Source organism: Cherax quadricarinatus, chromosome 56 (genome assembly GCF_038502225.1).
Source record: "Cherax quadricarinatus isolate ZL_2023a chromosome 56, ASM3850222v1, whole genome shotgun sequence".
NCBI lineage: Eukaryota > Metazoa > Arthropoda > Malacostraca > Decapoda > Parastacidae > Cherax > Cherax quadricarinatus.
The window spans coordinates 13,701,453-13,773,541 of record NC_091347.1 but is presented as its reverse complement, the minus strand read 5'-3'; positions in this window follow the sequence as shown (position 1 = coordinate 13,773,541).

Below are 72,089 nucleotides of genomic sequence, written 5' to 3'. Positions count from 1 at the left end.
GAAAAGTTGGTTGGATGGATAGAAAGATGGCGGTGTATTTGTAATATGCTGGCAATGTGTTCGTGGTTTATAGAAGCAGACTGAAATTCTAGCTTGCAAATCAACGATCGCTCAACAAAACAAGAAGAATGGAAATAAAACCTTTCAACATCTCCGCTCATCTCTCAAGCGATCATATGTGAAAAGGCTAGGAAGTTGCGTGACGGTTTAATTAAAAAAAATACCAGCAACCATGAGGCCTGGTCACAGACCGGGCCGCGGGGGCGTTGACCCCCGGAACTCTCTCCAGGTAAACTCCAGGTAAACTAGTGGTGATGTGAGTGAATTTAAGGCCAGCAAAGGTTGGTTTGAGAGATTTAAGAAGCGTAGTGGCATTCGTAGTGTGATAAGGCATTGTGAGGCTGCCAGTTTGGACGACAAAGTGGCTGAAAAATATGTGCAGGAATTCAAGGAGTACAAACAGTGAAGAATTAAAACCTGAACAAGTGTATATAGGCGAGTACAAATAGGAAGCGCGTCTGTCTGGCGCTCACTAGACGGAGGATCGAGCCTCCAACACGTCTTGCGCTGAATGACTCGCTTGGGTTTAGCGCTTAACATGGATTAATTTATTTAATCCGCTAAAAAGAGATTGAACAGTATGAAATAAATATATTTCAATTTGTTAAGAAAGCATCAGCAAAAATATAGTGCAAATTTCAACAGGTAATATTGAAAAATTAGTTTCGTTGCAAATTAAATTTAAATGAATACATCTCCAAACATACATTATACATATATGTCGTGACGAATAGGTTAAACTTGTGATTTTGGTTTAAATAGCAACGCTCGTCTTGCCGAATAAGGCAAGCGAAAAATTGGGTGAGCAATAATTTCGCAAAAATCATTCTGAACCTAACGAAAAAAATTATTTCATAGTGTTTCTTTATTAAATTACTATAAACTTTTCTAAAATATGTTTAGTTGGATTAGGCTAAATTAAATTGGGCTTGTTATAATAAGGTTAGGTAACTTTTCTAAGAAACTTTTGGCACAAAATTATTAATTTTGATAACAAAAAGATTAGGTGATGAAAGATTGAATATCAGATTGGAGGGAGAGAGTATGGAGGAGGTGAACGTATTCAGATATTTGGGAGTGGACGTGTCAGCGGATGGGTCTATGAAAGATGAGGTGAATCATAGAATTGATGAGGGAAAAAGAGTGAGTGGTGCACTTAGGAGTCTGTGGAGACAAAGAACTTTGTCCTTGGAGGCAAAGAGGGGAATGTATGAGAGTATAGTTTTACCAACGCTCTTATATGGGTGTGAAGCGTGGGTGATGAATGTTGCAGCGAGGAGAAGGCTGGAGGCAGTGGAGATGTCATGTCTGAGGGCAATGTGTGGTGTGAATATAATGCAGAGAATTCGTAGTTTGGAAGTTAGGAGGAGGTGCGGGATTACCAAAACTGTTGTCCAGAGGGCTGAGGAAGGGTTGTTGAGGTGGTTCGGACATGTAGAGAGAATGGAGCGAAACAGAATGACTTCAAGAGTGTATCAGTCTGTAGTGGAAGGAAGGCGGGGTAGGGGTCGGCCTAGGAAGGGTTGGAGGGAGGGGGTAAAGGAGGTTTTGTGTGCGAGGGGCTTGGACTTCCAGCAGGCATGCGTGAGCGTGTTTGATAGGAGTGAATGGAGACAAATGGTTTTTAATACTTGACGTGCTGTTGGAGTGTGAGCAAAGTAACATTTATGAAGGGATTCAGGGAAACCGGCAGGCCGGACTTGAGTCCTGGAGATGGGAAGTACAGTGCCTGCACTCTGAAGGAGGGGTGTTAATGTTGCAGTTTAAAAACTGTAGTGTAAAGCACCCTTCTGGCAAGACAGTGATGGAGTGAATGATGGTGAAAGTTTTTCTTTTTCGGGCCACCCTGCCTTGGTGGGAATCGGCCGGTGTGATAATAAAAAAATAATAATTAACATAAATGAAAAAAATATATGTTTAAACGTATAAGAGAAAATTTTAGAATGCGTTCTTGCTAATTGACCAGTTTTACGTATTCGGCACGACATATATATACACACACACACGTTATATATATATATATATATATATATATATATATATATATATATATATATATATATATATATATATATATATATATATATATATATATATATATATATGCAAAACAACCACTCTGAAAGAATAGAGAAATTCCAAGCGCTTTCGTGACTACTCACATTATCAAGGAACTATGAAAATGAAGCATCCAAGGAAGCTATATAAGGAAGTTTGGTATGGCAATGGGAAATCCTCTTTCACCTGTTCTTAGTAACCTATACATGGAATTTTTTGAAACAAGGTTGCTTAACACAATCCTCCCTAATAGAGCTAAATGGTTCAGATATGTTGATGATATTTTGTGTCTTATGCCCAAAAATGTAGATATACACCATTTTCTTGGAAAATTAAATAGCTTAGCCCATTCTATAAACTTTACTGTTGAGTTTGAAGAAAATAACTCATTGCCTTTTCTAGATGTTTTAATTATTAAGGGTAATAATGAATTCAAATTTAAAATTTACAGAAAACCTACAAATAACTGTTCCTATGTCCACTATTATTCCTCGCATCAAGATAGAGTCAAACTGTCTGTTTTCTCATCAATGTTTTTGAGAGCTTTACGAATTTGTAGTCCTGAGTTCATAGATGAGGAAATATCCAAAATTTATGAAATAGGTAATGATTTAAAATACCCAAGAAATGTAATTGATAAATCTTTTAAAGTTGCTAGGAACACTTTTTATAATCCAAAAAAGGGCAACCAGCCTTATTCAACTAAAAATATGTTGGTTCTCCCTTACCATGAAAACTTGGTTGATATGCCTTCTCTTCTTAAGACTTTTAATATTAAAGTTGTATTCAAAAATCTTGATACAGTAAAAAAACTTTTGATTAAGAATTCCCCCCAAAATGCTGATGGATGTGTCTATAAGATTCCTTGTAAAATTTGCGATAAAGTTTATTACGGTCAAACTGGTAAAAATCTCGAACTAAGATTAAAACAACATAAATATAGCATTAGAACTGGACAAGATTCCAATGCTCTATTTATTCATGTAAGAGATTTTAACCATCCAATTGATTTTCAAAAAGTTGAGAAAGTAGTATCAAGCAAGTCCATGGTCGACAGGAATATAATTGAATCTTGTTTCATAAAAAGCAGTTTTGACAATAATATGAATATTTCCTTTGGTTTATATAAATTAGATCCATTTATAATTAATAGAATTTGGGTAGAATTTAATAATACACTGGACAAATAAATAGTTTGGGGGTGAGTTTTGCAAAGGACCTATCCAAGTTGGCTCGCCGCGCGTCACGTGTTTAACCGTTGTGGGATCTGATAGTGAGGTGCTGGCCGACCCCTTATATAGCTTCCTTGGATGCTTCATTTTCATAGTTCCTTGATAATGTGAGTAGTCAAGAAAGCGCTTGGAATTTCTCTATTCTTTCAGAGTGGTTGTTTTGCATATTTTGAAATCACCTGTTTACTGTGATCTTATTGCATATATATATATATATATATATATATATATATATATATATATATATATATATATATATATATATATATATATATATATATATATATATGTCGTGCCGAATAGGCAGAACTTGCGATCTTGGTTTAAATAGCAACGCTGATCTTGCCATATAGGACAAGCGAAAATTTGTGTATGCAATAATTTCGCCAAAATCATTCTGAACCTAACGAAAAAAATATATTTCACTGTGTTTGTTTAGTATTAAATTATTGTAAACAAATCTAAAATATATTTAGTTGGGTTTGGCTAAAATAAATAATTCTTGTTATAATAAGGCTAGGCAAGTTTTCTAAGATTCTTTTGGTGCAAAATTAAATTTTTTTACATTAACATTAATGAAAAAAAATATATCTTTAAACGTATAAGAGAAAATTTCAGAAAGGACTTAATTTTAAATGAGTTCTTGCTAATTGACCAGTTTTACATATTCGGCACATTATATATATATATATGTCGTGCCGAATAGGCAGAACTTGCGATCTTGGCTTAAATAGCAACGCTCATCTTGCCATATAGGACAAGCGAAAATTTGTGTACGCAATAATTTCAAGAAAATCATTCTGAACCTAACGAAAAAAAATATATTTCAATGCGTTTCTTTAGTATTAAATTATTGTAAACATATCTAAAATATATTTAGTTAGATTAGGCTAAAATAAATTGCGCTTGTTATAATAAAGTTAGGTAAGTTTTCTGTGATTCTTTTGGTGCAAAATTATAATTTTTACATTAACATTAATGAAAAAAATATATCTTTAAACGTATAAGAGAAAATTTTAGAAAGGACTTAATTTTACATGAATTTTCGTTAACTGACCAGTTTTAGGCACGACATATATATATATATATATATATATATATATATATATATATATATATATATATATATACATACATCTAGGTTTTTCTCCTTTTTCTAAATAGCTCTTGTTCTTTTTTATTTCTTCTATTGTCCATGGGGAAGTGGAAAAGAATCTTTCCTCCGTAAGCCATGCGTGTCGTATGAGGCGACTAAAATGCCGGGAGCAATGGGCTAGTAACCCCTTCTCCTGTATACAATTACTAAAAAAGAGAAGAAGAAAAACTTTATAAAACTGGGTTGCTTAAATGTGCGTGGATGTAGTGCGGATGACAAGAAACAGATGATTGCTGATGTTATGAATGAAAAGAAGTTGGATGTCCTGGCCCTAAGCGAAACAAAGCTGAAGGGGGTAGGAGAGTTTCAGTGGGGGGAAATAAATGGGATTAAATCTGGAGTATCTGAGAGAGTTAGAGCAAAGGAAGGGGTAGCAGTAATGTTAAATGATCAGTTATGGAAGGAGAAAAGAGAATATGAATGTGTAAATTCAAGAATTATGTGGATTAAAGTCAAGGTTGGATGCGAGAAGTGGGTCATAATAAGCGTGTATGCACCTGGAGAAGAGAGGAATGCAGAGGAGAGAGAGAGATTTTGGGAGATGTTAAGTGAATGTATAGGAGCCTTTGAACCAAGTGAGAGAGTAATTGTGGTAGGGGACTTGAATGCTAAAGTAGGAGAAACTTTTAGAGAGGGTGTGGTAGGTAAGTTTGGGGTGCCAGGTGTAAATGATAATGGGAGCCCTTTGATTGAACTTTGTATAGAAAGGGGTTTAGTTATAGGTAATACATATTTTAAGAAAAAGAGGATAAATAAGTATACACGATATGATGTAGGGCGAAATGACAGTAGTTTGTTGGATTATGTATTGGTAGATAAAAGACTGTTGAGTAGACTTCAGGATGTACATGTTTATAGAGGGGCCACAGATATATCAGATCACTTTCTAGTTGTAGCTACACTGAGAGTAAAAGGTAGATGGGATACAAGGAGAATAGAAGCATCAGGGAAGAGAGAGGTGAAGGTTTATAAACTAAAAGAGGAGGCAGTTAGGGTAAGATATAAACAGCTATTGGAGGATAGATGGGCTAATGAGAGCATAGGCAATGGGGTCGAAGAGGTATGGGGTAGGTTTAAAAATGTAGTGTTAGAGTGTTCAGCAGAAGTTTGTGGTTACAGGAAAGTGGGTGCAGGAGGGAAGAGGAGCGATTGGTGGAATGATGATGTAAAGAGAGTAGTAAGGGAGAAAAAGTTAGCATATGAGAAGTTTTTACAAAGTAGAAGTGATGCAAGGAGGGAAGAGTATATGGAGAAAAAGAGAGAAGTTAAGAGAGTGGTGAAGCAATGTAAAAAGAGAGCAAATGAGAGAGTGGGTGAGATGTTATCAACAAATTTTGTTGAAAATAAGAAAAAGTTTTGGAGTGAGATTAACAAGTTAAGAAAGCCTAGAGAACAAATGGATTTGTCAGTTAAAAATAGGAGAGGAGAGTTATTAAATGGAGAGTTAGAGGTATTGGGAAGATGGAAGGAATATTTTGAGGAATTGTTAAATGTTGATGAAGATAGGGAAGCTGTGATTTCGTGTATAGGGCAAGGAGGAATAACATCTTGTAGGAGTGAGGAAGAGCCAGTTGTGAGTGTGGGGGAAGTTCGTGAGGCAGTAGGCAAAATGAAAGGGGGTAAGGCAGCCGGGATTGATGGGATAAAGATAGAAATGTTAAAAGCAGGTGGGGATATAGTTTTGGAGTGGTTGGTGCAATTATTTAATAAATGTATGGAAGAGGGTAAGGTACCTAGGGATTGGCAGAGAGCATGCATAGTTCCTTTGTATAAAGGCAAAGGGGATAAAAGAGAGTGCAAAAATTATAGGGGGATAAGTCTGTTGAGTGTACCTGGTAAAGTGTATGGTAGAGTTATAATTGAAAGAATTAAGAGTAAGACGGAGAATAGGATAGCAGATGAACAAGGAGGCTTTAGGAAAGGTAGGGGGTGTGTGGACCAGGTGTTTACAGTGAAACATATAAGTGAACAGTATTTAGATAAGGCTAAAGAGGTCTTTGTGGCATTTATGGATTTGGAAAAGGCATATGACAGGGTGGATAGGGGGGCAATGTGGCAGATGTTGCAAGTGTATGGTGTAGGAGGTAGGTTACTGAAAGCAGTGAAGAGTTTTTACGAGGATAGTGAGGCTCAAGTTAGAGTATGTAGGAAAGAAGGAAATTTTTTCCCAGTAAAGGTAGGCCTTAGACAAGGATGTGTGATGTCACCGTGGTTGTTTAATATATTTATAGATGGGGTTGTAAGAGAAGTAAATGCGAGGGTCTTGGCAAGAGGCGTGGAGTTAAAAGACAAAGAATCACACACAAAGTGGGAGTTGTCACAGCTGCTCTTTGCTGATGACACTGTGCTCTTGGGAGATTCTGAAGAGAAGTTGCAGAGATTGGTGGATGAATTTGGTAGGGTGTGCAAAAGAAGAAAATTAAAGGTGAATACAGGAAAGAGTAAGGTTATGAGGATAACAAAAAGATTAGGTGATGAAAGATTGAATATCAGATTGGAGGGAGAGAGTATGGAGGAGGTGAATGTATTCAGATATTTGGGAGTGGACGTGTCAGCGGATGGGTCTATGAAAGATGAGGTGAATCATAGAATTGATGAGGGAAAAAGAGTGAGTGGTGCACTTAGGAGTCTGTGGAGACAAAGAACTTTGTCCTTGGAGGCAAAGAGGGGAATGTATGAGAGTATAGTTTTACCAACGCTCTTATATGGGTGTGAAGCGTGGGTGATGAATGTTGCAGCGAGGAGAAGGCTGGAGGCAGTGGAGATGTCATGTCTGAGGGCAATGTGTGGTGTGAATATAATGCAGAGAATTCGTAGTTTGGAAGTTAGGAGGAGGTGCGGGATTACCAAAACTGTTGTCCAGAGGGCTGAGGAAGGGTTGTTGAGGTGGTTCGGACATGTAGAGAGAATGGAGCGAAACAGAATGACTTCAAGAGTGTATCAGTCTGTAGTGGAAGGAAGGCGGGGTAGGGGTCGGCCTAGGAAGGGTTGGAGGGAGGGGGTAAAGGAGGTTTTGTGTGCGAGGGGCTTGGACTTCCAGCAGGCATGCGTGAGCGTGTTTGATAGGAGTGAATGGAGACAAATGGTTTTTAATACTTGACGTGCTGTTGGAGTGTGAGCAAAGTAACATTTATGAAGGGATTCAGGGAAACCGGCAGGCCGGACTTGAGTCCTGGAGATGGGAAGTACAGTGCCTGCACTCTGAAGGAGGGGTGTTAATGTTGCAGTTTAAAAACTGTAGTGTAAAGCACCCTTCTGGCAAGACAGTGATGGAGTGAATGATGGTGAAAGTTTTTCTTTTTCGGGCCACCCTGCCTTGGTGGGAATCGGCCGGTGTGATAATAAAAAAAAATAAAATATATATATATATATATATATATATATATATATATATATATATATATATATATATATATATATATATATATATATATGTCGTGCCGAATAGGCAGAACTTGCGATCTTGGCTTAAATAGCAACGCTCATCTTGCCATATAGGACAAGCGAAAATTTGTGTATGCAATAATTTCGCCAAAATCATTCTGAACCTAGCGAAAAAAATATATTTGAATGTGTTTGTTTAGTACTAAATTATTGTAAACGTATTTAAAATATATTTAGTTGGGTTAGGCTAAAATATATTGCTCTTGTTATAATAAGGTTAGGTAAGTTTTCTAAGATTCTTTCGGTGCAAAATTAAAATTTTTTACATTAATATTAATGAAAAATATATATCTTTAAACGTATAAGAGATAATTTCAGAAAGGACTTAATTTTAAATGAGTTCTTGCTAATTGACCAGTTTTACATATTCGGTACGACATATATATATATATATATATATATATATATATATATATATATATATATATATATATATATATATATATATATATATATATATATATATATAATGTCAACTCGTGATTTAATGCAATAGTTCGAATCGCCACAATTATTCTCTCCTCAGGTTGATTTGTACTGGCTTTGCTTATTAGCCGTATTCGCAAAGTTTGAGTCATAGCTTCTAACCCTTTGGAAAGAAAGATTAGCTACTCCCGCGTAGCTCCTATCCAACATCTTCCCTCTCCTCTTCCATACCTCCTACCCAGAGCCTCTCTGCAAAGCCTCGCTTCACCTAACTTGCGCATGTAAACACTCTTGCAGTAGGCAATGTCACAGGATGGGGGGCGAGCATCCCCAGCTAATGTCGTCAGAGCGATGCTGGAGGGTGTGGTACGTTGGGTATGTAATAAGGAATGAAGTCTCAACCACAGAATTCACTTTATCTGATAACACCACCACAGTTCTGCCTGATGCCCAGGTTCTAGGATTCTTCTTATAGAGAACCACAACTATCAGTTCCTTCCAGCACGAAGAGAAAGCGATTATCAGTCCCTTCCAGCACGAAGAGAAAGCGATTATCAGTCCCTTCCAGCACGAAGAGAAAGCGATTATCAGTCCCTTCCAGCACGAAGAGAAAGCGATTATCAGTCCCTTCCAGCACGAAGAGAAAGCGATTATCAGTCCCTTCCAGCACGAAGAGAAAGCGATTATCAGTCCCTTCCAGCACGAAGAGAAAGCGATTATCAGTCCCTTCCAGCACGAAGAGAAAGCGATTATCAGTCCCTTCCAGCACGAAGAGAAAGCGATTATCAGTCCCTTCCAGCACGAAGAGAAAGCGATTATCAGTCCCTTCCAGCACGAAGAGAAAGCGATTATCAGTCCCTTCCAGCACGAAGAGAAAGCGATTATCAGTCCCTTCCAGCACGAAGAGAAAGCGATTATCAGTCCCTTCCAGCACGAAGAGAAAGCGATTATCAGTCCCTTCCAGCACGAAGAGAAAGCGATTATCAGTCCCTTCCAGCACGAAGAGAAAGCGATTATCAGTCCCTTCCAGCACGAAGAGAAAGTACCCTTCAGGTTTCACCTTCACGGATAATACTGAAGTAGCAATCGGTCTACAGACACTGACAGATTAATGCACACAATATATCACAGAAAAGCATGCACCAGGCTATCCATGTCTCAACATCAAGGCGGTCACAGCAACAACTAAATAGGCTTGCCAGTCGTTGCGGCAATGTATGCACGGCGCTATGTTATGGTTGTATTGCACGCTGTAACATGGCATATACCCCCACGTGATGGCCAGTGACGACCCGCTTACTGTGAAGTGGCTGCTGGGTAGCTGTGGGGTCTGGTGTTATAGCTCTGATGAATAGGTGACTCGGGGCAGCTAAATGAGAAAGGCAACTGAACGTGAAACATGAAAATTAACAGAGGAGAGGGTGAAAATTGAATAGGATGATTACCATATTCACAGAGAAGCGGTAGTCCCGCAGGGGTCATGCAGTATGTGAGGAACTAAAGATGATTCTCTCTCTCTCTCTCTCTCTCTCTCTCTCTCTCTTCCCTCCCACTCTCCCTTCGACGCCGCCTTTGCTCCTCACCATTTTCCACATCAAAGGCTACAAAGATCCATCAAAAGCTTCAGGACAAACAGGTGGGACGCCAAATACCTTGAACACGCTGCTGCTGCTGCTCTCTCTAACCAAATGTCAACCTGTCCACGATATTTTCTCAGTTAACTGCGTCCTCAGAATTCCAAAGAGGAGCGAAGCATCCATAAAACATCTGTCGCCGTGCCATAAAAAGAACAAACCAACACTGAACTGTTTACCTTCCATGTTTAACCTGGGGGTGACAAGCACGCAGGGGCCTCTACTGTCGCAGCCTCTGTGTGTACTCTGAGGGCGAGGGTAGTCTGTCCACGGTCAGACCCCTTGTTAGGCTTTGTTGCCAATTGTTTGGCTTTGTTTTGATTCGTCGGGGTAGGTTAGTACTTCACAGGGGCTACAAAGGTCTTGTTTCAGTTTGTGTTGGCTGCTGATGGCTTAAGTGGTATTGTGGTCTTTATAGGGCTCATGTTTTTTTAGGCCTTGCAAGTACTTCTGAGGTTTTGCTACTGGTGAAAAAGACACTGGTGCTGTGATGAACTTTGAGACGATTCACCTGTGAGTTTGCTCCTTCAGCCAATACTTAGTAATGCATTGAAGTCGTTTGAACCATTTGTCTCCAGGGTTGGTCACTGTTTATTAAATGTTCGTCTTCAAGGGTGATGGACTGATTACATCGTCATCACAACTCTATTGCTCCTGCCTAGTTTCTGCACTCGACTGAAGAAGCCTACCGAGTAGGCGAAACGCTTCTGAATAAAGATGCCTAACTGTTGTCTGGGTGTCTTACCAAGATTAGCTAGGTCTATCTTGGAAGCATCTAGTGCTGTCTAAGTCTCCCATCCTCTCTCTCCCATTGTCGTCAACCATCAGGCCTCCGTGCTTCTGGGATCAGGTGTCCAAAATAAACAAACCTCGGAACGGGGGGGGGGGGGTTCATCCATGGCGAATGAGTTGAAACGGCCTTGAAATTTTACGACTCACAGTGGGTTTAAACAATACCCATTTCTTAGTTTGCTTGCATTTGTGTTATTACGACTTCGTTAGTTACTCCAAGTATAGACCTTCCCTTAAGCTACACTAGAAAATAGAGCCTCCATCAAGTCCCCGTATATGATAAAACTCTTTATGGTGACTATGGGAGTGTACTTCTTTTCTTGGTGACTATGGGGGAGTACTTCTCTTCTTGGTGACTGGGGGTGCTCATGTTTTCTCGGTGACTTGGGGAAATGGAGGTGTTGGGGAGAGGAGGGAGGGGTGGCAAGACAACATTAAAGCAAGAGACAGAGTACAATTGCTGCTGCTGAAATTCTCGCCCCATCAGTGGTATGAATAAGCAATCGGTTGCGCACCGCACTGTACAGCGTGTGTGTGTGTGTGTGTGTGTGTGTGTGTGTGTGTGTGTGTGTGTGTGTGTGTGTGTGTGTGTGTGTGTGTGTGTGTGTGTGTGTGTGTGTGTGCGTGTGTGTACTCGCCTACAAGTACTCCTAGTATATGGTTGCAGTGGTCAAGTTTAGCTCCTGGTTCCGCCGCTCCACTTTCCGCTACTCTGTTCTCTCATTTCCTCTCTCCACGAGCCTTTTCATACCTATTCTTAAAGCTATGCATGAGTGCTGCCTAACACTATGCTGTTTAAGTCGTCCCACTTCCCAACCACTCTGAGGCTGAAGAGATATTTCCTGACATTCCTCTGACCCATCACTTTTTGAACTTGCAGCTGCGTCCATGTGTTTCTGCATCCGACCTATTGAGCAAGTGAGCCGGACGGGTCATGCCTCGAAGTCTGGAGAGTTGTTTAGCTGAGGTTCCTGCTAGTCTGTGTGGCGTGCTACTAACACCCCAAGAGATTGATCTAAGAGGCTCGTCTCGTTTATGGATAGCCCATTCATGCGTGCTTGTCTTGGGTTGTTAGGGAGTAAGTAGGAAAGTTTTCTTCCTTGTCCAGCGTCTCTTAAGATTTGACGTGTTTTGGAGGGTAACAGTTTGGTCAGTTTAACCGTCTGGTAAGTAGAGAGAGAGAGAGAGAGAGAGAGAGAGAGAGAGAGAGAGAGAGAGAGAGAGAGAGAGAGAGAGAGAGAGAGAGAGAGAGAGAGAGAGAGAGAGAGAGAGAGAGAGAGAGAGAGGCTGGTGGGAGAATCTTACTTTCTCATCTTTTTTCTCTCTTTCTGTAGGTCCTCTCTCATCGTTCTTTTTTTCCCCCCTCTTTTTATCACTCTACATCCCTATTTCACCACCCTTGTTCATTTCACCTCTCCTTTCATGTAATAATCTCTATCATCTCCTTTATCTTTCCTTGCATTTTCATCTTCCTTATCCTTATCTCTCACTTTCCTTATTCTCCTTGCCTTTCCCTTCATTTTATATCTCTCATCTACTTTATCTTCCCTCTTGTTACTATCTCTGTCATCTTCATGGTGTCAAATAAGGTATATAAAACTGACTAGTGTACAAAAGAGACTTCTGCAACGTAAGGGTAAATTTATTATGGAAATATCTCGCCCACCAGCGGCTTTATCAATCTCATGAAGGCAGGAAAACAGGGAAATGTATAGTAGAGTGAAGGTCAGTGGTAGTGTAGGCGGGGTACACTAAATGATTAATGACGCCACCTGCCAGCTGTGTCCTGACGGCCTGAAATCGATTTAGCCCAAACTCGGGAGATATTGAAGCTTTCCGTATTTTACAAGACTGTATTACCAAGACAAATGGCAGAAAATTCTATGCATTACCGCTTATATAAATCCTTTTCTTGATAAGTTTTGATATCATTCCACTCCTCCAAGTGGTCGTGGTTATGCCCATGAATAACACAGACAGTATCATCAACGCCAGTTTGACAGGAGCACTGATGCTCATTGGCTAGGGTGTGCAATTCAGTAGTTCTCTTCCCAACATAGTTTCACGTTTCATATAGATATGTAGGTTTCTCGCTGGTTAAGTCTCTATTGGCAGTGTTGGTAATAGTGACTACTCAAAGAATGCACTTAAAGAAGTCAGTAAAAATATTATATTTACCTTACTGGTAAGGAGACACTAAATGCAAACAACCCTTTGTTGATAGATCATTTCGGCCACAGAGAAGGGAAGGGAAGATAATGAACCCAATGGCACCTGAGGTATGCTCAAGGTACATTTCCCTAAGAGTAAAGGAGAGATGTAAACTAGGAAGAGAAAGACAATCCCTGTACAGGCGGAAGCAAAGAATCACAGAGCTGCTTCAAGGGACCATTGTCTGGAATACTTAAGGAGAGATTGGCTAGTGAAATAGAAAATATCGAAGTTAAACCTTAGAAATGATACAGGAGTCAGAAAGCCCAGAAAAAAAATTAAAGCAAATAAAATTGAAAGAAACCCAAAATATTTAATTATGCTAAATCTAGGGCAAAAACAACATCCAATAATGGGCCCTTGCTTAAAAGATATGGGACTTACATAGACATCAACAAAGAAATGAGTGAGATACTAAAGTCCCAAAACGACTCAGTGTTTAGTGAGCCGCTACTCAGACTAAGGATCGACAATGTAAATGAATTTTTTTTATGACCGAGTCTTAAAATTTGGTTTTCCAGAATTTCTGATATAACACTAACCACAACAGGACTTTGAAAAAAACAATTAATGACATGCCCATGAATTCTGCCCCAGGCTCAGACTCGTGAAACTCCATGTTCATCAAAAATTACAAGAAACCCCTCTCACGTGCCTTAAATATTCTATGTCGATGGAGACTAGACACTGGGGTCATCCCAGTCACTATAAACAACGGATATAGCCCCACTCCACAAAGCCGACAGTAAAGGAATTGAATAGAATTACAGACCCATAACATTAACGTCCCACATCATAAAACTCAAAGTCTTCTAAGAAGCAAGATCGCCGATCACTTGGATATCAAACATCTACTGGGAACTGATGAAGTAGCTTGAGCTGTACTCCTAGAAACGCAGAAGAGAAAGATACCTCAAAATTTACACCTGGAAAATCCTAGAGGGACTAATTCCAAATCTGCACACAGAAATCACTCCCTAAAAGCATAGGACTCGGAAGGCGGTGCAACATTTCCTCAGTGAAAAGCAGGGGTGCCATGAGTACACGAAGAGTGTCGTGGGCCCAGGACTGTTCATCTGCCTCCCAGCATGCATAAAAGGGATTACCAATAGACCTCGAACTATTTTCGAGAGGGAGCTGGAGAGATTCTTAAAGTCAGTACCTGATCAGCCTGGCTGTGGTTCGTACATTGGATTGCGTACGGCCGGCAGTAACAGTCTGGTTGATGAGGCCTTGATGACCCACAGTACACCACATCTACAGTCACTGTTGAAATAAGGAGAGTGCAGTTTAGAGGAGATGCGGTAAATGTAATAACTTTCTTGAGAAATTCAGGGCTAGACAATCTTAAGTTGTGTAAGTGTATATTTCATACACACATTTTCCTTATTCTCATTTTACCTCTCTCCTGGCTGGCTCTGGCTGGCTGGCGCTGGCTGGCTGGCTGGCGCTGGCTGGCTGGCTGGCGCTGCCTGGTTGGCTCTGGCTGGCGCTGGCTGGCTCTGGCTGGCTCTAGCTGGCTGGCTGACTGTCTTTGGGTGGCTCTGGCTGGCTCTGACTTTGACTGGCTCTGGCTGGCTCTGACTTTGGCTGGCTGTCTCTGGCTCGCTGTCTGTGTCTCTGGCTGTCTTTCTTTGTCTATATATCTGTCTCTCTCTCTCTCTCCTCCCTAATGTCCTTTTTTTGTTTTGCACCTATTTGAATCCCTCTTGCATCCCTTTATTCTACAACTTTTCCAACCTTTCCCCTTCTCTCCCGTCTCCCGTATTTTCTCTCTGCTTCTCTCATTTCCTGAGTTCTTCCCCGGCTGCTGCTGTGTTGTCCACCTTCACCATCAAGCGAGACCTTTACCACACTTTTTTACAATCGTTATCTCATGCATAATATTCCTGCAGGCTGCGTGAGAAACCCACTGACCCAGCTGGACCGCCTGGCCTAGCTGGACCGCCTGGCCCAGCTGGCCCGCTTGGCCCAGCTGCCCTACCTAATTCAACTATCTCGAATACCTGACATATCAAGCTTGACCCGATTGGCCTGCCTCATATAACTAGCCTGGCGTCCCTGGCCTGACTTTCTCTACTACGACTCTCCCTCACAAGCTCACCCGTCACAATCCACAATTATCTATGATCATCTTTCATTATATACGATTATCTATATTTATGTTTCCGTTAAAAACGACAATTTGCAACTACACAAAATGTAAACACATAACATGATTTACACAAGATATTCACATTCCACGAGTGTATAATACAGATGAATATTCATCAAGCGAGTTGATAAGTATTTTGGGGTGAGTCTATATTACATAATAATAATAATAATAATTATTATTATTATTAAACACACCGGCTGTCTCCCACCGAGGCAGGGTGACCTGAAAGAGAAAAAAAAGCCTTTCTTTTTTTACATTTAGTAATTTATACAGGAGAAGGGAGTTACTTGCACCTTGCTCCCGGCATTTTAGTCGCCTCTTACGACACGCATGGCTTACGGAGGAAGGATTCTTCTCCACTTTCCCATGGAAATTTTTATTATTAGCAATTATTAATTTTTGAAGTGCTAATTCCTAGTGGTCAATCAGCGCAAGAAATGATGCAGGTTCGATCCTCTTTCCTCTAAGCGAATACGAAGAGCAAGAAGGCGAAGTGTAAAGCAATCTGAGTGACTTTTTACAGTATAAAGCAGTCAGAGACTTCCTGCAGTAAAGTTTGTAAGAAGGAAGGATGCTGTGATCTAAGCAGTACTCTGACCTGTGACATCTCTCAGCACTCTTGGCAATATATCGTAATTACAGTCGCACATTAGAACACCAATCAATACTAATCAAAAAAAAAAAAAAAAAAAAAAAAAAAACAACCAGCGCGACTGCAACTCAACTACTAACACATTAAGTTTAAATAACCAGCATTAATTAAAAAAATAATGTTAAAAGAATCTTTAAGCATTTCCCCGAGGTCCCTACAAGCTCTCCGGTAATGAGATGTACCTCAGCCTAATAAGAAAAAAAGGCTAAAATTACAAACAGGTAAAGTGTGTTCAGTCAGTTACACGCTGCAAAATAATTCATGTTAAGAGTTAAACCCACGTGGGTTATTCAGCGCAAGAAGTGGTGGAGGCTTGATCCTTCGTCTGCTGAGCGCTAATTGCATGTTACAAGACACAAAAAAATGGAAGGGGAGGAGTATCTGTAAGAAGGTGACAAGAGGTGATGTCTAAAGATAATAGTCTCAAGGTGATGATTCCTGCTGGAGGGACAGATACCCCACGTCTTGCTGAACACTAGTTGCAGATAAATGGTTCAGAGAACCGATAGGTTCTCTGACTGATGCAGCCACACAGCGGCTGCATCAGTCCTATACAAAGAAAAATGGTGAAGATCAGGAGGAGTCTAATTTATGTGTCTAATTTATCAACTAACTCGTTCATCAATTGGGCGCACAAACCCTGCTATTTTACATGGACTTACCTACGTATGTGGCCCATAAACCCACTATAAGACAGTCTGCTGTAGAGCAGCCTTTGCTTCACCATCTGCCCGTTGTTTTTCTGGGACCCTGATATGATCTGGTCATATCAGGGTCCTTTCCAAACGAGAGACAGCAGTCAAGAAAGGAATAATACGGAAAACGCTTAATAGGAGAAAGTTGGCTTCAGTAAAAACAAAAAAATTTCCACATGAATTCTCGGCCGCGAATATCTAACAAGCAAAACCGTAGTGTCCCATTAACATCCTTCTCCCCTTCCTCTTTCTCCCTTTTCCCCCCCTTTTTTCCCCGCCATTGTCTCTGCGATAAATGAAAAATGGGTTCTGAAAACGGCCACCAGTGGGGTACATTGGCCAAGTTCTATTGGAATCTTGGTTTCATGAATATTATTGCCAAAGTTTCAAGTCGATGTACAATTTTGAGATCAAGAACACAAAACAAACGGAAAATAACATATGAAACTCCTAACGGGATGCATAATGAAAAAACAAGATACAAAGTGTATAATCTCTTAGTACCTATAAAAACTATGCTAAGAATAATTGACCACAATATTCTTAAACTAATGTTGAGAACTCAATTTGCCTCGTAAACTCGAGGCAGACATCTACACTTCCCAAGCTGGATAACTAACGAAGCGATTCACACAGCGCTACTACACACATCACAGGCAAGACACACAAGTGCGACAGATTGCAGGCTCTCCTTGGAGCACAATAGTCACCCCTCAATGATGAAAGCTCTCGAGAAAACCAAGACTCACTCCAGGTGTGCTGGAGTGGGAGGTGGATGGGTGAAGCTGCCGGGGAGTGAAGCAGAGATTAATTTACTAAATAAGAGAGAGATGAATAAAATAGGAAGACGGAATGGGTCAAATATTCTGACGAGCTTGCCAGGGATGTACTTAGCAGGGAAATTGAGTGGAGGTGCTCACGTAAGCCTTCACAAGATTAAAAGTTTAATTTACTATGATAAGAGTGGTGATGGTGGGGAAGAGGGGAGGGGAGGGGTAGGTCTTGGTGGTGGTGGTGGTGGTGGTGGTGGTGGTGGTAGTGGTGTCGGTGGTAGTGGTGGTGAGTGATGGTGGTGGTAGTGGTAAGGTGATAGTGGTGGTGAGTGGTGAGTGGTGGCAATGAGGGCGGTGATAATGGTGATGAGTAGCGATAGTGGTGGCGAGTAGTGTTAATGGTGCTGAGTGGTGGTAGTATTGTCGGTGATAGTGGTGGCGAGTAGTGTTAATGGTGGTGAGTGGTGGCAGTTGTCAACAGTCATATCATCACGTAGAGCAAGTGACAACTTCCTCACCACTTCACACTTACACTCCCACTCATACATTTCCTTCAGGCAGAAAGTGTTCTTGGGGTTACTTTCCCCCTCTTTGAATTGAACCTGATTGCCTAAGATTTCCCAGTCACTGTCATTCATTGGCATGAATTGATCAAATCCCTGGCTGACGACAGTCTTAAATCAAATGCAATATACCACATATTGTGTCCTAGTTATACACACGTTGAATGATCCCTATGAGATTATATATATATATATATATATATATATATATATATATATATATATATATATATATATATATATATATATATATATATAAAACTACTACTACTGATAATAATTAAATCATACATTAAATAATTTTCAGATTTTCTTCACAGTTATTTTCAATTATCCAAGAAAGTAAATTTTTTACAAAGTAATTTGCTCATATTTTGTTCTTACCAATTCAGTTAGAATTGAAAAGAACTCAGTAGTAAATAACTTCAATGAATGATAAATTAGACACATGTGCAACATCTGGGTAGTTTTATGTATAAAAAAGTTGCACAAGTATTGAATTCATCAGCTCTTCGGTATTGTGTACCAGTGATATCAACCTTGAATGTTGGGAGTGGTAATGGTGGTTATGTATGCTCTGATCAAGACATTTAGTAAGGGAACCTTTTGCCACTAGTTGCTTTCAATAGCCATAATGCAGAGTAGCTAGGACAAGTGAGAGTGCTAGAAGTCAGGTGAGCATAAGTCAAAACTGGAGTAATGTATTAGAGGGGAGGGTGATGCAGTCTGTCTAGGAAAGGCCAGTAGGCCTCCAGGTGTGACTTGGTTGTCATCTGCTGGCGGTCTCACTGTTTGGCCAGAGTTCTGGATGTGCTATAGCTGCTCGACTCCCGTGGTATGATGATGGTAATTCATATCATTGATTCAGAGTTTTTCTACTCCCGGAGACCGACCATGGGTCAGGCTTGTCTGGTGCTTGCCTGGTCAACCAGGAAAGCAACCCTCATATATCCGCCACAGGCTGGTTGATCTTGTGTCGTGTAAATCGTGTTCGTGAATTATCAAGTTGGGCTTCATTTAATTTTGGTCGTCCAAGCTGCAGGTGTACTGATATTCGTTAAGAAAGTTTATTCAGGTTAATACAAATACAGTCACATAGATTATCATACATAGCAGCAAATGTGTAGAGAACCTAGAATAACCCAAGTCAGTCAGAGTGACTTATTTCCATTAGTATGAATGCTAGTGCACTCTGTCTGTTTTGCATATATATTTTATTGTCGTACACACCGGCCTCGGAAGTAAAATTGTCGATGTTTATATATAGTCTTATTTTTCAACAAGTCTTTGATGGACGTCGAGGCACCGGTGTCCCCTTTCAATTGACTGTCCGTCATTAGCGATGATACACTAGAAACCACGTTACTAACTGGTAAAATAATATAATTGACGGGCTGGTCTGTTGCGTTATCTCTGTTGTTCGTGCTGAAGATGAGCGAGGATCTTTTCCTCCGATCACCGATGCATTGTATTAGGAAGTGAAGCTGTAAGGGAGCCTGTTTAAGGTAATCCTTGAAGCTCTTAGAAAAAAAAAATCGTTTTTCGATGCTTCTCTTGGTCATGATTAGATATATCGTTTTTCTATTTAATACAGAGATAATTATAATATTTTCGTCAGGAATGATATCCTGACACGAGGCTATCAGATAATCGATTTCTGGCTCCCAAAGAAGTATCGTTGATGTCCATGTAAGGGTACCGTAAATAACAGCAAGTCAGAATCCCTGTCATTCCATGCCTATGGTAGGAGAAGTTCTGCCGCCCTCCCGCGGCAGGTCTTCTTGTGCTCAAATTGTGTAACGGTTAGCTACAGGTAGTGATGCGTAGCTGGTGTCTTCGTGCTGGTGTTCTAATAATATAAAAAGCTCTTTTCAGGGTCAACCCCGGCTTTGGACTGACTCCCGAGCGCCTAGGAGACGCTCGCTCTGGCACCATCTCCAGCCACAGAATTGGCCGTCATCTGTGTGAGGGTGACCTAGGAAAGTAAGCAGGACGTTTACAAAAGTCAAGAGAAGCTCCTTATTTATATTACCTTTGTGTTCCATTTGTGCGATTCAGTAACATTTCCATTAAATTACGCAGTTCTGAGAAAGATCAGTGTTCTTAACCTACTTTGCAGAATCCTTAAACTGGAGATAAACTTTGCATTTATCGTCTGCATAATTGCAATCGCATTTATTTATTCTGGAACCTGAAGAAAGGAAATGAGCAGCATAACCTAAATGATCCTTATTTACGACATACTGGGATGCAATAAAGTCTTAATAGCCATTACACATTGACCTCTGGTCACCGCATGTTGCCTTATCTGCTAATACACAAAGTAAACCATTCTCTTAACCTTATTGAGAACTCGGAAGAATTATTACTCAGGCTTAAGATTCTTGCTAAAAAAAAAAACTGAACTGGTAGGGTTTGAACCCATGGCGGGGGAATCTTAAAACTATTACTCAAGCTTAAGAGTCTTTCATATCTACTGATCTTCCAAACGTGCGGTTGGACTAATATTCTCATAGATGCCGTGGCTCTTCATTCCCAGGATTAGAACCTCATGTGTGTGTACATGGAACTGCTCATACTACATTTCCCACACTCAGTTCAATGATCCCTGGTGATTTTACCAATTAATTTGCCAGCTTATTTCATGCTGGCAATAACTTTAGGTCGCTGTATATTTCTTAGTCTTTATAATTTATATAAATTATAAGCAGGGTTAGCAACTCTCGACTCTGTGGCATGCCACTTTTTATTTTGATGGTATTTTGATTTCTCACCAATTAATTAAATTCCCCTCTGCCGTGAGGTTAGTCATAGCCATAATCGGAATAGAACTGTTCTAATCGGAATAGAACTGTTCTAATCGGAATAGAACCGTTCTAATCGGAATAGAACCGTTCTAATCGGAATAGAACCGTTCTAATCGGAATAGAACCGTTCTAATCGGAATAGAACCGTTCTAATCGGAATAGAACCGTTCTAATCGGAATAGAACCGTTCTAATGCCCCTGATTTTTACTGGGTTTTAGTGTGGGAACCTATTTTACTGAAGTCCCAATACGTCACTACTGTTCACTCTCCTTTTTCATACCATGGTTTTTTGAAACGTTAGGGTAAGAGTCATTATTATTATTTACAAGCCAGGAGCTGTTTCCTGCCTCGAATCACGTGAAAGCCTTTTTATTATGAAATACACAAATAGGGAGCAGGATGAAGTTGGAGTTAGCTGCGGGCCAGCGATGTCATTTAGTCAATTGACTTCATTTCACTGATGATGTTATACTGTACGAACATGTTCCAGATTCGAATTATTCTAAGAGTGAATTATCTCAGATGAAGTGATTTTCTTGAAAAGGTTACAGTACAGAGTGTAGCTGCTGTTGGCTGCCCGTCTTGTGGGATAGTAGTAGTCCTCTCACTCTCCGCGAAGTGAAGCAAAGTTTGCAACCTTGACAATATTGGCCTTGTACATAACAGTAGGAACACTCACATCTGTCCGGTGTTGAAGGAGCTACTGGAATGACAGATCTATCCATACCGGGTCCGGGCGAGAGATAAATCATCTTGCTCGGTTCTCTCTCTCTCTCTCTCTCTCTCTCTCTCTCTCTCTCTCTCTCTCTCTCTCTCTCTCTCTCTCTCTCTCTCTCTCTCCATTCTTCCCACTGAGAAAACACAAAGGCAAGCCTTAACGCACAACTTACTTTTTCCAGCGTTCTTTTTATTTAAAGTTTTGCACTTCTACTCAAGAGATGGAAAGGGGGAGGGTTTGCGAGGGTCGTAGACGAGCACAATGGAAGGACGATGAAGCAAGGTGTTGGTCTTTCTTAGCAAAATATTGCCAGAAGGGCTTCTAATTAACTAAGCAATATGAGAGAGAGAGAGAGAGAGAGAGAGAGAGAGAGAGAGAGAGAGAGAGAGAGAGAGAGAGAGAGAGAGAGAGACGGTATGCCAAGAGTAGCAAGCATGAGATGATTTAAGGAAGAACTAACCTTGTTATATCGAGAGAAATTCATGCCACAATATTCGTAAAAATGGATTGTGATTTTTTTTCCCGTTTTTATACATATTTATTCTTATGGGGAAAATAGCGTATCTTCCCTCTTACTTCTATTTTTTATTTCTCGTCTGTTCCGATTTAACCCGTCTTCTCCCCTCCCCTTCCCTTTCCCCCTCCCCTCCCCTCCCCTTCCTCTTCCCTTTCCCCCTCTCCCTCCCCTTCCCTTTCCCCCTCTCCCTCCCCTTCCCTTTCCCCCTCTCCCTCTCTTGCACTCTCTCCAAATTTCATCACGTTTGTCTGTTTTTTTTTTTTATTTTCTAATCCTCAGATTTCTCAGTTTTATGTCTTTTGTTGTTGTTACTTTCTTACTTCTCAATAATTTCACTCTTTCTTTGCTTATTTCTCCTGCTTCTTCTCTTTGCCCATTTCTTTCCTCTGTTTCTCTCGTTGATATTCTTCCTTCTCGTGTTACTTTGGTTTATAGTTTACAATCATTTGTTCCTCTTTGTTTTTCCGCCATCGACAGTTCTACACATTCACCTTCTTGTCCACCATATTCTTTCTCCTATTTTCCCCTCTTCCTCCTCCTATTCCCTATTCCTTACCCTTCCCCGTCCTGCGAATTTATGCATTATCGGGTTCGACGTCACAAGTCTCACAGGCCGAAATAAATTAAATGAAAATCAATATCTAGTAACTGATTTCTGTTGAGTTAGGTCAAGTTGCCGCCGCCGCCGCCGCCGCCGCCGCCGCCGCCGCCGCCGCCGCCGCCGCCGCCGCCGCCGCCGCCGCCGCCGCCGCCGCCCCTTTTCCCGACCCGAGTCCTCAGAACTGGAACGGATATCAACCAGAGAGACCCATTTCAGAATACCTACATTCTTTTCTCCCTCCTATTCTCTCTTCCCTTCCCCCTCCTCTTTGTATATGCCTCTGACTCTCGTGAAAAGTGTTTCACTTAGAACCTATTTCATCTCTCGACCTGATATCACTGACTTTTATTTATTTTTTACGTGTCTGCTCGTAGGTTTACGATCAAAGGGCATGTTGTGTCCCTCTCCCACTGCGACTGAATCTGTGCGTCACAAGTACTTTTAGAGGCTCACTTCCAAGGCTGGTTCAGCTTCCGAGCTCTGTGATCTCTGCTGCTTGGTGGCGTCAACACTGAAGTAACACGCTGCTGAATGGACTTTTATTGGGACGACGTTCAGCTGTGTGTGTGTGTGTGTGTGTGTGTGTGTGTGTGTGTGTGTGCGCGCGCGCGCGCTCTAAAGCTTAGGTAAGTCATGAGCATTGTGATAATGCTTTATATAATAGCACAACATGGACCTGACGATCATTATACATGGACTTGACGATCATTATACATGGACTTGACGATCATTATACATGGACCTGACGATCATTATACATGGACTTGACGATTATACATGAACCTGACGATCATTATACATGGACTTGACGATCATTATACATGAACCTGACGATCATTATACATGAACCTGACGATCATTATACATGGACCTGACGATTATACATGGACTTGACGATTATACATGAACCTGACGATCATTATACATGGACCTGACGATCATTATACATGAACCTGACGATCATTATACATGAACCTGACGATCATTATACATGAACCTGACGATCATTATACATGGACCTGACGATCATTATACATGGACCTGACGATCATTATACATGGACCTGACGATCATTATACATGAACCTGACGATCATTATACATGAACCTGACGATCATTATACATGGACCTGACGATCATTATACATGAACCTGACAATCATTATACATGAACCTGACAATCATTATACATGAACCTGACGATTATACATGAACCTGACGATCATTATACATGAACCTGACGATTATACATGAACCTGACGATCATTATACATGAACCTGACGATCATTTTACATGAACCTGACGATCATTATACATGGACCTGACGATCATTATACATGAACCTGACGATTATACATGGACCTGACGATCATTATATATGAACCTGACGATCATTATACATGAACCTGACGATCATTGTACATGAACCTGACGATCATTATACATGAACCTGACGATCATTATACATGAACCTGACGATCATTATACATGGACCTGACGATCATTATACATGAACCTGACGATCATTATACATGAACCTGACGATCATTATACATGGACTTGACGATCATTATACATGGACTTGACGATCATTATACATGGACCTGACGATCATTATACATGGAAATGACGATCATTATACATGAACTTGACGATCATTATACATGGACCTGACGATTATACATGGACCTGACGATCATTATACATGAACCTGACGATCATTATACATGAACCTGATGATCATTATACATGGTCCTGACGGTCATAATACATGGACCTGACGATTATACATGGACCTGACGATCATTATACATGAACCTGACGATCATTATACATGAACCTGACGATCATTATACATGGACTTGAAGATCATTATACATGGACTTGACGATCATTATACATGGACTTGACGATCATTATACATGGACCTGACGATCATTATAAATGGACCTGACGATCATTATACATGGACTTGACGATCATTATACATGAACCTGACGATCATTATACATGGACCTGACGATCATTATACATGAACCTGACGATCATTATACATGGACTTGACGATCATTATACATGAACCTGACGATCATTATACATGAACCTGACGATCATTTTGCATGTACCTGATCATTATACATGAACCTGACGATCATTATACATGAACCTGACGATCATTATACATGAACCTGACGATCATTATACATGAACCTGACGATCATTATACATGAACCTGACGATCATTATACATGGACCCGACGATCATTATACATGAACCTGACGATCATTATACATGAACCTGACGATCATTATACATGTACCTGACAATCATTATACATGAACCTGACGATCATTATACATGAACCTGACGATCATTATACATGAACCTGACGATCATTATACATGTACCTGACGATCATTATACATGAACCTGACGATCATTATACATGAACCTGACGATCATTATACATGAACCTGACGATCATTTTACATGTACCTGATCATTATACATGAACCTGACGATCATTATACATGAACCTGACGATCATTATATATAAACATGATGATCATTATACATTATACAATGGAAGCTCGTGTTTCCCAAGCTCCTGGGTTCCTCTTCTTCAGGTTTAAATATTTCATTATCTCTTCAAACACATCCGCTCAAGGAAGGTTCCTTGATGTTGGTGAGGGGCTCTTGAATTAGGGAATTGGATCAGTGCTCCAGTTCCCCGAATTAAGGCTGAATGCCTTCCACATCCCCCTTCCCCTCGGCGCTGTATAATCCTCCGGGTTTAGCGCTTCCCCCCTTGATTATAATAATAATAATCTTCAAACACATGCCACTAACTTCCTCCCACAGTCGACACAGTCTAACACATCTTTACGTCCTCGCTAACACTTGTACCTTCTTCTCTTAAAGATTTTTACTTCTTAGGAAAGACTTCCTCGTCTTGTGAGAGATGACTCATCTTTAAGACTTATTTCTACCTGTTAGTAAAGAAAGTTATTATACTTTATTTTGTGTAAGTTAATGATAGTGTCTGGGAAAAGTGTTGTTTCTTAGCAAATAATGATGAATCTCGTCAAAGCTTGCTACTTCTCGTCAAAGCTTGCTACTTCTCGTCTAAGTTTGCTACTTCTCGTCAAAGCTTTCTACTTCTCGTCTAAGCTTGCTACTTCTCGTCTAAGTTTGCTACTTCTCGTCAAAGCTTGCTACTTCTCGTCTAAGCTTGCTACTTCTCGTCAAAGCTTTCTACTTCTCGTCAAAGCTTGCTACTTCTCGTCTAAGCTTGCTACTTCTCGTCAAAGCTTGCTACTTCTCGTCAAAGCTTGCTACTTCTCGTCTAAGTTTGCTACTTCTCGTCAAAGCTTGCTACTTCTCGTCTAAGTTTGCTACTTCTCGTCTAAGCTTGCTACTTCTCGTCTAAGCTTGCTACTTCTCGTCTAAGCTTGCTACTTCTCGTCTAAGCTTGCTGCTTCTCGTCTAAGCTTGCTACTTCTCGCCTAAGCTTCCTACTTCTCGTCTAAGCTTCCTACTTCTCGTCTAAGCTTCCTACTTCTCGTCTAAGCTTGCTAATCCTGATCCAAGCTTGTTACTTCTCATCCAAGCTTGCTACTCCTCGTCCAAGCTTGTTACTACTCATCCAAGCTTGTTACTACTCATCCAAGCTTGTTACTTCTCATCCAAGCCTGCTACTCCTCATCCAAGCTTGAGAAGCAACAAGCTTTGATGAGAAGTAACATCAAAGTTTGCTGCTCCTCGTCCAAACATGTGGAGACAAAAAGATGAAAAATATCTAAAAAAAAAAAAAAAAAAAAAAAAAAAGCAACACCATTCCTTCATTCGTATAAAAATACATCTGCATTCATTCCCTCTGAAAATTATCTGTATTAACCCCATGGTACCAGCAGCCCTTGGTACCAGCAGCCCTTGGTAACAGCAGCCCTTGGTACCAGCAGCCCTTGGTACCAGCAGCCCTTGGTACCAGCAGCCCTTGGTACCAGCAGCCCTTGGTACCAGCAGCCCTTGGTACAATCAGCCCTTGGTACAAGCAGCCCTTGGTACAAGCAACCCTTGGTACAATCAGCCCTTGGTACAAGCAGCCCTTGGTACAAGCAGCCCTTGGTACAAGCAGCCCTTGGTACAAGCAGCCCTTGGTACAAGCAACCCTTGGTACAAGCAACCCTTGGTACAAGCAACCCTTGGTACAAGCAACCGTTGGTACAAGCAGCCCTTGGCACAAGCAACCGTTGGTACAAGCAACCGTTGGTACAAGCAGCCCTTGGTACAAGCAGCCCTTGGTACAAGCAACCCTTGGTACAAGCAGCCCTTGGCACAAGCAGCCCTTGGTACAAGCAGCCCTTGGTACAAGCAGCCCTTGGTACAAGCAGCCCTTGGTACAAGCAAACCTTGGTACCAGCAGCTCTTGGCACAAGCAGCCCTTGGCACAAGCAGCCCTTGGCACACTACGTTAGGTGTAATGTTTACAGAAACTGCCCCAACTAACCATCATCCTCACTAAACATTACAAACAAAAACTACGAATAGCATCTTCAATGAAACCTTTCGTCTTTTTTCTCCAACATATCAAGAAACAAATATGTCTGATAAGTTTACATTACACGAAACTAGCGGCCACCTCGGGGAACATTAACTCTGCAACGAACTTCCGAACGTCCCATCAGTTACTGTTCCCAAGTTATGAACTTATTAGACATAACCACCACAGTTAAGAGAAACAACCCAAAACATTACGTACACACACACGCGCGCGCGCACCAAAAAAAAAAAATATCTTTAGAAGCCAGTGACTCCCAGACAATATTACTTCCCAAGGGTGCCATTTACAACCCTGCGATATCAAGCAACTGAAAAAAATGACTCCACAATTCAGTGTAACTTGCCAAGATATTAGGCAAAGATACAGCTTTCTTCTTTGTCTTTCCAAGACTTTTGACTCCTAAACTTGTGTAATCTGAATCCAAGACGCTATAACAGGGTATTAAAACTCAGTTTTTTTTACTTTGGCTCTTTCAGAGCCTTGATTTGTGGCTACTGAGCGTTTTGAATGCTTTAGGATTTTTTTTTTTTATCTGCGATGGTAATGGAGGGCAGATTAGATTTGGCTCGATGTTGTAACAATGTTTGAAAATATTCTGGGGGGTATATAGGCATATCAATGTGTGTGTGTGTGTGTGTGTGTGTGTGTGTGTGTGTGTGTGTGTGTGTGTGTGTGTGAGTGTGTGTGTGAGTGTACTCACTTAATTGTGGTTGCAGGGGTCGATACACAGCTCCTGGCCCCGCCTCTTCACTGATCGCTACTAGGTCCTCTCTCTCTCTCTCTCTCTCTCTCTCTGCTTCCAGAGCTTTGTCATACCTCGTCTTAAAACAATGTATGGTTCCTGCCTCCACTACATCACTTTTTAGGCTATTCGGCTTCCTGACGACTCTATAACTAAAGAAATACTTCCTAACATCCTTATGACTCGTCTGAGTCTTCAGCTTCCAGTTGTGACCCCTTGTTTCTGTGTTCCCTCTCTGGAACAACCTGTCTCTGTCTACCTTAGCTATTCTACGCAGAATCTTGTATGTCGTTATCATGTCTCCCCTGACCCGCCTGTCCTCCAATGTCGTCAGTCCTATGTCCCTCAATCTTTTTTCATAGGATATACCCTTGAGCTCCGGAACTAGCCTTGTTGCAAACCTTTGCAATTTCTCTAATTTCTTGACGTGTTTGCCCACGTGTGGGTTCCAAACTGGAGATGCATACTCCAGTATGGGCCTGATGTGCACAGTGTACAGTGTCTTAAACGATTCCTTACTAAGGTATCGGAACGCTATTCTCAGGTTTGCCAGGCGCCCGTATGCTGCAGCAGTTATCTGGTTGATGTGTGCCTCCGGAGACATGCTCGGTGTTATGGTCATTCCAAGATCTTTCTCCTTGAGCGAGGTTTGCAGTCCTTGGCCACCTAGTCTATACTCTGTCTGCGGTCTTCTTTGCCCTTCTCCGATCTTCATGACTTTGCACTTGGCAGGGTTGAATTCAAGACGCCAGTTGCTGGACCACGTGTCCAGCCTGTCCAGGTATGTGTGTGTGTGTGTGTGTGTGTGTGTGTGTGTGTGTGTGTGTGTGTGTGTGTGTGTGTGTGTGTGACAGAGGTTGAGACAGACAAAGAGATGGGGGAGGGAGAGTGTCAACAGCTTCTACACATCAAGAAGAGCAGCGAACAGCAATTACTCTCTGGTTGCATCCATCTCAAGAACATCACTTCACCTGAGATCGTTCCTAGAATGATCTCAGATGACCAGAGTCTGGAACATGTTCGCTCGGCACAATGACAAAATAAATTCGGCTGTCTAAATGAAATCGGTGGCCCACCGATGGCTTTAAATTTATCCTATTCCCAATTCGTATGCTTTATAACAATAAAAAGGCTTTCAAATGGGATAAGGTAGGTAACAGCTCTCAGCCTGTAAACAAAGATTACAACTTATAACCTAACCATTGTGTTAAAAAAGGAGAGAACCTTTGATATTCCCAATATATTGCCTATTTGCAGTTTTAGGAGCTCTGAGTTCGTGGTTTCTCGTCTTTAGGTGTTTAATCTGTTATAATTTTGAAGGTTCAAAGTGGTAGTACAAAATACTTCCTTAAACCAAAATCTAGAACAACTTTTGCTAAAACACGGTTTAATTTTTTTCACCTACATGCAAAGCAAAAAAAATCAGTTCAATTCCACCACGGAGCTACTGAAAAAGATAGTTATCACGTTATTGAAGGTTTTTTAGCATGATAAATCCACATGCAAAAAAAGAAAAAAATGTTTCTACTAATTGGCCAACATTGGTAAAAATACTCTGATGTGTATATTTTATCAGGATCCTGTGATTCAATAGCAAAACGGTTAGAGTATTCAATATTTTTTTTTTGGTTAACGAAAATATTAATTGAGTTTCTCATTTGAATGTGAATTATCATACATTTCTGTATATTGCCTCTCAGCTTTGTAAATTTAATTTTTTCTCGACGTACTTTTTTTTACCTCGTCTTTCCCTTCAAACTTTCTCTTTAATCAAGTTATTACATTATAATCATTTTATTTATAAATCGATTACTAATCAATAACCTATGAAAAGGCAAAAACCCTTAAATTAATAATTAAAGTCATAAACTCCAGCATATACATAGAATATATGCCAGGCCAAAAACAGCATTCAGCACACTTAACAAGGAATCCTTGATGATACTAGACACCTCGTGCTGAATAAGTAAAAGTTGCCATTTTGGCTTAAATAGCAACGCACTTCTTGCCGAACAGGGCAAGCGAAAATTTGTGTATGCAATAATATCGCAAAAATCATTCTGAATCTTACGAAAAAAAATATATTTCACTGTGTTTGTTTATTAAATTATTGTAAACTTGTATAAAAAATATTTAGTTGGATTAGGCTAAATTAAATTGCGGTAATAATAAGGTTAGGTAAGTTTTCTAAGGTTCTTTTGGTACAAAATTAGTAATTTTTACATTAACATAAATGAAAAAATTGTTTTTAAACATATAAGATAAAATTCTTTGTTAGTATTATAATCAAGGGGAAGCGCTAAACCCGTAGAATTATACAGCACCTGTAGCGGGATGTGGAACGTATTCAGGCTTAATTCAGGGAACTGGAGCACAATTCCCTAGACCAAAAGCCCCTCACCAGCGTCTAGGAGCTATCCGTGAGGGTAGAAAATTTTAGAAAGGAATAAATTTTTAGTGATGTCTTGCTAATTGACCAATTTTACCTATTCGGCACGCCATATATATATATATATATATATAATGTGTGTGTATATATATATATATATATATATATATATATATATATATATATATATATATATATATATATATATATATATATAATGTGTGTGTATATATATATATATATATATATATATATATATATATATATATATATATATACATCTCTTGTCACTGGAGATATTCAGCAGACATATGGTTACAACATGAAACGTACTCGACGTCAATGACTGGGTGACACACACAAGTTGTTTGAAATGTGAGGCACAGAGGAGAAAAAAATATATATATATATAAATGGAAATTTATTTTTTAGCTTAATTTATTTTTTTAGCTTACTGACTCCAGGTCAGTATTTACCTGTTAGTATTACAAATTCTGCGGAGTTACGGACTTACGGCATTAATTGTTTCACAAATGATAGATGGGAGCCCCAAGAGATGTAGCTTGCACACTGAAAACCCGACTGGGAGAAAGTGCATCCTCTTAACAAGCGCACGAGCGTACACGTACACACGTATACTCTCTCTCTCTCTCTCTCTCTCTCTCTCTCACACACACACACACACACACACACACACAAAGCATTAAACTACAGACCAGTGTCACTGACATGTATAATATGCAAAGTCATGGAGAAGGTAATCAGGAGAAGAGTTGTGGAGCACCTAGAAAGGAATGAGCTTAACGACAACCAGCACGGTTTCAGGGAATGGAAATTCTGTGTCACAGACCTGCTGGAGTTCTATGACAGGGTGACAACAGTAATACAAGAGAGAGAGGGGTGGATAGATTGCGTTTTCTTGGGCTGTAAGAAGGCTTTTGACACAGTTCCGCACTAGAGATTAGTGCATAAACTGGAGGACCAGGCAGGTATAACAGGGAAGACACTGCAGTGGATCAGGGAATGCCTGTCGGGAAGACATCAGCGAGTCATGGTACGTGACAAGGTGTCAGAGAGGACGCCTGTGGCGAGTGGGCTTCCACAGGGGTCAGTTCTAGGACCGGTACTCTTTTTGGTATATTTGAACGATGTGACGATAGTAGTAGACTCAGAAGTGTCTCTGTTTGCAGATGATGTGCAGTTGATGAGAAGAATTCAGTCGGACGAGGACCAGGCAGAACTACAAAGAGATCTGGACAGGCTGCAGGCCTGGTCCAGAAACTGGCTCCTAGAATTCAACCCCACCAAGTGCAAAGTCATGAAGATTAGGGAAGGGCAAAGAAGATCGCAGACTGAGTACGGTCTAGGTGGCCAGAGACTACAAACCTCGCTCAAGGAAAAGGATCTTGTAGTAACACCGGGCACATCTCCTTAGGCGCACATCAACCAAATAACTGCTGCAGCATATGGGCGCCTAGCAAACCTAAGAACAGCATTCCGACATCTCAATAAGGAATCGTTCAGGACCCTGTACACCGTGTATGTCAGGTCTATATTGGAGTATGCAGTACCACTTTGGAATCCACACCTAGCCGAGCATGTTAGGAAATTAGAGAAAGTGCAAAGATTGGCAACAAGCCTAGTCCCGGAGCTAAGGGGCATGTCCTACGTGGAGAGGTTAAGGGAAATCGACCTGACGACACTGGAGGACAGGAGAGGTAGGATATGATAACTACATATAAAATACTGAGGCGCATTGACAAGGTGGACTCAAATGAATCACAGGAAATATTTTATCAGTCACAGTTGTCAGGAAGTGGAATAGCCAGGGAAGTGATGTAGTGGAGGCAGGATCCATACGTAACTTTAAGAAGAGGTATGACATAGCTCATGGAGCAGGGTGACCTGGTAGCGACCAGTGAAGAGGCGGGGCCAGGAGCTGTGACTCGACCTCTGGCAACCACAACTAGGTGAGTACGTACACACACACACACACACACACACACACACACACACACACACCAAAACTATGTGACTACAGACATGTGCCTTTGACATCTAACTATCTAAAGCGCGTATGTACGTTCGTTAACACACACAAACACACACACACACACACACACACACACACACAAACACACACACACACACACACACACACACACACACACACACACACACACACAGTGAGGGATGATAGGAGTGTGTTTCAATGAATAGGAGAGTACCTCAGACCAAGAGGGATAGATTACGTTAGTGATCGCAGACACGGAACTGATGGAGTCGGATACAAGCATTGCTGGGAAATTGTAGGATTTGCAACATTTGTATGAAAGGACCAGCAAATTGTTGTGGGAAATTAGGATGGAACCTGGGAGAGGAGGAACGAGACGAGGTATCACCTAGCGAAAAGATAGTTCCAAAAAATTAAAACGACACGAGGAAGAATATAACATCGATCAGAGGTTCACACAAATTAATTAATTTTAAGAATAAGTTACCTATATAAGCGAGTTTCAATTATTAGGTAGGAGTGTGTGTGTGTATATATATATATATATATATATATATATATATATATATATATATATATATATATATATATATATATATATATATATATTAAAAATTTCCATTCTCAAGTAGCATGTTCTGCATATGTATGTATATTTACCTTGTTCATGTGGGTTTGGGTCTTTAAGAGAAGGGACGGACCATGGAGCAAAAGCTTCAGTTCTTAGTTTATTATACCTATGTAAATGTACCCAGATATACGCATGTTAACTCTCAACACGAATACGCTGCGCCACGTTATCACTGCATCACCACTATAATGAACACACCGTCACCATTATGCCACGACTACACCACTCACGCCACTACTAAACCACCACTAATCTATCACAACACCACCGGTGGTGTTTGTGTATCTAGAGGCTGATCTTCTTTAGCTATGGCTGTATTTACTTAGTTAATACGTGTTGAAAATTATGTTTCGTGTCATCAGGTTCATACTGATTCCTCAGGATTTACTGCAACAGCGAATTTACAATCTGCTTGTTAGAGGCAAACAACCTTCGCTCTATGAGCCGACATCGCAAGCTGAGCCTCCCAATAACGCGACAAAAGCCTTATATAAATTCGTTAAACCTCACGTCATTAGCATCAAGGGAAATAATCCATGTTGATCACTTCAGTGTAATCACGTCACAGGTGCACCGAATAGCGAGACTTTGAAGGTTTCAACAAAACTGATCAACTTGCCGAATCAAATTAGAGGATAATAATCACACGGGAGCTGATAAATCTCTCCCTGGAACTTTTGGGTGAGCGAGGGAGGGGAAGGAAGAGACTCCGCTCTATCCTGGGTACGACAAGGTTGTAAAACTGGTATTTACTTCTGTGTCTACAATATACCTTGTATACCTTGCTTTTAGAATGCGAAATCCGTGTTTACATCCGGGTTTTCTCGATTATGTCACGTTCTGTGATGTTATTACACTAAAATCTCGTATTTACTGTTGTGAGCAAGTCGTATATTGTGTGAATTGATGAATTATGTTAACTCACTATTATACTTTGCTAAAATATTTTACCATCCTTATCATTTAAAACTAACATGTAGTGGCGTGATATGATAAAATTGTGCCAAGTGCAGTGTTGTGATTAAAAAATGGTAATATAACGGGATATCGTGAGGAAGTCGCGTTCCATTATATTTCACTCGTAATTTGTTATATTACCAAATATACTTTCCCCTTGAATCTTGACCACTTTAATCCTGAAAGTCACCACTTAAATCGTGATAGTTGCTAATTAAATCTTGACTACTTGAAACTTGACAGTTACCGCTTAAATCTTAAGAGTTACACCTTGAATCTTGACAGTTGGTAACTGTCAATATTTAAGTGGTAACTGTCAAGATTCAAGTGGTAACTGTCAAGATTCAAGTGGTAACTGTCAAGATTAAGTGGCATTTGAATCTTGACAGTTACCCCTTGAATCTTGACAGTTACCATTTGAATCTTGACAGTTACCCCATGAATCTTGACAGTTACCCCGTGAATCTTGACAGTTACCCCGTGAATCTTGACAGTTACCCCATGAATCTTGACAGTTACCACTTTAATCTTGAACATTTTTATCTTGACAATAACGCGAGGCATGATGGGCGGCTGTCATGGTAACGTGAGGTAATGGAAGGCATGATATTTGGCTGCCATGGAACGGGAGGCATAAAATCTGACTGTCATGGTAACCATGATAACTTTTCCATATTTTTTTTTTATATCTGAAAAGACTAAAATCTTATGCCACACAAATATGATCAAAGAAAGGGTAGGGAAGCTGCAATTCCTTGGAACAAGAGACCTTCACCAACAACATGCAACTTCAATCCGTTGCTTTGAAGGATAAGCCACCGGATAACTCCGATCATCAGTAGCTTGGTCAGTCACTGGGGAAACAATCAACGAACGGAGGATCGAGTCTCCAACACTTCTTGCTCTGAATGTCCCACACGGGTTTAGCTCTGTTTATTTACAATCTATAATCTGCCACCTCGAAAAAATTTCTTTGCTACTACAAAAACACTTCGAAAGTCCGAAAGAGAATCAGACTCTTTCCAGAAATATCCGAATCTGCCTCAAAACATAATCAAAGGTTTTAAACCCCTTTCAGGAAGCACTCAACTTTTGCGAGTCATTTGATAGTATTTGCTATTTTACCAAATTCTATAAATACTTGCTGGAGTCCTTATTCTTATTAAGATTGATGAGCTGATTACATCGACTTCTGGCTGAGGGACAGATTACCTCCAACTCCTTATCTTCATTCTTTTTTTTGTACTGGACTGATGAAACCACTGTGTGGCGAAACGTTTCCTTGATAAAGATACCCAAGGGCTGCACGAATCTAATTTATCAACTTGGTAGAATATCTTTTAAGAATACAGCCCGTCGTTCATGAGGTCGCAGCTCAAGAGTTCCAAGCTCTTGAACAAGCATGAACACGTTATTTATCCTATGATTAGATCAAAGGTATATGTAATAATATACGAGACGAGTAAACAACTTCTGGGAATCTTCATTGAGACTGATTCACTCATTCGTGTCAGATTATTCAAGTACGTCACAAAGCCAACCGTGTTTCACGGCAACTAGCGCCCATGTACAGTATATATTGGGTTTGGTCAGTGTTTCCGAGTGTGAGGCAGTTTCTCTACCGGAGTGTGTGCCTGTTTATCAGACTGGACGGCAATTTATTAAGAGTAGGAGGTAGTTATTTCTCTGTCAGAGAGGACGGCAGTTTATTAAGAGGAGTAGGTAGCTGTTTCGTTGTCAGAGTGGGGAGCAGTTACTAACAGTGATTGTGTTAGAATGATAATGTTGGTGTGAAGGGCTGTCTATCAGGTTCCTCCTTCCCACTCACACTAATACTATTCTCAGGAGTTTGTTCATTTCAGCAGCAGCAGCTGCAACCTCGAAAGCCGCGGCTGCTGCAGCAGCAGCAGCACCAGCAACACCACCACCAGGAGAAACACCACCAGCAGCAACAACACCAGCAGCAACAACACCACTGCCAACAGCAGCAAAACTACCAGTACCACTAACAGCAGCAACAACAGCAGCAGCAGCGCCATCAGCAGCACCACTACCAGCAGCAACATCAGCAGCTCCAATACCAACAGAAGCAGCAGCGCCATCAGCAGCAGCACTACCAGCATCACCACCACCAGCACCACTACCAGCAGCAACAACAGCAGCGCTATCAGAAGCACCACTACCAGCAGCAACAACAGCAGCACCAACACCAACACTAGCAACAACAGCAGCACCGACACCACCATCACCACTGCCAGCAGCAACAGCAGCAGCAGCACCACCACCACCACAAGCAGCACTATTACCAGCAGCAACAACAGCAACAGCACCACCACCACCAGGAGCACAACCACCACCATGGCAGTACAAGTTATGCGAGGTCGTGCCTCCTTGCTCCAGTGGCAGAATTAGCAATCACATAGTGCCTACCTTCTCTCAGCTGACCTTCCTCCACCAGGCCGCCTCCGAATGTTGCACCTCAGGACGACCTCAAATTCCATACCTCAGGACGACCCTAATTCCCACACAACACGACAGTACCTTTTGTATCTGAAGGCCATAAAAAATCCCAGCTCCAAAGATCACCTTAAGCACCACACTTAAGGATAACCTTGAATCCACCACCTAAGGATGAAATACAGCCCACACCCAAGGGAGAGAGAGAGATGGAGAGGGGGGAGATGGATAGAGGGAGGGGAGATAGAGAGAGGGAGGGGAGATGGAGAGAGGGAGGGGAGATGGAGAGAGGGAGGGAAGATGGAGAGAGGGAGGGAAGATGGATAGAGGGAGGGAAGATGGAGAGAGAGAGGGGAGATGGAGAGAGAGAGGGGAGATGGAGAAAGAGAGGGGAGATGGAGAAAGAGAGGGGAGATGGAGAAAGAGAGGGGAGATGGAGAGAGGGGAGATGGAGAGAGAGAGGGGGGAGATGTAGAGAGGGGAGATGGAGAAGATGAAGAGAGGGAGGAAAGGGAGAGAGGGAAGAGAGGAAAGAAAGTGAAGGAGGGGAGAGAGGGAAGAGAGGAAAGAAAGTGAAGGAGGAGAGTGAGGGAGGGTACGGAGTTCGAGAGGGAGAGAGGGGAGTAGGAGACGGGAGGGAGGGAAGGGGGAAGGAGAGGGATGGGAGGAGTGGGAACGTCCAATTGCAAGCCTTGTACAAGTAGACAGATAACAAGCTTTCTGGCGTGAAGTGTAAGTACTGGAACAAGTGCAGTTGCCTGGGAAAAACTCGCAACACTTGCCAAGTAATAACAACTTCCGTCACTTACCAAATTTCCCCATCGGACAGTCCTCCCAGGAGCAAGACCCTAGTGTAACTTTCCCACTTCACAACACCAGAATATTGACCAACTTTCCTCAGACGTGATGCCGCCACAAACTGAAGAGGAAAATAAGCTTAGCATACGCATGGAAAGCTTAAAATACGCCTATTTTTTTATCTGTTCGGGAAACATTCGGCTAAAATCTATATTGTGAATTCAAGTCAGAATGGAGATAATCTTATTCTGTATTGAATATCAAATCGAGGACGCTCACCGCATGTGAGGGGGAGAGAGGCAGCTCAAATTCTGTTTCCATAAGGACGCAAGGGAAGAATTTTTTGAGAAATGTTGAGAGATATTTCTAGCCTTGGTGTGGCTGGTTCCCATGGGTGTTGGGAGCTGGTGGATGGAAGGCACGGGAGTGTGTTTAGGTAAGGTGGAGAGGGAGTTTTGTCTGGTTGGGGGCGAGTTGCAGTTCGTAGAGGAAGAGCGGGTGGTTTGAGGGGTGATTTAAGGGGTATTTAGGTTGGTAGGTCAGTATCACTAACCTGCATACTATACAGGTTGTTAAAGAGGCTGTTCAGAAACTCGTTAGCACCAAGAGAAAGTAAGAGAAAGTTGTGTACGAATGGTATATAATACCGACAAGATGAGATTAAGACACATGTGCAACATCTGGGTATCTTTATTGTAGACGTTTCGCCATCCAGTGGCTTTATCAATACAAATTCTAGGACATAACTTCAAGTTATGTCCTAGAATTTGTATTGATAAAGCCACTGGATGGCGAAACGTCTACAATAAAGATACTCAGATGTTGCATATGTGTCTTAATCTCAAGAGAAAGTAAACATTTACTAGATCAAAATTAATATGGATTCAGAAATGGCAAATGCCTTCTCAAAAACTCTTCTAAAAGTTTCACCAAATAACCTTAAAGAGAAAATAAGAACGAGGAATGGGTTGGCTGTATATTCCTGGACTGGAGGAACACCTTAGACACGATGTCGCCTTCAAAGGCTGATTCATAAACTAGAGAAATAACCAGAGGAAAGAAAAGTTCTTGAGCAGGTCAAAACTGACCTTAACTGTAAGATACTTAAAAATTATCAGGGGGGATTCAGTATTGTGACCCAAAATTCAGTGTTGTGGCCCGAGATTCAGTATTGTGACCCGAGATTCAGTATCGTCACCCGAGATTCAGTATCGTGACTCGAGATTCAGCATCGTGACCCGAGATTCAGTATTATGACCCGAGATTCAGTATTGTGACCCGAGATTCAGTATTGTGAGCCGAGATTCGGTATTGTGACCCGAGATTCAGTATTGTGACCCGAAATTCAGTATCGTGACCCGAAATTCAGTATTGTGACCCGAGATTCTGTACTGAGACCTATACTATTTTTGATATGTAGACATGATCTCCTGGCATTCCTAGATTCGTTAAATACACCCTTCTGTATTCTTAATGAAATCTGGCTTAAGCAAGACAAAATAGACATCTACATACTACCAGAATACACAGAAATCCACATCTGCAGGCCAGACCAAATGGAAGGGAAGGGGGGAAGTATTGCCCACAGGGTAATAAAATATTACCCAGAGAGTAATAAATTAAAAACTGGAAGGGAAGTAACATCAGCTATCGAAAAAAAATCTGTATCTCTACGCATAGACATGTGGAATTTTAAAAGCCTGAGAAACTAAAGGATGTGTCCTTTCAGGACACACTATACAACCAGTATTACTCAGCTCCGAGTAAGCTGCACCAGCATAGAGTCCACACCTGGTAAAACACACACACAAGCTCGACAAACACGAGAAGTTTGCAACTGGACTTTGTTTTTCTTGTGAGTGTTGCGTCTAGGAGGAGAGTCTAGAGAAAGTAAACCGAATAACCTCAGAGGAGATTAGAACTGTGGCAAAAGTCACATCATACAAGATTCTCAAAAGATTCACGAAATCGTAATAAGACGATTGCAAACAAACCACAGAACGGGTGGGGATTCAACGCATGGCACGTGTGTGGTAAAACTCCAGCTGGCTTAAAACCATACCCCCGGCCGGGATTGAACCCACGGTCATAGAGTCTCAAAACTCCAGCCCGTCGCGTTAGCCACTAGACCAGCTAGCCACAATAAGATTCATCCAACTAGGTATATTTCTACACCATAGGAAAGTTAGCATAGGCACCTCTGTGACCACAAATGCAAGTTTTTACAGACGAATCTCCAGCTAACCAGTGGCTAACGCGACGGGCTGGAGTTTTGAGACTCTATGACCGCGGGTTCAATCCCGGCCGGGGGTATGGTTTATTTGCAATCGTGTCATTACGATTTCTTGAGTCCATCTGGCTTACCACGGTACACACGTACCGTGGTTGGTTTCTCAACAGTCATTTACAAGGTGGATAAGGAGAGTTTCTGACATTTGGGCAGCGGGGTCGAGGGGCAGAAACACTACATAAACTTTAAAAAAATGGAATGTTAAGAAGTACTTCTTCCGTCTTATTCCGGCTATTCAAAAAAAGTGGAATGAATTGCACGATGTGACTGAGGTCAATTCTAGAGTTTCAGGAGCTGTCATTCAATCTCCACACTAATAACTCGGCTGAGTATACGTACATACGTGTGTGCGCGCACTCACGCGCGCGCACACGCACGTACGCGCGCGCGCGCGCACACACACACACACACACACACCCCGTCACATCTTTTCAATAAGTTCAGAAACCCTTCGTCTCGTTGGGGGTAAAAATGCGTAAACAACATCCAGAAATTGTGGAGAGATACACGCATTAGGGAAATCAAGAATCCCCGAGCGACCCATATTTTTCTTCCCTTCCAGCACGTCATGTTGATCTATATATATAATACAAAGAGTCTTTGCCAGGTATTTTGCAATGTAATATTTTTCACTTGAGGCCCTAATTTCCCCAGCGCTTCAATACAAACCTGGGTGAGTGACACATTCTGGAAAAAGAGGTCAAATTACAATAACAGATGATTATTATAATTTTTCTATTAATAATAGCTGTATAGTCCTTGTGGCTTAGCGCTTCTTTTTGATTATAATAATAATCTATTAATAATAATCAACTACTAGTCTTAACTCACCTCCTATAAATATAAAGAGGAATTCGCAAATAAAAATTTATTTAGGTAAATGTATGTATGTATGTATGTATTCATCTAGTTGTACTCACCTAGCTGCGGTTGCAGGGGTCACGTATTTGGTTGATGTACGCCTGAGGAGATGTGCCCCGTGTTATACTCACCCCAGGATCCTTTTCCTTGAGTGTGGTTTGTAGTCTCTGGCCCCTCTAGACTGTATTCCGTCTGCGGTCTTCTTTGCCCTTCTCTAATCTCCATGACTTTGCACATGGTGGAGTTGAACTACTCCAGAAGCCATTTTCTCAATCAGTCCTGCAGCCTGTTCGGGTCCCTATGTACTTCTGCCTGGTCCTCGTCTTGCTGAATTCTTCTCATCAACTTCACATCATCTGCAAACAGGGACACCTCAGAGTCTATTCCTTCCGTCATGTCGTTCACATGTACCAGAAACAGCACCGGTCCTAGGACTGACCCCTGTGGAACCCCGCTCATCACAGGCGCCCACTCTGACACCTTGTCACGTAAAGTGACTTGCTGATATCTTCCCGACAGGTATTCCCTGATCTATTGCAGTGCCTTCCCTGTTATACCTGCCTGTTCCTCCAGTTTATGTACTGATATCTTGTGTGAAACTGTCAAAAGCCTTCTTACAGTCGAAGAAAACGCAATCTAAGCACTCCTCTTTCTCTTGTCTTACTGTTGTCTCCCTGTCACAGAACTCCAGGAGATTTGTGACACAGGATTTCCCGTCCTTGAAACCGTGCTGATTGTCGTTGATAAGCTCATTCCATTCTAGGTGCTCCACCACTCTTCTCCTGATTATCTTCTCCATGATTTTGCATACTATACATGTCAGTGACACTGGTCCGTAATTTAATGCTTCGTGTCTGTCTCCTTTTATAAAGATTGGAATTACATTTGCTGTCTTCCATAGCTCAGGTAGTTGCTCTGTTTCGACAGAGGACACATGGAAAGATGTTATCCGGCCCCATCGCTTTTGAGGTATCTAGCTCGCCTAGCAGCCTCTTCACTTCTTCGGTTGTATGTATTGTGTCTAATACTTGGTGTACTCCACCTCTCCATCTTTCTGGAGTCCCTTCTGTCTCCTCTGTGAACACTTCTTTGAATCTTAGGTTGAGCTCCTCTCATACTTCTCGGTCGTTTCTTGTTATCTTCCCTCCTTTCCTCAGCCTGATTACCTGGTCCTTGACTGTTGTTTTCCTCATGACGTGGCTGTACAACAGCTTCGCTATGTCGCTGGGCCTCCCTTCTTTCCTGTATATATACGTTTCTGGCTCTACGACTGCTCTCCATATTCTCCTGGATCCTTTGCTTTCTATGCTTCTATTCTCTAGCACACTTGGTTTTGGCCTCTCTACACCTTGAGTGAACCAAGGGCTCATCCTGACCTCCTCGTTATTTCTGTTACCCTTAGGTACAAACCTTTCCTCAGTTTCCTTGCATATTGTTGTCACATATTCCATCATCTCCTTTACTGACTTCCCTGTCAGTGGTCTGTCCCAATGAACCTCGTGTAGGAAGATCTTCATGCCTCTGTAGTCCCCTCTCTTGTAGTTTGGCTTCAATCATCCTGCCCCTCCTGCTTCCCTCTCCATTTGTAACTACTATGCATCGAAGCTCAGAACCACGTTGTCACTGGCCCCAAGGGGTCTTTCATATGTGATGTCCTCAATATCTGCACTGCTCACGGTGAATGCTAGTTCCAGTCTTGCTGGTTCATCATCTCATTCCCTGGCAGTGTCCCTTACGTGTTGGTACCTAAGGTTTTCTAGTACCACCTCCATCATCTTAGCCCTCCACATTTCTGGGCCCCTATGTGGCTCCAAGTTCTCCTAGTTAATTTCTTTGTGATTGAAGACACTCACAATCAGTAGCTTAGCCCTGCTCGCATGATCCCTTCTGGCCGTTTCAGCCAGTGTGTCAACCCTTGCTCTGTTACTTTCATCATACTCTTGCCTTGACCTCCTGCTGTTCTGTGGTGGGTTATACATCACTGTGAATATCATCTTGGGACCTTCAGACTGAATTGTTACTATTATGTGGCCTCTTGCTTCTCTTCTGTCTGCTCCAGCTCATCAAAATCCCATTGGTTTTTGATGCGCAGTGCCACTCCTCCACCCACTATGTTCCCTCTGTCTTTCCTCAGAATCTGATATCTCTTTGGAAAGATGGTATCTGTTATCATTCTTGTGAGCTTAGTTTCGATGAGAGCTATGATGTCTGGTGATACCTCTTTGATTCTTTCGTGCCACTTCTCCCATTTATTCGTTATTCCATCAACAATGGTGTACCATATCTTCAGTTTCCTTTCCAACGCTGTTCAGGGGTGTGTGCTGTGAGATTCTACAGCATAGTGTGGGGTGGAAGGCTGTAAGTGTGGATTGTGGTGTGTGCTGGGATAGTGTGTGTTTGGCTGTGGGGTTCTGATGGTGGTTCTGTGTGGGCTTGTGCTTGCTGTTCTGCCCAGATCTGGTTGTCCTCTGTTCTGTCCTTGTCTCTCTTCCTAGCCCCTTTCGTTTCTGTGTCTTGTCCCTCAGCTGCTGTCCTTCTGTTCTTGTTCTGTCGCAGTCTAGTAACACTTGCAGGATCCTGTTCCACATCATTTCTGTCTTGAAAATCAGTATGACAGGCCGATTTCTCCCCTTCAAGTACCCTCCTATTGTCTGAAAATTTACTATCTCAGTCGTATCCTCCTTGCCTATTTCTTTGATGTTTTCAACCTCCTGTTTTTCTTTCTGCCTTTTTTCATTGTGTGTCTTTCCTTTGCTCTCCTGAAGCCCATGAATAAACACTTACTTCTTCCTCTCCTCCTCTCAATGTCTTTCCCTCTGTCTCTCTGGGTTCCATTTGTACATAGCCATTGTCTCCCTTATTTTTTCTTTAACTCTTCGTGGAATGGTTGCCACTGCATGGGACTGTCCCCTTCTCTACCTTCTCCCCACTAACTTACTACTATTCCTGCTCTTTACAGCTCTCCCCCTACATTCCTCGGCCTTGCTTGGTGGACTGATAGGGCCTTAGTGTAAGTCTTGCCTCTTTCCTTTCCATTGGGCTCCTCGTTTAATAGGGGTGTACCTGCTTCAGATGCCATGTCTCCTCTGCGCAAAAGCCCTGTAACTCGCTGGCTTGTGTGTGTGTGTGTGTGTGTGTGTGTGTGTGTGTGTGTGTGTGTGTGTGTGTGTGTGTGTGTGTGTGTGTGTGTGTGTGTGTGTGTGTGTGTCTAAAATATATATTCATCACATACATATATAGCTAATAATTAGCTGAAAAAAGTGATTAATTAATAATAGTTAAGAAAACACTCATGTTTTCCTATGTATAAGAATGCGTACACTAGAAGTTGCTCATATACATACAAAATCAATCTCTACTCAAGCTATTCTTAAGCCCGTAAAATGCCTGCACAGCAAAATGTCTTGCAAATATATCTGATAAGATAGAGAGTTGTGGCTGAAATTCTTGGTGCCACCACTTTCAGATGTACAGAGCCTCCCCCGGCCTTAGTCCATACCCACACGAATAATCGTATTGAGATCGACACTTCCATAACCTTCAGAACCGTTAGTGGGGAAGACATAACAAGAGGTCTACACCTAGGATCCCCAAACACTTCAGCCCATCGACCCTTTCATAAGTTTCAGTTTATTTATCGACTCCAAACATTTATCATGTCAAAGTATTTTAATAAATAGTGATTAAACTATTAGTACCACGTATAATAGATACAGATAATAATAATAATAATAATAATAATAATATTACTAACTTCATAAAAAAATAGGTAATATTTAAACTGTGAAAAAATATAGGATTTAACGTACTCTAATTTTACTGAAACTGTTGATATCATTAATGTGAAGGATGCATCTGATGCGCGTCAACAAGGACACTGATATTAGTTCGGTGATTGGTGATTTTTAGACGTAAGTCACCACACACTTCCAGGTTCAGTTTGTTCCTCCGCCATTTATCGACCCCTTCGATATTCCCATCGACCCTTAGGGGGTTGATATTGATCACTCTGGAGAACTCTGACCTACACAGTTGATCTCGAGGCTATCTGTTTTAAAATACAAATTACATCCTGCCTTCTTTATCTCTCATTCTCTATCCACTGTACTTATCCAACGTTCTCCTCAGTTCCTTATTATACTCACACTCACTTTTCTACAGCAATATACATTTGGTATATTCCCTCTACGTTTCCCCAATATGAGGTATCGTAGCTACCGCTCCGCTTCCTGTGATCAAACATGATTGCCTCCTGTTACTCAGGCACTGCATTACAACAATGTAGATAACTGCTTCAGAGAACCAACAGACTGATGAATGAGACACTTGTGTGCAACACTTTTGAGTCTTTATTGTGGGAACGTTTCGACAACCATTGGCTTCCCCACTCCAATCCACTCTTTTCAAGATTGATGGACTAATCACATCTACTCTAGGCTGAGGGACTGGTTACCACAAACGTCTTGATTTTCAACTATTCTTCTCCGTATTGGACTGTGGAAACCACTGGTTGGCTAAACGTTCCGAGGGTAAAGATGCCCCAGTTTTGCATAAGTCTCGCTCGGCGGACGGAGGAACAAGTATCATCCACGTCTTGCGCCGAGTGACCCACATAGCTTTAGCGCTTTACATTTTTTATATAAAAAAAACTGTCTACCTACCTTGAGTCTACCTGGAGGATGTTCCGGGGTCAACGCCCCCTGGGCCCAGTCCTTGATTGCTTTGCCGAGTCTCCTCAAGCTACGCATTAAGTCTCCCAGAGGTATATTTTATCCTCGTATATTCTCCCCTTCTCTCCAGATTCATTCATATTTAACTTCTCTTCTCGTCCCTCATACGTTTCTCTAACTCCATCTTCCCTTTTCCACTTCCCGTTTCCATTCTAAACCTTCCACTTCCTCACAGCACCTCAGCTTTCCCGTACTTCCCCGATCCTACATTTCTCTCTATCTCTCTATCACACACCCATATAGATATTAGTCAAGCCATCCTCTGTTTTTCCCCCCGGGAGACAATGTCCCGTGCTAGTCTGTCTCTCAGGAGGGTACCAGACCATAAGAAAATTAAAAGCCCCTTCTCGTTGTCTATTCATCCATTATTCTGCCTTTGGTAAGGTCTTTTGTAACTCCGGGCGAGGAGTGCGCTTTTTTTTTTTACCGCAAATTGTAGTAGTGAAGAATTATTACACGGCGCCTTTGTAACTCCAGTCTGTTATTACTGATCTGGCCAAACCTGCTGCTATTGTTGATATAGTTTCCACCATTGTGGCCAGGTCTACTGTTGTTGACCCAGGTCTTCATTAATGTGGTAAGGGCTATCGCCTCTGACGTTGGCCACCATAACTGTGAGGGCTTCTGTTGTTAATGCTGGCCATCCTTGAATGTGGCCATGGCCATCATTGCTGATCGAAATACTGAGCAGTGTTACCCTAACTGTCTGCAGCTATATTTACTGATCTTGACATTGTTTTTGTTTAATGTTATCATTAGAGAGCCTGGCAGCATTTACTCTCAAAATTATCTTGTCAAGCCTAATTCACTCCCTTTATGTATCTCCCTCACTGTTCCGTGTATTTTGCCTCACTGTACCATGTATCCTCCTTCACTGTACCATGTATCCTTCACTGTACCATGTATTCTCCCTCACTGTACCATGTATCCTTCACTGTACCATGTATCCTCCCTCACTGTACCATGTATCCTTCACTGTACCATGTATTCTCCCTCACTGTACCATGTATCCTTCACTGTACCATGTATCCTCCCTCACTGTACCATGTATCCTTCACTGTACCATGTATCCTCCTTCACTGTACCATGTGTCCTCCCTCACTGTACCATGTATCCTCCCTCACTGTACCATGTATCCTCCTTCACTGTACCATGTATCCTCCTTCACTGTACCATGTATCCTCCTTCACTGTACCATGTATCCTCCTTCACTGTACCATGTATCCTCCTTCACTGTACCATGCATCCTTCACTGTACCATGTATCCTCCTTCACTGTACCATGTATCCTCCTTCACTGTACCATGTATCCTCCTTCACTGTACCATGTATCCTCCTTCACTGTACCATGTATCCTCCTTCACTGTACCATGTATCCTCCTTCACTGTACCATGTATCCTTCACTGTACCATGTATCCTCCTTCACTGTACCATGTATCCTCCTTCACTGTACCATGTATCCTCCTTCACTGTACCATGTATCCTCCTTCACTGTACCATGTATCCTTCACTGTACCATGTATCCTCCTTCACTGTACCATGTATCCTCCTTCACTGTACCATGTATCCTCCTTCACTGTACCATGTATCCTCCTTCACTGTACCATGTATCCTCCTTCACTGTACCATGTATCCTCCTTCACTGTACCATGTATCCTCCTTCACTGTACCATGTATCCTCCTTCACTGTACCATGTATCCTCCTTCACTGTACCATGTATCCTCCTTCACTGTACCATGTATCCTCCTTCACTGTACCATGTATCCTTCACTGTACCATGTATCCTCCTTCACTGTACCATGTATCCTCCTTCACTGTACCATGTATCCTCCTTCACTGTACCATGTATCCTTCACTGTACCATGTATCCTCCTTCACTGTACCATGTATCCTCCTTCACTGTACCATGTATCCTCCTTCACTGTACCATGTATCCTTCACTGTACCATGTATCCTCCTTCACTGTACCATGTATCCTCCTTCACTGTACCATGTATCCTCCTTCACTGTACCATGTATCCTTCACTGTACCATGTATCCTTCACTGTACCATGTATCCTCCTTCACTGTACCATGTATCCTCCTTCACTGTACCATGTATCCTCCTTCACTGTACCATGTATCCTCCCTCACTGTACTACCAATTATCCCCTTTAACTATACCACCATGTATAATACCTACATCCTTCTCTCTATCGCTCTCTTTTATTCAGCATAGTACCATTCACTCCTTCCTTCTTTTCATCAACAGTCACCGGCTCCCTCTCATCAACAGTCATCCCCTCCCTCTCATCAACAGTCATCCCCTCCCTCTCATCAACAGTTACCCCCTCCCTTTCATCAACAGCTACCCCCCCTCTCATCAACAGTTACCCCCTCCCTTTCATCAACAGTTACCCCCTCCCTTTCATCAACAGCTACCCCCCCTCTCATCAACAGTTACCCCCTCCCTTTCATCAACAGTTACCCCCTCCCTTTCATCAACAGCTACCCCCCCTCTCATCAACAGTTACCCTCTTCCTCTCACCAACAGTTACCCCGTCCCTCTCATCAACAGTTACCCCTTCCCTCTCATCGACAGTCACCCCCTCCCTCTCATCAACAGACACCCCTCCCTCTCATCAACAGTTACCCCCTCCCTCTCATTAACAGTCACCCCCTCCCTCTCATCAACAGTCACCCCCTCCCTCTCATCAACAGTCACCCCCTCCCTCTCATCAACAGTCACCCCCTCCCTCTCATCAACAGTCACCCCCTCCCTCTCATCAACACTCATTCCCTCCCTCTCATCAACATCAACCCCTCCCTCTCATCAACATCATCCCCTCCCTCTCATCAACATCATCCCCTCCCTCTCATCAACAGTCACTCCCTCCCTTTCTCGTCTCTGCTTCCTTCACCAATAATATCTCTATCATCTCTTTCCATACGCTTCTTGTCTATCTTCTAGTCTCCCTTCTACAGTACCTCTTTCCTTCATCTTAGCTCTAACTTCTTTCCAACTTCTGCTTTCTCTCTCACTTCTTTATATGCAGTTCCTATCGTCCTTCTTTTCCTTCTTTGTTTCCTCCCACCCCTCCCACTTTTCACCCACATTCTTCAGCCTCCCTCACCAATCAGCTTGCACGTTTTGAGCAGGTGCGCCCCACCTCATTTCGCAAACATTATCACAATTCATAACTTCCGTCCTGTCTTCAATTCAGTGATGAGAAGCCTCGTTTTGCTCAATAATTTAAGTGAGTCCTCACAAATGAATTTCGTCTGTAAGAGACTGAAAAATTTGCCTCTTATGTACCCAGAGAAGAATACTTCAATCGTAAAGTAGAGATTAACGCAAACTTTCTCAGTGAATATATCTGGAAAGACATACATAAACCTTTCTGTATATCTTGTTTTGCCTGAGTCAAAGGGCCAACCCTTCTACAATAAACCTCGATATCTCGTACGATTTTAGAAATTCGTTATTTGTATTAGGTTAGATTGTTATCAATAAGCAAAATTTAATTATCACATAACCATAACAGCTAAAAAAAAATGCAATACATAAAAACGAAAGAGACCTCGCAAGAACGAACAGAAAACATATCCGCTGAGCTGACACTACAACAGTTGTGTAATTACTGTGTCGTTCGATTGTGAGGGTCATACTGAATTGAAAACGTAATGACATGGATTTTTTTTTTTTGAAGGCAAAGTGATATACTGACGTTGATTAGGCTGGCGAATACTAGTGGATGACTATAGCTGGATCCCGGGGGCGTGGGATCATTCACAGGGAGGAGGAATATACACAGGGAGGGGCAACATACACAGGGAGGAGGAACATATACAGAGAGGAGCAACATACACAGGGAGGAGCAACATACATAGGAAGGAGCAACAACATACACATGGAGGAGCAACAACATACACAGGGAGGAGCAACATACACAGGGAGGAGGAACATATACAGAGAGGAGGAACATACATAGGGAGGAGCAACAACGTACACATGGAGGAGCAACAACATACACAGGGAGGAGCAACATACACAGGGAGGAGCAACATACACAGGGAGGAGGAACAACATACACGGAGGAGCAACATACACAGGGAGGAGCAACATACTCAGGGAGGAGCAACATACACAGGGAGGAGCAACATACACAGGGAGGAGCAACATACACAGGGAGGAACAACATACACAGGGAGGAGCAACATACACAGGGAGGAGCAACATACACAGGGAGGAGCAACATACACAGGGAGGAGCAACATACACAGGAAGGAGCAACATACACAGGGAGGAGCAACATACACAGGGAGGAGGAGCAACATACACAGGGAGGAGCAACATACACAGGGAGGAGCAACATACACAGGGGAGGAACATACACTGGGAGGAGCAACAACACATACTGGGAGGAGTAACAACATATACAGGGAGGAGCAATAACATACACAGGGAGGAGCAATAACATACACAGGGAGGAGCAACAACATACACAGGGAGGAGCAACAACATACACAGGGAGGAGCAACAACATATACAGGGAGGAGCAATAACATACACAGGGAGGAGCAACAACATATACAGGGAGGAGGAACATACACAGGGAGGAGGAACATATACAGGGAGGAGCAACAACATATACAGGGAGGAGGAACAACATACACATAGAGCTACAACATACACAGGGAGCTACAACATACACAGAGCTACAACATACACAGGGAGCTACAACATACACAGGAGGAACATACACAGGGAGGAGCAACAACATATACAGGGAGGAGGAACATACACAGGGAGGAGGAACATACACAGGGAGGAGGAACATACACAGGGATGAGCTACAACATACACAGGGAGCTACAACATACACAGGGAGCTACAACATACACAGGGAGCTACAACATACACAGGGAGGAGCAACAACATACACAGGGAGGAGCAACAACATACACAGGGAGGAGCAACAACATACACAGGGAGGAGCAACAGCATACACAGGGAGGAGCAACAACATACACAGGGAGGAGCAACAACATACACAGGGAGGAGCAACAGCATACACAGGGAGGAGCAACAACATACACAGGGAGGAGCAACAGCATACACAGGGAGGAGCAACAACATACACAGGGAGGGGCAACAACATACACAGGGAGGAGCAACAGCATACACAGGGAGGAGCAACAACATACACAGGGAGGAGCAACAACATACACAGGGAGGAGCAACAGCATACACAGGGAGGAGCAACAACATACACAGGGAGGAGCAACAACATACACAGGGAGGAGCAACAACATACACAGGGAGGGGCAACAACATACACAGGAAGCTACAACATACACAGGGAGCTACAACATACATAGGGAGCTACAACATACATAGGGAGCTACAACATACATAGGGAGCTACAACATACATAGGGAGCTACAACATACATAGGGAGTCAAGAGGCAGTGACATCCTGGGTGAAACGGAGTAAAACGTGAAAGTATGAATACAGTTTTAACATTTCGAGCAGTACACATGGATTGATGAGAGAAACAGTACAATGCTGAGGCAAATTGCATATTGGAATGGCAATGCACGTTAATAGTGCAATATTCAACACGTAGTGCATCTGCCTCTCTCTCCCGCAACGCATTCAGAGTGGCCCTAGCACGCCCACAACACTGTGTGGGCGTCTCACAACATACACAAAACCCGTATCACTGCGGTGGGGGGAGGGGCTACAAACACGTCCACTACACCCGCACCACAGTGTGGGAATCCCCCCCCCAAAAAAAAAAACACCCACCCACCCACACCATAGTGTGGGAGACAGAAACAACACTCGTCACACCCACATCACACCAGACGAAAACACATTGAACTCGCCCAGCACCAATTTTTCCTACTCCGCCTGCCTCTTCGTCTTTCCCCGAGTCAAAACATCAGAATCAAGTTTGTACACAATCACCAGATGTCCGCCAGACCACTCCGGCAAACTTTTCAGCTTTCCTCGGCACATTATGGAAGGGTAAAGTTGTCTGGCTGTTAAGGAACAGCTCCCAACACAGCATATTGGAGGAAACAGCAGGATGGTGGAAGCACAGCGGGTTAAGAGAAACCACGTTGGGGAAAACGCAGCAGGTCGAGAGAAACAGTGTGTATTGGGGAAAAAAAAATGGAACAGCTGTCTGACGCAGTCTTGGCGTGTAAAAAAATAACTTTGATACCTTAAGAATCTCAAATTCTGGTTGATCGGGACCTATTAAAATATTTCCAATATCAATGTGCAGTAAATTTCTTGAGAGAGAGAGAGAGAGAGAGAGAGAGACAGAGAGAGAGAGAGAGAGAGAGAGAGAGAGAGAGAGAGAGAGAGAGAGAGAGAGAGAGAGAGAGAGAGAGAGAGAGAGAGAGAGAGCAATAACAAGTAACAAAATCACATTAATTAAAAAAATACATGTTTGAAAGTGTCATCTCTTCAGCTTCCTCCTTCCCACAGATTAAAAAAAGAAAAAAAACAGTACACAGACTTGAATAAGATAGCATAGACCAGCACAACGGAGAAAATGTACATTATATTTAGTCTCTGATTCAGTGCAGTTCACCGTGTATACACTCTGCGCTCGACGCTATTATGCGGATTCATATATTACCATTTTTTGGCAATTCATGAAAAGATTTATATCAGTGATCCTTAAATCGTATTCCATCTCTCTCGATGCCATTTTCGTCTACTGTGTTCAATATCCTAAAACCAATATTTAAGGCATAGCAAGGAAAATGTCTCTGGGAGAGCTATAAAGAGTCAGTAGGATTACCCCTGGAGACCTTTAAGAGCCACAAGGACTCTGGCCCATTAAAAGTCACTGGAATGAACTATTAAGAAAAGGAGAAATTTCACTCGAAGCCAATATCACAATTTTTTTTAAATCTGCGAGCCATTAGAAGTCACTAAAAATGCTCTATGACTAGTTTAAATTAATATGGGAGCCACGAAGATTTACAATTTTTTGTTGACACAAGAAGTCACACGAATGATTAAAAGAGGCTTTAGGATTCACGAGGATTATTCGACGATCCATGAATGATTTTGGGAGATATATCACAAGTAAGTTTGGGAGGAGTTATATCAAGAATGATTTTTGTGAGGTATATCAAGAATGATTTTGAGAGGTGTTATACGACAAGAATGATTTTGAGAGGTGTTATACGACAAGAATGATTTTGAGAGGTGTTATACGACAAGAATGATTTTGAGAGGTGTTATACGACAAGAATGATTTTGAGAGGTGTTATACGACAAGAATGATTTTGAGAGGTGTTATACGACAAGAATGATTTTGAGAGGTGTTATACGACAAGAATGATTTTGAGAGGTGTTATACGACAAGAATGATTTTGAGAGGTGTTATACGACAAGAATGATTTTGGGAGCCAGGAGCCACAAGAATGACTCTTGCAGCCAATATGATGAACACATACACATTCTTTGGAGAGTATGAACACTTAAATCACCGGAGAGAGAGAGAGAGAGAGAGAGAGAGAGAGAGAGAGAGAGAGAGAGAGAGAGAGAGAGAGAGAGAGAGAGAAGTAACAAGTAAACAAATCACAAAATCAGTCGTAAGGTTGGTAATACCCACCACAACATTTACAAGATCCTTATTTTTCACAGTATCAAGTGTGAGGATCGTAATTGTTACGATACGCACCAAGTGAATAATTTCCACAACAGATGCTAGTGTTATTTTAATGTTTATAATAAAACCATTACGTCACACAGAAGCTGTTAAACTGCTCAGTCTAGAATTATTTAGAGACGAAAACATTCATACTGCCAAAACTCTATTACAAATGACTAGCTTCCATAAAAAAAACCCATAAAAATCACATCGCACCGAATTTACAGCAGTTTTAACCATGAGAACAGCTCAACAATTATCTCCCGTTAAAATCAACAACTCCAAAATGCTTTTCAAAATGTTTTTTTTTTAATTAGCGTGACATTTTAGACAAACGAGGAATGGGTAAAGTTTTTATTGGCTACGGATAACTGTAGCAATTTCGTAAATAATCTAAGAATGAATTAAATTTTCTGTCCTGAAGCAAATTTCTACTTGTAATACGTTCAGCCATCCAGGACAGAGTCCGTTTGGAAAGTAGTGAATGCTTTGGTACCCGTGAAGGGCTCCAGAGCCGAGGAACTAGAGCTACCATTCTCTGCAGAACGAAAGGGCACAATACCGTGACTGCAACAACACAAAACCCGTAGGAGCCAATGACGACATTTCGGTCCGACTTGGACCACTTACAAAGTTACTGACTTTGTAAATGGTCCAAAGCTTCTTTTCTCACCCCTCCCCCACCCCACCCCCCAGGTACTGAATGACACCAACGAGGTTCAACATTTACAGATAAAACTAATATTAATTCAGAAGAACAAAATCCCCGCGTATTTATATATTTAAATGCAGCTTAGTAGTTAGCAAACAGCTGTCAGTTAACACGATTAACAGTATTAAAACTTAAAACTTTTTTAAGTCAAATATTTTAATGAAGTTTAGAGCAATCTTTCTCGTAATATTCCACTGATATACACACAATATATATGAATTATAAGCTTAGGGACTGACAGGTCGCAAATAACACTCAGAAGAAATGTTTAGATGGGGTATCGGTCGGTCCTGGACCACCAAGTCACCACTGACAATACCAGGGTATACAATCCTTTATTCGCTATAAACAAAACATGATAGCACAACATAAATAACGGAAATACAAAGAGAAAGGACTTGAAGAAAATAAAATGAAGCAAAAGCGTGAGTGGAACAATACACAAGTAACTCTCGTTTAGTAGATTAGGTAATGGTTTGATGTAGACCATTAACTAGTCCCACACCAGTACTTAATAGTTAAAGTCCCACGCAGCCCAGCTCTTTCCTCCAGAAAGGACTGGACTACCAACTTATACACATCTAGATTACTCCTGAGATTCCCATTCCGTTCCTCTCTATTGCAATGGGCCTGAAACGCTTTTTTACGATATACATTGCAACGCAAAAGGCCTAGAGTAACATCAATCCCCTAGTGACTTATATATATATATATATATACATAATATATATATATATATATATATATATATGCATGCAAGGAATTCGCGAGAGCATGCGAAATATACACAAACACTGATCTCTGGCTGAAGGAGACTCGAACCTACGAACCTTAGGACAAGGTACGCAGTGCTTTACCAATCTACCCACACTGGACTGTGGGTAGATTGGTAAAGCACTGCGTACCTTGTCCTAAGGTTCGTAGGTTCGAGTCTCCTTCAGCCAGAGATCAGTGTTTATATATATATATATATATATATATATATATAGTGCGTGTACCTTTGTATTCTCACCTAACAGTGGTTGCAGGGGTCGAGTCACAGCTCCTGGCTGTGTGTTTGTATGTAGCTGCGAACTCTGTGTATATACATTCGCTTGTTTCTGCGAGGTAACAGAAATTACAGGAGAAGAATGAAACAACTGGAGACCATGTTTGAGGCTCACCAGTGTGCCCGGAGCTAGGAAGAAACATGGCTTGTAACCAGGTTGCCTAGCGTTTTAAGGCATCTGTTGCTAAATGTTTGAAGGTGTCACGGCGGGAGCTAAGCCACACTTGTGGACAGCTGCAAACGTGGTTTTGAATCCTGCTGGCTGTAATCTGTGTGTGTGTGTGTGTGTGTGTGTGTGTGTGTGTGTGTGTGTGTATGCCAAAGTGGAAAGGAAAACTCTAGCGCTTTCATGCGCTTACACACACATCTTCAGAGGAATAGGAAGGAGAGGCAAGAGATGCACATTTTGTGTTACCAACTAAGGTGATACCTCATTCAGAGAAGGTGACAACTCACTAAACAAGGCGACACTGTGGACTGTTTCATTTGAAAAGCAAACTTCGAACAGTGATCCTGGTTGCTTAAACAGATTGATTTCAACATTAATTTTCTCGTTGGCTCTCTTTAAGGTTTTGATTCTGAATATGTGTCTTTGACAACTTTTCTCGGATATTAAACAAGTCACTAAAATAGCAAAGTGTTCCATAATATTCGCAGCTTTTAGACCGTTAGTGTATGTTTTCCAGAAAGCGAAAATACACCCAAGTTTTATAACAAACTTAATTAGATTGCCTGTATAAAGTTCAAGCCCTAAAAGCTTTCAAATTTGGGCAGTTTCAAAGTTTTCACGAACTTGGTTATCGTGCTAATTATTTTCACAAAGGACTTTTTTTCCACAACATATAGTCATAGCTAGTTAGCAAGCCAGCCTTAAAGGCGCCAAAGGATTAGTTAGTTTACAGTGAAAATCCAGATTAACACCATTCTTTGATGACAGCCTCTGGTCTTCTGAGACGATATATTTTCAGCCATCACAGGTTATAGCTCATAGGTTATAATTCACAGGATGGTGGTTATAGGGCACTGGTCAGAGGTTACTGGGTCATTGATCATAGGGTACAGGTCAGAGGTTACTGGGTCATTGATCATAGGGTACAGGTCAGAGGTTACTGGGTCATTGATCATAGGGTTCAGGTCAGAGGTTACTGGGTCATTGATCATAGGGTACAGGTCAGAGGTTACTGGGTCATTGATCATAGGGTACAGGTCAGTGGTTACTGGGTCATAGATCATAGGGTACAGGTCAGAGGTTACTGGGTCATTGATCATAGGGTACAGGTCAGAGGTTACTGGGTCATAGATCATAGGGTACAGGTCAGAGGTTACTGGGTCATAGATCATAGGGTGCAGGTCAGAGGTTACTGGGTCATAGATCATAGGGTACAAGTCAGAGGTTACTGGGTCATAGATCATAGGGTACAGGTCAGAGGTTACTGGGTCATAGATCATAGGGTACAGGTCAGAGGTTACTGGGTCATAGATCATAGGGTATAGGTCAGAGGTTACTGTGTCATAAATCATAGGGTACAGGTCAGAGGTTACTGGGTCATAGATCATAGGGTACAGGTCAGAGGTTACTGGTTCATGAAGCATAGGGTACAGGTCAGAGGTTCCTGGGTCATAGATCATAGGGTACAGGTCAGAGATCATAATTGCTAAATGTCAGTTTGGCAGAAACAGCCAATTGTAGTAAGAGGTACGAGATGATACTTCAGAGATAGCTAACCCTTCACCTCCCTGACTTTCCTGTTGATTCCCTCATCGTAAAAATAATTTATTTCCTCTAGTTCCTTCAGTTCCTGCTTCGTGAAGCATGCAGCTAATACAAACAGCGTGTTTGACCAGGCTATCGACCGAGAAACACTGCCCGACACTAGGCCGCAGGAACGACGATTCTCGAAACTATCTACAGGTACTCTACGGGAAATCTGGCACTCAAGCAAGCGAATCCTGCCTCCAAGCCCGAGACGATACTTTGGAAAACACGGGGAGTTTTCACGTATATGTTGAAAGTCATCCAATTTTGTAATAACACAGTGCAATGGACAAGTGTAGTAGTAGAAGCAGCAACACACATCAAGAAGCATTCTTGAGCTTTCCCAGCGCTCAGGCTTAGTGTCTCAGGCCCGGTGGCCTGGTGGCTAAAGCTCACGCTTCACACACGGAGGGCCCGGGTTCGATTCCCGGCGGGTGGAAACATTTCGACACGTTTCCTTAAACCTGTTGTCCTGTTCACCTAGCAGCAAATAGGTACCTGGGTGTTAGTCGACTGATGTGGGTCGCATCCTGGGGGACAAGATTAAGGACCCCAATGGAAGTAAGTTAGACAGTCCTCGATGACGCACTGACTTTCTTGGGTTATCCTGAGTGGCTAACCCTCCGGGGTTAAAAATCCGAACGAAATCTTATCTTATCCAAAGTTGGGGTGTGACTCCTAAAAGGTCCTGTAGTGCTTGTTGCCTTTCCACCTCCTGACATCGTCTGCTACTATATAGCTGCCACACCCTTCGGGGTTTGTGGCAGTCCTAGGTGCCTAGCTTCTCCCTCCGAGCCCCGTGGGGGCGGGGAATGCGGTTAGACCTGGGGACAGCTCATCCCAGAAGACGAGGACGTACTTATACCTCCTCCCACGGCAGACATTGATCTGAGAGACTCCCACGATAGGGAGCCAAGGCCGGGCCACCTCTTGGAAAAGGCCCGGACCAGGCGATTATACCGGCGAATCTACAACAGAACAGTAATAATAATGATAATAATAATAATAATAATAATAATAATAATAATAATAATAATAATAATAATAATAAGTGATAAACTATTATAGTTATTAATACTGTCATGATTCGTTATTACTATTACTATTATTTGCATCATTATTACTGTAAGAGGGAGGATTCAATTGCATCGGTTAGTCGCCCCTATTGCTCAAGTATCCGTCGAAGGATCGAGCCTTCGCCGATACTTAGGCTAAATAAAAAAAACTGGTTTCATATTTTCTGCAAAACCACAACGCACATTGTTTTTAAGGCCTTAAAATAATGAAATATCTGGTTCGAGCCTAAAGGCCTTATGCAGCTTTATTTACTTTGTGTCGTTCTGTAAAGTTAAAGGAAATAAAAGGCAGAGAATTAAGAATCTGACGCTGAAGTAATGTGACTGATGTTGAAGAAAAGTAACTTATTACCTTGAAAATACTTCATCTTCAAGGCCTTCATCCCGCTCTTTGGGTTCCTTTCCTCTCTCTGTGTCACAGTACCTCCCTATTTCTCCATTTCTTCCAGTTTTTCTCCACTCCCCCTTCTACTTGTTGCCTCTTCTTCCCTCTTTTCCTTCTACTAATCTCCAAATAGCCAAGTTCAATCAGTATTGTAATTATTAATTATCATTATTATTGCATACACATCCCGCATGTAGGATTATTATTATTATAATCAAAGGGGAAGAGCTAAACCCGTAGGATTATACAGCGCCCGGGGGGGGGGATGTGGAAGGCATTCAGGCTTAATTCGGGGAACTGGAGCACAGTTCCAATTCCCTAAATCAAGAGCCCCTCACCAACATCAAGGAACCTTCCATGAGGGGCCCGCATGTAGGAGAGAGGAGCTTCTACATACGGATTATTTATGTATTGTTCCAGTTACGGTATTGTGCCCTTTGTTCATTATAATTATTGTTCTTACAGTGGGAAACAAGCGCCAAACCCGCCTGACTTTCCCAGAGACGTACATAATTAGCGTTGAGCCGCACTTGTGATCTCAGAGACAACTTAAAGCAGAGATCCCCCGGCGTTCTTCAGGGATTAATTACGTCATCTCTCAAATCCTCCTCTTAAGTATGACGCAGCGATAATAGCTTCACGAACGCTACCGTGGCCTCGGGTACACGGACATCAATGGCACGTCTCTGACACGCACATGATTATATATTCGCTCACACAAATACTTGGAGGGAGTGGGGTAAAGGAGGTTTTGTCCGCGAGGGGCTTGGACTTCCAGCAAGCGTGCGCGAGCGTATTAGGAGCGATAGGAAACAAGTGGTTTTTAGGACTTGACATGCTGTTGGAGTGTGTGTGTGTGGTAGCAGCTACCAGAAAAAAAGTCATCTCTCTCTCTCTCTCTCTCTCTCTCTCTCTATATATATATATATATATATATATATATATATATATATATATATATATATATATATATATATATTAAGGATTGCTAAGCAACTGCCAATTACTGCATCGCCAACTAACAAATTGTTAAGATTTTTTTTACGTAAATGCTTCTAGTTCAGTACAAACAGCCGAGAACTAAGCGAGAAGAAACAGAGATGCTCAACCAAGAGAGAGAGAGAGAGAGAGAAACCAGGCGAGAACAAACAAGTACAAGAGAGAGAGAGAGAGAGAGAGAGAGAGAGAGAGAGAGATAAGAACCAGTAAAAGGGAATTAGGCCAGAACAAGCAGACAAGTATTACTAATACAGAGAGAGAGAGAGAGAGAGAGAGAGAGAGAGAGAGAGAGAGAGAGAGAGAGACTAGTCGAGTACATGTTGGTAGGGTACCCTGATAATAGACGAGCCCCCCAGCTTACCACATAGCTACACGCAACACCACCCAAACTGGTCCACACTATGTGGCGTGGCATGCACGGCTGTTGACACGTGACAGATGGTGCGACCTTGTTAAAAATACTACAAACTGGGCATGCAACAGCCCCATGCAACCACACCTCCATAACCGTTCACTATTTTATATATAAATTTACACACTCACGTAAGCACACACACACACACACACACACACACACACACACACACACACACACACTACTGAAGATAGTGCTTTACCAGAAAGATATATGTATTCTTTGCAGTTATATAAAGGCAGGATCGGAGAAATCAATGCTCTAAAAGGGAAAATCCAATCAAGAAATTGATAGAAACCAACAATTTGCAAAAGTTTACCCAGAGTTAACATGTAAAGCAGTACCCAACAATCTACTAATGTGGTGGGTCCTATTATTGACAACATATGGATAAAAGTTGACAGAAAAAAGACCACACGAAAGTCTGTAGGATTCAACGAAGGATATAAAGATGTTGCGAGAATAATGGGGAAAAAATATGTGAAAGGAAACTAAAGTGAAACAAATAAATTATGATGGGTTTTACAGAAGAAAACAAGAAAACAATTGAGAAATATTTGAACTGGATTCCTGCGAGAAAATGAAATCGAATTTACATCTGTTTAATCTAATAAGACAGTAATTTGACATATTCATTAACACTGCAACTCTCAAAAAGCAGACATAATTATTAAATAAATTTGCAGTAAATACAATTTTGGCCAATTTAGCCGAAGAGAAAAATCAAATGGAAATAATTGGAGGAATTGAACACTAAGATAAATTAAAAGTAAGACACGAAGATAAATGTACTAAAATGTGGAAGGAACAGACATAAATGATAAATAAGAAAAAAAGGCACAATACCGTGTGGGTTATTTGTGTATAGACATTGATATTTTATTGGGAAGTAAAAAAGTCACATCTATGATACACACAGAAGAGAATTTATAAAAAAAAAAAAAAACTTATTAACAGAAAATTCTCCCATCTCATCAAGTTTGTAAGAGCAATATGAAAATATACGATATTATGGAAAAAATATGGTGGAAGCATCATAAAAGAATCATGGACTATTAAGGAAGAATTATAGAGTATTAGAGAAGAATATGGTTGAGATGAACAGGCAACCAATAAATATTACAGCTTTATTAAGTACAAGACCTCACGATCGCCAATAATTTAAAACTTCTTAGACAGCACCGTCCTCCTCCGCTTCTATTGCACTCTTCTACCCTGTTATCCGCATCCTTATCCACTCCCTCCATCCCATCCTCTTACGTCTCTTCCACACAACTCCCTCCATCTTCTTCGTCATTTCCCACGGTCAAGGAATGATAAACCGAGCCATTTATTAAAGTTTTGCCTGGAAACTGCCTAGATGCACTTTTTCCAGGTTGCTAACACTGTCTAGTATATTGTTGTTGTAGACAAGACTTGTACTGAACTGGGGAGGATTTAGCCAGCACTCTCTCTCTCTCTCTCTCTCTCTCTCTCTCTCTCTCATTCTACTACTTTTTTCTTCCTTTCACCCATGCTTTTCCTCTTCCTGCTCTCCTTCTTCTACCTGTTCCTTACTCTAATTATCCTCCTCCTCTTTCTCCTCCCTTAATCGTTTACTTAATCGTCCACCTGTTTACTACTATTCTCCTTTCTCTTTCTCCTCCTCCTCTCCTGTTCCTTCTCCCCACTCGAAGACACAGGCATCACGTCTAAGAACGTGATGAAGGAGTGTGTCCGAGATACCGGATATATCACTTTACTCTCTGATTCACGTTTTGCTAGATCAACTGCCGCTGTTGCTATTGCTGCTTTTGCTAGTGCTGTTGTCAATGCTGCAGCTATTGCTGTCGCTGCTACCGATTTGTCGTCGTCGTCGTTGTTGCTGTTGTTGTTGCTGTTGTTGTTGTTGTTGCTGTTGTTGTTACTGTTGCTATTGTTGTTGTTGCTGCTGTTGCTGCTGCTCCTGCTGCTGCTCCTGCTGCTGCTCCTGCTGCTGCTCCTGCTGCTGCTCCTGCTGCTGCTCCTGCTGTTGCTGCTCCTCCTGCTCCAGTTATTTATGCTGCTGCTACTGTTGCCGTTCTTGATCCTGTTGTTGCTGCTTCTCCTGCACGAGTAACTTTACTTGTTTCCATCGCTGCTGCCTATGCTTACCTACAATTTCAACCTCCATCATCCTCACCTCCCTCCTTCCCTGCTATCTCCCTCCATCACTTTGCTCTTCCTCAATTTTTACTCCACCATTCTCCATCACCAGCGCCACCTTCCATCGTCATAGTCCCCCATCTAAATCTAACTCCATTCCTACACCATCATTTCCCTCCTATTCATCTTGCCCCGTCTCCACCATCTCACTTCACCTCCCTCCATTTAACTCCATCACTTCGCCACCTCCCTCCGTCTTTTTCCATCGGCTAACTACTTTTTTTCCAATTCTGAGAAAAACTTAGAAGAATATTGCTATTGATAGAAGAAATTACAAGGAACTACAAACAAGACATGAAAGGCAGACGTTTCGGGTATATCCGGACCATTATCAAGTCTCAATTTAGTAATATTTTAGAACGGAGCAAAACGTCGTCCATTTTTTTTAATTTAGCTTGAGAGACGAATTTCCAACAACCCACCTTTCACACTTCTCTTAGTTTCTCCCAACACTCCTCCTTTCTCCTCATACCCTCATCCCTGCTCTCCTTCCCTCTCTCTCTCTTCCTCATTCCCTACTAACTCAGTATAATACTCTTTACATACGAGCGAATATTACATCTTCCACGATATTAATTGAGACATAACTTTACCCAGAAGCAAAAATTTGTTGTGTGTATGGGCGGCAAGAATCTTGATTATACTCATACATTTCACCCTGTTCCCCTGCGCCTTCCTCCCACTATATATAGCTACCACTTACGCTCTTTATGTCTTCTTACTCTCCATACGCGTTTCCCTCCTACACGTGAAACACCATCCTTTATTCTCTATCCATCACGTTTTTTTCAGTCTTCACTCCTTCCTTCATACTCTCTGTGAGTCTTTCTCCCGCTTCCCCCATTCAGTCTTCCATCTTCTAGTTGAAAAACAAGTAACGGAGATTAAAAAATGTTACAGATATCACAGAGCTTTATGTCTTCAAGACCTTGAAAAGGCTGTAAATTTTGTGTGTTCGATGTAACCACTGGTGTGTGTGTGTGTGTGTGTGTGTGTGTGTGTGTGTGTGTGTGTGTGTGTGAAAGAGAGAGAGAACACGCACATCATCTGTGGCCTTGGCTGTAGTTCAACCCTGGACTGTGATCTTGGCAGAAGACATCAAACGCCATGTTAACAGAGATCTGAGGACCAGACATAAACCATGAAACGCCAGAGAGGAAGTCATCTCAACATCTGGGATGCTGCGAGCAGCCAGACTCCTCAACGTCGTCTTACTCCAAAACAGAGACAATATAATGATACAATTTTTTTCTTGTATAATTTGGATGAGAAGTGCCAAATATTACTACAGCATTTCCGTGATGTTTTATCTAGACATTGTGATACTCATTGACCTTAAATTTGATTAAGATTCTTTTTCTTAAAGAGTTGGATTTCACAATCTTAAAACGCAAAATTTTAGACACAAAACGTAATATTCCTCAAATTCTCTTCACTCTTTATTTTAAATAATAGCAAGAGGAAAAATGTGTTACTCATTAGTACTGATACAAAACGGGTAACATGCTCTTCCTTGCTAGTTCTTGAGGGATATAAATATGTTGACTTTCCTCAGCAGTCCCCGTGGACACACCATTCTCAGTTAAAACTGAGGACTCTCTAAAAGTGTGGACTACTGCAGCAGTCCCCTGTGAACGAGTCTCCCTCAATAATATTGTAGACTACATCAACAATTTGTAATTCTGTAAATATGCTACCTGGAACATGGATTTCCACGAAGAGAAAACCTCACCATAATGAATCGTAATTACAATGCTTAATCAAGTTGCCTTCCTCTGTGTATGTAGATGGATACACGTGTTTAATGAGAAGTTATGAGAGAGAGAGAGAGAGAGAGAGAGAGAGAGAGAGAGAGAGAGAGAGAGAGAGAGAGAGAGAGAGAGAGAGAGAGATAGAAAGGAAGAAAGATACAGAGACAGATAAATATCATGAAGAAAAGACAAGACAAAGAACCAGTCTGAAGTTCCCTGAAGTCTGGTGTTCATAGTGGTTGAGGCAATCCTGACGAAGTGTTGTTGACAGACTCTGAAAATGAATGAGCCAATCATTCCCAAGTGTTATTGGCGGAGGGTTTTGATTGGTTGGTGGGTCAAGTAGTAGCCTGGAGGGCGAGAACTCAAACACCAGTTATTGGTCTCCCACAATACTCCCATTCCTCTCACAGTTTTGTTTATTCCAAGCTAATTTATCAGTTGTACATTAATTTATTCAATGTTTCTTAGCTTTATTTTCTTGAAGTATGCGATTCAGATTGCGGTAGAAAACATTTAGTACACCCAACATTCAGGACGTGAGAATGATGCACTGCACGTTCACTACACTTAACATTTCTAGGACATTACACTACACCTTCGCTACGCCCAACATACCTCTACTTCACGAGTAAAAACCAACACTTTATCTCTCTAAGGAGAGAGGAAAATTCAACTTGAGAGTGTGCATTGCGAAGAAGTTGAAATACAGAGCAAAACTTTAGCTGACTTCATCAGCAATAAGCTGGCCGTCAGCATCCAAGTGGCCGTCAACGTCAGCATGCGCTTCTCTCTAATTTTCCTAATGCAATTAGCTATTACGAAATTACCTTTAAGCAATTACCATTTCTGTAGTCACAAGAATAGAATGATTATCTTGTCTCACCTTTTGTTATAAATTTTATGGTCATTTTTTCTGAAGTCAAACGGTTTAGTACGCAAACCCGCAAATAATAATAATAATAATAATAATAATAATAATAATAATAATAATAATAATAATAATAATAATAATAATAATTATTATTATTATTATTATTTCAGCACGATACCAAGTTTGTACAGAGTTGGGTGGCATTTAGTTGTGTATGCAAAAAAAACCTGAATTATGCGAAACATTTCAAGCATCTAGTTAAGGGTCCAAGTTGGACCGAAACGTCGTCTTGAGTTTCATTCTCCCATGTGATGGTTTGTGTGTGTATTGTTCCATTGACGGTATTGTGCCTTGTTATTCAAGTGGTTGTGGCAAAGTTTCTCACTGAGGGAAGAGTCACGCGTTGGTAGCCAGCTTGAACTGAGAGGTTGTTTCGTTCAGTTTCATCAGGTCAGTAGGGCAAAATGGTGTCCCAAAATCTTGGTCTTCAGAGTGTCTCTCAATATTGTTACCACAATGTCTCTCCTCTGCGTCTGGTGATTTCCCATTCTAATTACCTTTGTCAAGGCTCTTCTTTATCCACTCCCACATTATTTACGTCTCGCCACCCACTTCCCCATTACCTATGGCACTCATCCCTTCCCTTTGTCTACCTTCCATCTATCTATGATTCTCCTCTCTCTCTTTCTCTCTCCCTCTACCTTCGTCAATACCTCTTGCCCACATCTATTCCACATCTGTTCCCCCACCTCTCCACCACCTGTGACTCACTCACTCACTCTCCCAGCCACATCTGTCACGATTCCTTTCTCACCTACCTTCCTTCTCCCATCCTCCTCGAACCTGCCACCCCGCACCCCCATCTGTTTCTTCTCCCTCCTCTTCCCCTACCTACATACCTCCCCCCCCCCAACGTCCCCACCACCATTATTACAACTCTCCTCCTCCCTTGTTTACCTATCAATCTCGCTGCGTATCTCTCTTATATTATTCTTCCCTGAGGTCTTCACTAACGTATTCTTTCCATTTAAATTTTTATCTATCATTTTAATATTTTTTTATTTATTTACATGTCAGTTTAACATCTACTTATATTATCAAAAAGAATTTTTTTCTATGTTAACTTTCAACTATGTATATTTTTGCCTAATGTTATTTTACATAATTTCAAAGTTTTATGAATTTTTTTACCATCTATTTTTCACCCAATATTCGTTCCTGGCAATATGAAAATAAACTTATGAATATAGGTGAGTTGTCATGGCAACCTCTCAACCAAGGTACCATTGTACACCTCACCTGCATCGTCGTTAACTCACGAACTTTAATTGGTTGCCATAGCAACCTCCCATGACTACCATCTTACCCTCTACTTTGTCGTTACCTCACACTGATTGGTTGTCATAGTGACCTCCCAAGACGTGAAGCATCTTAGGCAACATATGGGTAAAAAAAAAAAGTATTAGAGAACGTTTCGCTCAGGAGTGAGCTTTATCATGTCTCGATTAAGCTCGTACTGTGTGAAACGTGCTGCATCTGCACACGTTTCGCAAAAATACCATTCGTTCCAATAAGGGAAATACAACCATGTTCTTCAAGCGAGAGACTCGTTTTACATTTTTACAGTAAATACATTTACACAGTAAATACATTTACACAGTAAATACATTTACACAGTAAATACATTTACACAGTAAATACATTTACACAGTAAATACATTTACACAGTAAATACATTTACACAGTAAATACATTTACACAGTAAATACATTTACACAGTAAATACATTTACACAGTAAATAAAACAAACCAGTGCATTATATACAGACTTTCAGTCATGAAACTAAAACCTTTCTAAACACGAAGTGAAGATAAAATTCACAGTACGTTGCCGGGCGAGTGAACGAACGCCTCTGACTCACTAACGAAAGAACAGGAAGACTCTGCAACGAACACACTAACGAATGAAAGGACTAAACATGTTTACGACCGGGTACGGAGGATATATCCACTTACGGACAAAGTGCTGATACATATCATATGCAGGGATACCTGGGCTCACGTACGAACGAAAAAAACGGACGGAGGTAATGTTGGAGAACAGACAAACGGGTAAAAAGATATTTTGACGGCCTGATATAAAGACATGCAGACATACTGATGGGTAGACATATGGAAATGTGGATATACAGACAAGCAGGTATACGAAACAGTCGATATTCGGGCAGACACAAGGAGTAAAACACTGGTTACAACGTTTCGCGCAGATAGTGAGCTTTATCAAGTTTTGCAAATGAGGATTTTTATCAGCATATCTCGATAAAGCGTCAGTGTGTGGGCGAAACGTGCCAATACAGGATCGCATTATACTACATTTGTCTCTATCCATCGTGTAGGTATTTTAAGTTGTTTCTTTCCACATTTCGCAGGTGGAGGCACGCACACCGCACGCAGCTTCAGAAGTAGGCACACTCTGACCCTGGAAGCACCCAAAGTAAAATCGGTCGAAAAAGATTTGAAAGACGGGGACAGGAGCTATACCTTCGGGAATATTTATTGTGGACTCGTTTCGTTCTCGGTTTTGGACTGAAGAAGGCACTTCTCGGGTTTATAAACCATTTACGTCAGAGAGCTGAGTTTGTACGAACAAATGGAAGGTCATGGGTCGCACACAGGCAGTAATTTTGGGGTTGGGTAAATATATGTTAGTGGGTTTGGGTAAGACCTGCCTAGTATGGGTCAGTAGGCCTGATGCAGTGTTCCTCCTTTCTTATGTACAGGGGGAGAATGCGGAGTAAAGGGCAAGGGGAAATAAAGAAAGAGAATGTGGAGTAAAGGGTAAAGGGGAATAAATTAGTGGATTAATAAATTATGAAAATTATCACCACCATGATCCAAGGAAAGTCAGGGTAGCTCCAGTTCCTTGGATGAAGAGTTCTTCACAAGCAATGAATCAACGCCCCCCCAATCCATCCTTCTCTGTCTCAAAAGGAAGTCATAAAGTAGAAGACGACGGGAACTCTGTAAGACATTTTGCAACATTTGTGCCTGCAGCTCTGCCGTCTTGCAACTGAGGAGGATTCCTGGCAATATTTGCAATTTATCAAATATTCCTCCTGCCTCAGACTTTTCCGCCGGCAGCGGTGTCTTATCAGCGGTTATTGCCGGGGGATTTTTTTTACACGGTGCGTTTCACGGATTTTGGGGGAAGGGGAAAGGAGGGAAAGGAGATATTAGGAAGAGGGGAAGGGATTAGGTGGAGGGGGAAGATGATATGTTAGAATTTCGCTATTTTTTATATATTTGTTTGTAATTTTTTTTCTTTTTTTTTATTTTTCTCTCTCTCCTTCTGGTCCATCAGCTGGAACACTAGCGACAACTGCAACAACAGCAGCAACAGCTGCAGCAGCAAGATCAGTATCAACAGCTCTAGCAGAAGAATTGCTAGAAGTAAGACTTGGAACATCAACAGCAGCAACAGCTGCAGAGGCAGCAGAAGCAATAACAGCAACACAAGCAATAAAAGAATCATCAGTAGACAAGACAGAAATAGCAACGACCACAGCACCAACAGTAACAAGAATACAGCAGCAGCAGCAGCAGTTGTGGCAGCCAACCAGAATATGATCTCCCGTTTCCTCTAAGGAAAACAGGAAAATGAATTCACACCCTTAAAGACTTCCTCACATCCTTTCTTCTCTCCCTCCCTCCCTTACTGTCCCCTTCCTTCCTTCCTTCCTTCTCCCTCATCCCTTTCTCATTCCCTACCTCCCTTCCTCATCTTTCCTTCCTTAAGCTTTGACTTTGTCTCTTTATTCCTTAATCGTTGTTACCCACCCTCCATCCCTCACTCATACACCATTTTTTTTCTCTCTCCTCATTATTTTAATTCCTCCCTGTATCATCCCACATTTTATTTATTGCTCCCTCATCCCTCTTTTTATTGCTACCTCTCTCTCATCCTTCATTTTTATTCCACCCTTGCTCATTCCCCCTTCCTTCATCTCCTCCTCCTTCCTTCCGTACCTTTTTTCCTCCCTCCGTCCCTCCTGGTTCCATTGCAGCATCTTCCACCAAACATACATCTCCCCGCACAGGAAGGGCTGTCAGGGTATGCCAAGCCAGATGCACATATAATAAACACTACAAATAGCTGCAGGGAAGCTTACCAGTGGAACTATCAACAAACCTATTTATTTTTTTCCCCATTTCTTGTGCTATTTATGTTATCTAACGGTAATCTACGATGTAAGTAACATTTTATGAAAAGTGACAAATACAACATACGAACGTAATTTTAGGGATACTTTTGAAGAGTAAAAAATTTGACGTTTCTACTCTTTTTCTTATTTTGACTCGACGAAGTTACAGTGTTTGAGTGAACTGTGAGAATCTCAATAAGGCGATTGTGAGCGGCTGAGGAAACGGCTTTGGACCATCGATGCAAAAGATCCCATACGGCGTAGGCTACCAGTGGCCCTATAATCGTAAACCTTAGCAGGAAAACTAGTGATGGAAGGACTGCCCTGCTTGTTTTACAACTACATGACCATGGATTCGAGCCCCATCTATTCCCAAAGTCCTTTAATTCAAGTTTAGGTTAAGTAAGATATGTCAGGAAACAGATCAAGTGTTTCCTGACGCGGGTCTTTGTCATATGATGACCCGCCGCTGGAGCTTTTGGTCACATGACCAAGACTTTCCAATTAATTCAAGTTTCCTGCGCAAATTCTTAGAGTAACTCAAAAAAAAGGTTCATTGACTCTTATTTTCTCTTTTTCCAAACGTAGATCTTGAGGTGTACAGTAACAAGGCGTATACGTATCATGTTTACACTGGAAGGCACAACTAAAATAACAAGATGCGAGCGAATTTTTTGCAGACATTTTTTGGTTATCGTGTCTGTACACTTGCATTAGTCTGCGATATATCTGAATATCCGGTGCATTCCTTCCTGTGAGTAAGTTTACTGCTACCATCCTACCCTTACGAACCGGTCTGGTTGTACCATCCTACTATGAAACAGCCAAATAAACCGGTCTGTTTGTACCACTTCTCTGAAGTAGCCCCATGGACCGGTCTGGTTCTACCATCCCACCCTGAAGCAGCTCCATGAACCGGTCTAGTTCTACAATCCCACCCTGAAGCAGCTCCATGAACCGGTCTAGTACTACCATCCCACCCTGAAGCAGCTCCATGAACCGGTCTAGTCCTGCCATCCCACCCTGAAGCAGCTCCATGAACCGGTCTAGTCCTGCCATCCCACCCTGAAGCAGCTCCATGAACCGGTCTGTTTGTACCACCCTACTCTGAATCAGACCACTGAACCAGTTGGTGCTACCATCCCACCTTGTGGATGTCTTGTAATATTTCTTGCAATTTCTTCCCCAGAATATTTTCCTTATGCCAGATTCACGTTTTGGGAATTGCGTGTTAGCTCACGCCGCATTCACGCACGCACGCACGCACGCACGTAAGCGCAACGAAATTTGACATTGCAAGTGTAGGTGTGTGTGTGGGGGGGGGGTAATCTAGTTAGAGCTAAGTAAATGTGTACACATGTACTTATTTAAAAACTGAAGAAACTAGAGAAAGTTTAGAGATTAGCACCAAGACAGGTTTCGGAAATTAAATATAGGTTTAAAAAAAAATAAACGACTAGACGACCTCATTAAAAATAAAGCAGCAGAAGAGACGTGATAAACCTAATACACGGATCACCTTTTTTTTATGTAATTTGAAAATGTTGATTCCTTTCGCTCTCCCCTTTCCTAGTCCCTCATCTCTCTCTCTCTCTCTCTCTCCATCCCTCACTTTATCCCTCCCTCCCTCCTTCTATCGTAGCGTCTTCCATCAAGTCTTCATCTTCTCTCACGGGAAGGGATGTACCAAGAAAACTTCTTTTCAAATTTTGGAAGCATTTCTTTTCATTTTGCATGCAGTTACGATACTTTCTCTCCTCAAATCATTCCTCAGTCACTATGTCTCTATTTTGAATATTTCTAGGAAGCGGACACCAGACCACAGCTGCATATATAGTGTTCTAGCAGGTTTGGTCAAGAAAGTTTGTGTATTTGCCTCTTGTCAGCTTTGAATTAAGTTGTTGGGTTGAGACCTTCCAAGTCTATCGATTAAACAGGGATTTTATATCTGTGTATAACCTGTCATGATTTCCCAAAGGGTTATTATAGCTTTTTGTAACCTGTTCAACACCAGTCAATAATACTTTAATAACCAATATTTAGGTGGAAATAAACTCCAAGTCAATACATACCTCGTCTAATGTACATGCACTGAATGTAAATCATGTACGTCAACACGAACACTGTATACTCGTCAGAACACAATGTTCATGGATTTTTCAACACTTCTTATTGAACCATTCTTCTCTGCAGTCACAAACTTCCTTTCCAAGTCGTCCGGGTCGTACATATCACACCACGTGATGAGTCAATAGTTAGGCCCAACTTTCCCCTGGAGTCTTGTATACAACTGAGGCTCCACATTCTCTTCTGGGATAACCAGAGAGAGATGAATCAGACTTCTTCAACATTAATCAGGAAACACCAGATTCCTCTGCCACTTCAGTCCCCCAGAGTCCTCGATTAGTGGTTAATCCTGAGAAAAAAACTCGTCGGGGATCAGTCTTGTATACTTCTTCTGTTTCTTTTTTTTGGGAGATTAATAAAGTTTTGCCAATTTTCCAGAAGTATTAATATTTGTCTGATTTCATTGATTACATTTAATTTCGACGGTATACAGAACTTAATAACCAATATAATTTCCTCTTTTTAATAAAAAAAAGCAATTTCCACATTTTTTATATAAAAAGGATCTATTTTTTGTAAGTGCGTTTATATAACAAAAATTCCTTCTCATTTCTCAAGGCTCGAGCTTGAATGGATGGTGTATTTTCTCTTCTCTTTGCTCTTCTCTTCTCTGTTGATTAAAAATAAGAGAATTGCGTTACAAAATTTAGTGTACACTTTTATTAAATGCTAAATTCTCGTAATTCACAGTTTACGAGATCAGATATTCATTGTATATTAAGGGATTCTTCTCTTTAGTTTTCAGATGCTTTCAAAAGATTTCAGCCAAAAAATTTCCAAAATTTTACTAGGAAAAAAATAACCTATTTTCCCGATTATTGTGTCTGATTCCAGGAATTATTCAATACACAGAACTCATTTGGACGATTATTGTGGTTATATATTTTTTCACTCATTATTTTCAGTTTGCCGGGAAAAAAAAAGTTAATGCATGCGATCAGTGCTTTTCGCTTTTATTCAAGTGATGTCATAGGTTCATTGAAGGGTATATCCAAAGGCTATTGTGAATATACAGCCTATTTTGTTTTAGTTTTATGTAATCACTACGGTTAAAGTCGGACTTGAAAGTCGTGAGTTCCATTCTTCTATGTGCGAGTTGTTTGTGAGTTCTGTTTATCCCATTATCCTCCTAATATATTTCTTGTTTGAGACACTTTCAGGGAGGATTTATGGTCCATCCTGGTGCTTTCATGTAGGATATATGGTCCGTCTTGGAACTTTCGTGTAGGATGCATGGCCCGTCCTGGAACTTTCGTGGATGATGCATGGCTAGTCTTGGAACTCTTGTGGATGATGAATGGCGTGTCCTGGAACTTTCGTGGATGATGCATTGCCTGTTCTGGAACTTTCGTGTAGGATGCATGGCCTGTCTTGGAACTTTCGTGGATGATGCATGGCCCGTCCTGGAACTTTCGTGGATGATGCATTGCCTGTTCTGGAACTTTCGTGTAGGATGCATGGCCTGTCTTGGAACTTTCGTGGATGATGCTTTGCTCGTTCTGGAACTTTCTTGGATGATGAATGGCGCGTCCTGGAACTCTCAAGTTGGATAATCTTTTGGCTTATTCTTATATGACAAATCTAATCTAAATTCCTTTTCCTTTCCATGAAAATATATTCTGCCTCATCTTTATTCCTGTTATTCTTTTTCAATAATTCAACAAGCTCTTTGCTACAATTGTTTTTTTTATTCCGCTCTTTCGCCTTAATTTTACCTTTTATTCTCATTTTACACTTATTTTCCTTCTAGTTCTTCGCCTCATCCTCTTTTACTTCGAATTATCTTTCTTTATTCTGATCCTCCTCTTTTATTTCTACTTCGTTATTTATTTTTATTTTTTTTTTTTGCTTTTTTTGCTTTTTTTTCTTCGTTTCATTTATTTTTACTTGGTCCCCTTTTTCTTTGTTTCTTTTACTTTCCGTTATTTATTTTCCTCCTTTTGCTACTTTTCCTAATAACTCTTA